General features: G+C 42.8%; 2 long non-coding RNA genes and 1 other non-coding gene across 3 annotated transcripts; 1 reads left to right on the forward strand and 2 right to left on the reverse strand.

The window, feature by feature from the left end:
* Positions 1-12,383: 12,383 nt before the first annotated feature.
* On the reverse strand, positions 12,384-24,799 carry LOC123591057. Its single transcript, XR_006709096.1, has 3 exons — positions 24,557-24,799; positions 16,767-16,879; positions 12,384-15,146 (listed from the first exon to the last, which is right to left on the reverse strand). It is a non-coding gene; the product is annotated as an uncharacterized LOC123591057 (long non-coding RNA).
* Positions 24,800-36,960: 12,161 nt separating this feature from the next.
* On the reverse strand, positions 36,961-37,067 carry LOC123592304. Its single transcript, XR_006709697.1, has one exon. It is a non-coding gene; the product is annotated as a U6 spliceosomal RNA (small nuclear RNA).
* Positions 37,068-54,417: 17,350 nt separating this feature from the next.
* On the forward strand, positions 54,418-58,698 carry LOC123590134. The gene is made up of 3 exons (XR_006708623.1): positions 54,418-54,787; positions 55,663-55,824; positions 58,537-58,698. It is a non-coding gene; the product is annotated as an uncharacterized LOC123590134 (long non-coding RNA).
* The last annotated feature ends 13,391 nt before the right edge of the window (positions 58,699-72,089 follow it).

Raw genomic sequence — 72,089 nt, forward strand, 5'->3', positions numbered from 1 at the left:
CATTCCAAAATGTTGTTTCAAATACTTTCAGCTACTAAGCATAAACTCTGGTCGCCTATGTTTTGCCTTATAATTTCTTTCTTTCTTTCTTTCTTTCTTTCTTTCTTTCTTTCTTTCTTTTTTGAACATTTCAGATGCCTGCTTTTGGGTTTTGTATGATTCTGTGGTTTCCTACTCATTTGCTCCGCCCTTTAATCGCTCCACCAGCACTTAGTCTCCCCGCCTGCCACGGCTGTCTCCCCCTTGTCCTAATATCCCTGGCTCTCCCTGAGGGCTGTCCTTAATCCAGCGGGCTCTCGAATGCTTTGCTAAATTGAAAGTCCTCTGTTTATCCTGCCCCCTCCCCTCCATGTTCATGGCAGTTATCTCCCTTGGGCTCCCGTTTCCTGTTCTTATTCTTGGCTCCCTGCCAGGCATCACACGTTCACATGAAACCCTGCCTCTCCTCACAGAAGGAAAGGCTGGCAGTTTCCATTCATGGAATGCCCCTTCGCCACAAAGATGCTACACCCTGGCCACAGTCAGGGTGTTCTGGGTTTCCTGATGTGCCCAGGGCAAAGTTGGAGGGCTCAGGCCCCAATAGTTATTTCCAGTAATGGCGAGTCAGGCTGGAGGACAGTGTGGTCTTTGTGGCAAAGAGGATAGAACATGAATTGTTGATTCTAACTGACCTGTGTGTTGGTCCAGGTACCGTACTGAGCCTCAGTTTGTTTGTGAAATGGGAAACAGAATTATCCTCACCTTATCACATTATTGCGAGGATTGTGAATGCAGAGGGCTTTGCACAGTGGAAAATGATATTTGCTCCTAAGTCTTTTATTTTCTCTCCCTTGTATTCGTTGCTAAGCTCTTCAGTCAGCAAGAGTCCCAGCAAGAAAGAGAATGGCACCTTGAAGGGATTAATTGAAGAAAGTATAAGGAAGGGGTTATGTATAGATTTATGGAGGTGTGGGTAGGGAATGAGAAACACCCTGGGACGCTAGAGCCAGAAGCCACAGCACACACTGAAGAGCAAGGCAAGAGTCTGGGCCGTCCCTGCCTGGTGAGAGCGGAAGCCATGGGACAGGGTCAGGGAAGACTGAAGCTTGGAAAGTGGTCTGGGGTCTTGCAAACTTAGATCATATCCACCCCTATTTCCCAGGACTTTAGATTTCTAATAAAACCTAGACAAACCAAGTGTTTCCTCCCTCCTCCCTTCTTTCCTCCTTCCCTTCCTTTTCTCTCTTTTACTCCCTCCCTCCCTCTCTCCCCTTCCCTTCCCTTCCCTTCCTCCCCTTTTTTCTTTCTTTCTTTCTTTCTTTCTTTCTTTCTTTCTTTCTTTCTTTCTTTCTTTCTTTCTTTTCTTTCCTTCCTTCCTTCTTTCTTTCTTTCTGTGCTTGGATAGGGGCCATGGCTTAGCTGGAAGAATGCAGCCACTGCTAACAGTAGATCCACCAGAGAGAGAGAGAGAGAGAGAGAGTAGGGGCCTAATACCACTTTTCTGTCTTCCTTCCCATGCCTTCCATTGACTGACTGCAACCAAAGCCACAGCATGAGGGGCCTGAGTGATGAAGTCCAGTAGTGGTGTCTTCTAGGTGCAGAGACAGGCAGAGAAACATGGAGAATGGACCTGGAGGAGCAGAGAATTATCTTGTCATTTGTCACTTATTCGCCAGTCATTTTGTGCCAGGCTCTGAGCTTCAGTTTCCTATTAAGTAGGCATTAAATGAACCTGTTTATCCATCTTACAGGACTATCGTGATGGTCAAATGAAGCACTGTGATCATTTACTTTGTAGCGTGCTCCCCTTTTCATCTGCATTATTTCCAACCTTCCAAAGGCAGAGGGAAGCTGGGTTCAGGGGTGGGTTGTCAAAGGCGGCTTGACTGAGCTTTCTAACTGTGACATTACAGGCAGGTGACCAAACTCTCTGGGTCTTGGCTGCTCTTTTATGGTGGGTTCCCCCACCCCCCAAAACAGATCCTGAGACAAGTGTTTGAGTTCAAGTACTTTATTTGGGAACTGATTCCAGGAAACAATATAGGGGAATGAGGGGTGAGGCAGGGAAGGGAGGAAAGCCCATAGGGGGGTCTTGGTCCCACAGGGGATTCTGGGAGCGTGTGTAGGATACACATCCTTGGATTGTTCTACTGCAGAGGGCGGGTGCTGGGGTGTTTATCCTCCAACTCACATCCTTCAGTGCCCGAGAGTCACTCCTCGGGCTCTACCTCCCTTCCAGGCTGCCTGTTTGTAGATAGAGAAGACTCAAGCAGCCAGAGACATACAAGAAGCCATGTAGATGCCTTCTAATGAGCCAAGAGATGGCTTGGAGACCCATGGCATATGCTTTGTTGTCCTAATTTGTATGATGGAGATGTTGCCTATCTCACAGGGCAGCTGGGAAAATGAAATGATTAATGATAAAGCAATTGAATGTCTGCCAAATGCCTGGCCCATCGTAGGTGTCTGGTAAATAGGAGGTACTCCTAATAAGGTGGGTAAATATTATTGGTGTATTATGGGCTGGGGCAAATAGCATGTGCAAAGAGGTTGAGACACTTGCGCCGAATCTCACAGATAGTTTTTTAGGGGCCAAGTCAGATCTGACTCCCAATTTGTTCTCCTTCCACTCGGCGTAACAGACTATGCATGCAGAGTACTTTTGCATCATAAAGTGTGAGAAGCTCCATAAATATAAAATGTTTGTAGTCCCAGATGTGCTAGCTCAGATCCAAGTTAAATTGACCCTGGGTAGCTCTTCCCTCGGTCCCGATTCCCACAACCTCAAATATATATTTTCTTAGTCCCTCAGGGTCTTCCATTCTGTGCCCTCACCACCCCCAGCCCTTCATTAGTGATGCCTAGGTGTCTCCACATATTTCAAAGGGTGCCAGAAAGTCTCCAGACAAAATAAAATGTGCTGTAAAACACTAAGAGCATAAAACTCTAGACACCTTGTTCTCCATGTAATGTTTCCTTTTAAAAACAAATATTTGGAAATGCCCTCTTTACTATCCTGCTGATACACACATAAAAACCGGTAAAACACATAACTCTTTTTTAAAAAATTGTAGTAAAATATACATAACATAAAATTTACTGTTTTAACCGTTTTAAAATACAGTTCGGTGACATTAAGTACATTGTGGTGCAACCACCGCCACTGTCCATTTCTAGAACTTTTCCATGTCCCCAGACTGAAACTCTGCACTCATTAATAACACTAACTCCCCACTCCTTTCTTGCCCAGCCCCGGGAACTCACCATTCTACTTTGTCCCTTTGTACCTGCTTTGTGAATTTGACTACTAGGTCCCTACACAAGTGGCATCATATAGTATTTGTCCTTTTGGGACTGGCTTATGTCTCTTAGCATAAGTCTTCAAGGTTCATCTATCATGTAGCAGGTGTCAAAATTTCCTTCCTTTTTAAGGCTAAATAATATTCCAGTGAATGTATATACCATGTTTTGTTTATCCATTCATCTGTTGATGGACACTTGGGTGGTTCCACTTTTCAGCTATTGTGAATAACGCTGCTATGAGCTTGGATGTACAAATATCTGTTTGGGTCCCCACTTGCAACTCTTTTGGGTATATACCCAGAGTGGAATTGGTAATTCTATGTTTGATTTTCTGAGGAACCTCCATACTGTTTTTTTTTTTAAGTTTATTCATTCATTTTTTGAGAGAGAGAGAGAGAGAGAGAAAGAGAGACAGAAAGCGAGCAGGGGAGGGGCAGAGAGAAGGAGAGACAGAATCCCAAGCAGGCTCCACACTGTCAGCGTGGAGCCTGACATGGGGCTTGAATTCACGAACTGTGAGATCATGACCTGAGCTGAGATCAAGAGTCAGACGCCCAACCGACCTAGCCACCCAGGTGCCGCCATACTGTTTTCCATAGCGGATGCACCATTTTATTTTTTTTATTTTTAAAAAAAAAATTTTTTTTTCAACGTTTATTTATTTTTGGGACAGAGAGAGACAGAGCATGAACGGGGAGGGGCAGAGAAAGAGGGAGACACAGAATCAGAAACAGGCTCCAGGCTCTGAGCCATCAGCCCAGAGCCCGACGCGGGGCTCGAACTCACGGACCGCGAGATCGTGACCTGGCTGAAGTCGGACGCTCAACCGACTGCGCCACCCAGGCGCCCCGGATGCACCATTTTACATTCCCACCGGCATAACTGTTTTATGAAGGACAAAAAGAGGAAAGAAAGATGTACTTAAATAGCATTAGTGTTTCAGCGTGTCCTCGCTGGGCTGGGGTGCATAGAGACACAACACAGCAATTGCACATCTGCATGAGTGCCCGTCTGCCATAAATGCAGACCAGTGTACAGGTGTGATGCAGCCCATGCCATTCCTGGAGTGCATTGCGGTTAGTGGTTTTCCAAAAACAATGAACAAGTGAAAACCACTGCCACCTGCATATGACTTGTTACATTCTTTGTGTACAATATATATTGAATGTATATTAAAAATGTGCAAACAGTGCCTTGGTGTGTATATGTGAAACAAAATTATAATCAGAAAATTATAAAAAGGCTTTTCATCTACATGCCTTTCCAGTAGGACATTTAGAAGTCGTATGGGATGGGGATGGTTTTATTGTAAGGAACTATTCTTTGCCTCACCTAGCAATTTCCAGTAGCAAAGTTCTCCCCAACATGATAGCCAAAAATGCCCCTCCAAATCCTAAACGCTCCCTAGGGAGTGAGATACGGCCCTCGTTTAGAAATGCTTTGTCATGCTCACCTAGTGTCTTGAACATGTAGATGGGTGATTTTGGTGGCTGAGATAATACAAGTGAGAATTGTTGGAGCAAAGGAATTTGAAAGTATACAAGGAGTCCAAGATCTTGGTAAAAAAAAAAAAAAAAATCACCTAGAGTTTCTTTCATCCTACCGGAACTCAGTTGTTCTCAAAATCTGTTTTTGGTGCCCAGCCCACAGATCAGAAGGACAGAGGGCAGGAGCACGAGTGGCCTTGGTGGGAAGGAACGAAAAGGGCAGATATGTGGGATGTTTTCAAGGCTGACTCTGTAACACGAAAGTGACTAGACATGGGGAGTGAAGCTCGAAGGCACACTCGGGAAGGACAGAGTGGACCTAACTCGAGGTTTCTGCTCTACCATTCATAAGACGTGCGATTGGGACAGACTGCTCACAAGTGCCAGTTTCCTCATCTGTAAAATGGGGCTCATTCCAGCCCCAGCTTACCTCCCAACGGCACCTGTATGTGAGCAGGGTCTTCTAGGCTTTACAGCTTTATCTGAGACCTGCCACTCCTCTCCCTCATACCTGAAATGCTCACAATTGCCCTGTGTATCAGACAGGGTTCTCCAGAGAAACAGAAGCAATAGAATGAGTGTATCATACACTAAGAGATTTATTTTAAAGAATGTATTCACGTGATCACGGAGCTTGGCAAATTCAAAGTCTGTAGGGCAGGCTGGCATGCTTGAAACTCAGATAGGGTTTCTATGTTAGTCCTGAAGGCTTGTGAGGTAGACATTATTAGCCCTACTTTGTTGTGTGTCCTGACCGTGGCCGCACAGCTAATACACGAGGGGCTTTTTATTCCTTTACTTTGTACTGTGTCCCTCTTAGAAACCCAGGACACTGGAGCACAGCGTCTGCCTATAACTTAACTGATCGACTAGAAGTAGTGATGCTTTTCATTTACTTCTTCACTGGCTTATTTTTTTCATTTACCCTGCACGTGAATACATCCCAAGTGCAAAATTTGTTCCCTAGGGAGCGAGTTACCGGGGCCCACCACACAGGGCGTGAAGTGGTTCTGGGCGTTTGTACGTGGCATCGTCAGGAATGTGGAGCTGGGCAGGGAGGTGCAAAAAAATGCTGACCGTGGGCTCAGCATGAAACAGCCCTTCCCCATAGCTCCCAAGTAGGAACACCAGTGTCTCGGAATGTGTTACTCTTAAATTCCATCCCAGCTGCACGGCCCACATTGGCCCCACCCAGGCTGGCAGGGAAGGGGTGGGCTGGGGCCAGCCGCCATCTTTCCAGTCCCACCTCAGGGCATGGGGGTCAGGCAGATGTCTGTGAATGTCTGTTGGAAAGCGTGGTACAAATCTAAAGAGCTGTCTGGTGTGACTGTGCCTGCCTCCCGGCCTTTGGCTGCCTCTGTCTGCGTCACCCTCCCTTCTCTCTCTTGTGTAACGGAATCTGCTTCTCCTTCCCCTGGCAAGTGATTTTGGAGCTCTGGTAGCCACACTGTCGCTCCCTCTCCCTTTTCGCAGTGTCACGGATGTTATGTGGCTTGTGCCTGTGCTATGTGCCTTGTTTCCCAGTGTGGCAATAAACTCCCTCTCAGGCTGCCCAAGGCCTGAGATATTGGAGGTGCCTCTCCTGTCTCCACACATTCCTCTCACTGGCTTCCTTTCTCTGATTCTCTTGTTCTCACCCAACAGGGCCTTGCACTTTCGTGCATTGCTGGTCCCCACACCTGACTGCCTTCACCCTCCCGGGAGAGAGTTGTAGCCTCTGTGCAAATGCTGCCCGATCCTGAAGATGTAGCAGCCGAAGGCTGTCAGGCACTTGTGCCCTCCGGCAACGGTCTCCTGAAGGGAAAGGGAAACAGCCCACCTGCATGCATGGCACCGAGAAACCAGTGCTTTGGATCCAGAAAGATCCGACTGACTGGTCACATGACCACAGGTAACTAAATGAGGTTTTTTGGATTACTTCAGTTACCGCTGGCTGACAGCTGGATTAAATGAGGTAATGGATATAAGATGGCTGCCATGGTTCAGTTCCTTAAAAAGTGAGTTAACATCCCTTTTTTGGAGTCAGTGTAAAATAGGGGCGGGCAGGACAGATCCCGGGCACAGGGCACTTGGGTTCGAATCTCATTTCTGCTGCTTTTTAGCTGAGTGGTCTTGGACAAGTTACCGTTCTTTGGAATTCAGTGTTCTCCTCTGATAAACAGAAGTCATAGTAGTTCTTAATGTCATGGGGCTGTTGTGAGAATTAAATGAGATAATCCATGTAAAAGAGTCAAAACATAGTAGCTGTTGTTACCTGCCTGAATTCTGGTCAGGCTTCCCTCTTAAAGGGCCATGCATGGCAGTGGCCTGCAGAGGGCAGCATCCCCGCAGTAATCAGGCTCTCCTCTGGGCTAACGTCCTTGGGCCATTCAAGTTTAGGGCAGGCAAAAGCAAGGTATACAAAGCGCAGCAGACTGACCAAATGACAGAATGTATGAGAGTGATGCGATGGCGTGGGAGAAAGGGCAGAATTAAAAAAATACGTATGTTTATAGGTGGGCAGGTGCAATGAGACAGAATGGAGAAAAAGACCCAGAATTTAAATAAAAAGCCCATGAAGAACTTTAGGTGAGCATGCAGAACAACACATGTGCTCTCTTTGGGTCTGTCTTGGGGGAGCTCTGGAGTCTGGTGACCTGTCCCTAGTTTGTTTGTACAGTTTGTGCCTGGAGATCAAGACACTCTTTGAAAACACTTGGAAAGCAACTGAAAGGTCAACGATCCAGAGTTGACCACATCGAGAATGGAACATCTCTGGACTTAACCCAGGACATCCATCCGGTGTCTGGTGCCACCTCAGTTCCTAACTGGCTGGGTGACTTTAAATGACCATTGGGGCAGCTCTCTGTAGGATGAGGACAACCTTTTGAATAGTCAGGAGAAAAGGCCAGGGTGGGGGTTATCATTATTTCGTATTCCATGCCACCTCTCCAGAAGTCCTTCTTGATTTGCCTCCATGATATCTTGCAGGACATTCTTCTAGTATCTCTAGCATCTTGGATACAGGGGGGCATTTTCCTATGCTCCAAGCATGCCAGTGACTCTCTTTGCTCCTGGTGACTAATTGTAGCATCTACTACCTGGCCTCTTAGGAGTCTCTTGGGACCATCATTAACCATCATTAAACCCAGAAATCCCCACAGCTAATTGCCATGGAGGCTTGCTTCATGTACAAAAGTACTGTTTTGTTTTATGTTGTTTGAAACCTAAATGTTTAAATACCTGCCTCATTCTGTACATAGCATTCTGCAATTTGCCCTTTTTTGCGTAACCCTGTACCTTAGAGAATTTCCCATAGAAATTCTTCCCACACGTAGAAATTGACCTTGTTCTTTATAATGACTTGACGGTAATCCATTGCGTGGATATGCCAGAATTAATTTAAGAAGTCTAGTGTCGATGGACATTTAGACTCTTTTCAGTTTCCCTCTTTCAAATGCAGTGCTGCTAGAGTGTTCTGTGTGTGTCTAGTCGTCCATATCTGCAAGTTCTCCGCTAGGATGGATGCCAAAAAATGGAATTGCCAGATTACAGGGGGCGAGTGTTTAAAATTTTGACAGATACTGCTGAGTTGCCTCCAAAGGCCATACCTATTTACATTCCTGTCTCTAACACGTTTTTTATTATAGCCCACATAAGACAGGTAGGTTCTAAGTCAAACACGGATGGACTTGAGTGGAAGTAAAGCCTGGTGGTCAAGTGCCAGATACTGCATTCGAATCTTAATTCTACCTCACAAAATTTATGTGAATGTGGCAAGTCACTTAACCTCTTACGATCTGGTTTCTCCAAGGTAAATGGGACTACAAATTGTACCTAAATCACAGGTGGTTGTGACCATGAGATGAGTTAATGTATGTAAATCACTGAATCTTGTTACACTGAATCTTGAGCCATTTCCAGTGTTCTCCACTCTTTTGCTTCATGCCTGTCTTTCTGGTGTGTCTTTGTCTTTTCACGTTTGTCACGTTGTAGTCAGTTACAAACCCAGTTTGTGTTCCCCCAGCAGCTCCTTTTAGCAAGCTGAAGGGAAGAAGTGACTTCAGATCTTGGGTTGGTTATTGATAAACCCGTAAACTTGTACAACTTAGCTGATCTTTTGGAGCCTTGTTTACCTCAGCTAGAAAATAGGGATCATTTCTGCATCAGGTCGGAATCCTTCTGTTGCAAAGGTGAGGGAATTCATCCCAAACAGAATTTAGTGGCTCACAGTAAGTGGAAAGGCTGCAGGTTCCCCTTTTAGGCATATTTCTACTAATGACTAAAAGGCCATCCCAGGACCGGATTTCTCTTGCCCCCTTTTGATTCTCCAGTTTTGACTTCATCCTCAGACTTCAGGTGGTAGCGAGCTGCCTGTAGGTGGTCCATACCTTACACACCTCCGGTTTGTCGTCCCAAGGAAAGCCTGTCCGCCTCTGTCCCAGCATTCCCCGCAGCCTCACTGGGTCTCCCTGAAGCTGATTGGGTCTTGCACCTATGCCTGAACCAATCACTAAGCGTAAGGGAGTGAGAGGCGCTGATTGGCTTAGGCTAGATCACATGATCCACACTTGCGGAAACGGAGCTGCCCTGGATGCCTTCGACTGAACGTGGGAGGAGCACACCCCATAGTGGAGCTGTTGGGTGTTGTTAGAGAAAGAGAAAATAGATGTTGGGAGGCAAACGACAAAGGTTTGCGCTCATATCTCTTCTCCAACAAGTTTGTTGTGTGGGTGGTGAGGTGTAATGATGACTGGCGCAACTCCTGGCAAAGTGACACCTGCTGTACAATTAATGCCTGTATTCTGTCCATGTCTTCTGTCTGGTGATACTTTGGGTATTGCTGCTTTCTCTTAATGTTCTATTCTTTTGAGATTTTGTTCACTTTGCAACAATCCCCCAATTTATATTTTTATCCCCAGCCTTAAACTCTACACAGTTTTAATCCTGTATCTCTAGTTGACTTTTTATAAAAATTTATTTATTTACTTTGAGAGAGAGAGAGAGCACACACGTATGGGCAGGGGAGGGGCCGAGAGAGAGAGAGAGAGACAATCCCAAGCGAGCTGGGTATCATCAGCACAGAGCCTGATGTGGGGCTTGAACTCATAAACGGATTGGGATCCTTAAGTGACTGAGCCACCCAGGCCTCCGTCCAGTTGACTTTTGATCATTTTCACTTGGTTATCTCACTGCAGCGTATAGTTAACACATCAAAACTCAACCCATTTTCTTGATCCTTAAATCAGATCCCCATTCCCATTTCTGCTCTTGGATCCCATACATGCATTAGGTAGGTACTGAAACTGCTTTGATTTTTGTTCCTTTCCGTGTTTGCTTGATGTCTGGGTCATTAAAACAACCTCTTCTGCTATGTGCTTGCTCACCCCTCTTGTGAATCCCGGGTCACTGAAGATGAAGTGATACACAACTGCCTGGTATCATTATTTGGTTTAAAGTCTTATAAACTGCCTGAACTTGAGTAAATAAACTTTTGAAGCCTCAGTTTCCTCATCTGTAAAATCTATTTTGCTTTTTTCCAGTGTCTTTTTGACTTAAATCACATGTTTCTTTGATAATGGATCTAACTTTTAGGGCAGTGTATGGGCAGTCAGGTTTGTAGGTATGGTCTACTGGCTTGACTACCCTATATGATCTTTCCTATCCCATTTTATTCTAGTTTATGATTCACTTCACCTTTATTATTTTTTTTTCCTTCAGCAGCAGATAGTTTTGATTTAGAGAGTGTTGGCCAACCCTATAGAAATGCTACTTTCACACCTGTGGAATATCATGTTGCCTGACATTCACTTCTGTAGCACTTCTAATCCTCTCCGGCTCTGGGATATGTAATTATATACACCCCTTCCCAGCTCTGGCTGCTGCAGTCCCACTGCTGGATTGCTTGTCTGTTTCCTCTTCACCTTCCAGTGACCCCTGAAAGGGTTGTACCTGGGAGGTGGGTTTCTCCAGGCAGAGGCAGATGCACTAGACGCAAATACAGGCTCATCTATAGGAACCAGTGGGTGTGTGGTGAGTTACTTGTGGGGCTGGACTTGACCGTGAGCGGCTAAGCAACGCTACGTGAGGTGAAGTGCTGTCTGGCAGCAGAGACACAGGAAGAGCACCTGGTTGTACGTGCATTACCCCTGCACTGTCCAATATGATAGTCATTAGCCACAGCCACATGTGGCGATTTAAATTAAAATTAATTAAAAATAGTTATGGGCGCCTGGGTGGCTCAGTCAGTTAAGCGTCCAACTCTTGGTTTGAGCTCAGGTCATGATCTCATGGTTCATGGGTTCTAGCCCTGCGTTGAGCTCTGCACTGATGGCAGGGAGCCTGCTTGGGATTTTCTCTCTCCTTCTCTCTCTGCCCCACCCCTGCTCATGCTCTCTCTCTGTCAAAATAAATAAAGAAACAATGAAAAAATGGTTATAAGTTTCTATTCCTTAGTCATACTTACCACATTTCAACTTCTCAATAGCCACTCGTGGCCACTGGCTTCCATTTTGGGCAGCACAGATCTAGAACAGTTCCATCACCCCAGAAAATTCTGTTGAGTGGTCCTGTTCTGAAGTGTGGCAACAGGAGTGGGCATGCTGGGATCTCAGCCAAGGTTGTCAGGAGGGAAAGTAGAACCCTGCCCCCGTGGCTGATAGGATGTGGACTGAAGAAACTGGCTTGGTTTCAGACGTGGCCCTGGACCTGGCAGTGTACAGCATCCAAGGAGCTTACAAATCCAAGTGACTCTCCAAGGCTCTGCAGGGAGGGTGGTCTAAGTGCAGTCTTGAGGGATACAGGCAGATGGGAGCTTCCCCCTCCCCCACCTCAGGAGACATGCCCTGTGCTGAGCACTTGACATAGATGATTTCATTCAACCTTAGGAGGAGATAGTATTACCTCCATTTCATAGATGAGGAAACTGGGCCACATAGAAGAGAGCCTGTGTATAAGCCCTTCTGTACTGCTCCATGCTGCCTCCAAGTCAGGCAGGAGAGACCCGAGCTCTGGGGGAGCAGGGGGCTGAGCTCTTGGCAGGAAGCCGGCTAGGATCAAGCAAGCTCAGATTGGGGTTGGGGCCAGCCCTCCTGCTGTCCAAGAGAATAAGGCAGAGAAGAGGAGGCAGGGCAAAGTTATGGCACAGGACAGACCTAACTTTGGGGGTGGTGATGTTCATGGCTTGGGGTGCATGAAGACGTTGTAGTAATGTCTTCTGTAGATCGAGAAGAGGACTGCTCGTCCTCCAGGGCTAGGACTGTGTCGCAGCACTGGCATGACCATGGACTCTGAGCGTCACACGGCCCTTCTGTAAATCCCACTTCTGCCGTTTATTTCTTTGCTGCAGCTGAGGTCGCCTCCCTGAATTTCAGCCTCCTCATTTGTTTTTTTTTTTTTTTTTTTTTAAATTTTTTTTTTCAACGTTTATTTATTTTTGGGACAGAGAGAGACAGAGCATGAATGGGGGAGGGGCAGAGAGAGAGGGAGACACAGAATCGGAAACAGGCTCCAGGCTCTGAGCCATCAGCCCAGAGCCTGATGCGGGGCTCGAACTCACGGACCGCGAGATCGTGACCTGGCTGAAGTCGGACGCTTAACCGACTGCGCCACCCAGGCGCCCCGACAGCCTCCTCATTTGTAAAATGAATATGATAAGATGACATTTATTAGTATCATCATTATCCTTGTAGCCTCAGGTATGAATACCATACTTAGCATAACCTCAGTAAAAAATGGAATAAAATTGAATCTGGTGATGAGGGCTGGAGAATGTAAGGGCTGAAAGAAGAGTCCACTTGGATGGGAAGAAAGAGGCCTACTCAAGTCTACACTAGGGCAATAATTACAGGAAATTACAAAATCATTTCCTTCTGGCCCAACAAAGGCATTTGTTTCCTTTTGCTACTGGGAGTCTCAGAGATGTGTTCATCCACTGTAAACATACCCATTCGGTGCCACCATTTTGTGACCATTGGCTTTATCAACATTATGATCTATGTTTACCTGGTGAATTCCTTGGCTCAAGTCAGAAATTACCAAATTATCATTGTCCTCTAAGTGGGGATAAAATGCTGTACCTCTATGCACAGAGTGGTTTAAAACCATTTGGCTTAATTTAGTTAAGCAATAAATTATTTTGAAAGTATTCAGTTTCCAAATATTAAAGCCAAATTTCAAATTAGTTTGTCTGTGTAGTCCTAAGAATTGATGCATGGAGGCTTCCCCAGTAACCCATATTCTGGCTGCCTGGTGATGCTGGTGGGATTTTGGCTTATCCTATGTATATATCTTGCAGTTAAACTCAAGATCAGAACTATTGTGATCAAGGTCTCCAGCATTAACAACATTGTCAACAAATATAATCGTATGCCTGTCATGGATATGGATGCTAGCAACTTACCTACCAATAACACCTACCCAATACATAGGTGTAATCCTAACCCAGTTCCCAAGCTAAATACCAACTGCTTCCAGAAAACCCAGTTCAGGGAGTTTAGTTATTAAATCACACAGCCTGATAAACTGAGCATTTGACCTCGCAAAAGGTGAGGATCCTTGCAATGAGTCCCTCAGTTGAGCTCTCCAGGCATAAAGCTAAAGACAGAAAATATAGATCCTGGATCTGCTGTCTGGTGTGTGTTTGTGTGTACATGTGTGTGTGAGATGTATGTGTGCATGCATGCATGTGCATTAGCAAGGGAGAGATGCACCTGTCTCAGGACTCAGGCTTGGAGTCTAACTGAGTTGCAGTTCACACAGTCCTTTTACCCTATGACTGTGTAGATAACCTTTCATGAAGAAACTGAAGAATTTAACACCAAAGGTGTTAAACTTCTTAAATATTTTCCAAATAACTTGAAAACCAAGTTTTAGTTTTCTCTCTGCCTGAAAGGATCATCTCCGTTAAGGTTTTGGGGAAAGAAGATAGGGTGAAATTGGGCTAGGCTGTCCCTTATCTGCTCTGGAATTGTCTACTAGTAACTGTATTCTTCTGCTGATTCCAGTCATGCTGGTCCCTGCCTGAGCAACAGGATCCAGAGCCCTAGCGAGGATGCTGCTGTGTTCTTGCAATGGCAGCTGAAGGGTGAAAGTGGGCAGGCCATGTATCCTATCCCTGTCTTCTGCTTTATTTCATAGAAGCCTGACCATTCAAAGCTCTATCTGAGCATCAGACTGCAGTGCAGGACTGAGGGAAACTAAGAAGAAAATTCTTGAAATTGTGTGCTAATTTTAATGTTCCTGTCCTAAGGAAAAGTCCCCCAGGGAGTTCAAACTCTTTACATGCTGTTGATCTCTTGTGGGCATCCCTATTTCCTAACATCAATCCTTTGTCCCAGGTCAGGGCCTCTGTGTGAGTACCTTCTTCCTCTGCTGTGTGCTCTCTGTTAGACTTTCAGAAAACCTCTTTCTACCCATGGAATTGATCTGTCCTCTCCAACTGAGTCATTTCCTAAGTCTGGCTTATTGAGATAAATTGGCCTGAAGTGTTGCTGCTGTGGTCAATCCACAGTTGTCCTTTGCTATTGTGTTTTTGGTACAGTCTGGGTAAGAGTGGGGTTGTAGGGTTGGCTGAGTCTGAATACTCTAAGCCTCATGGTGAAGTCCTTGATGAACCCTGGGCACCTGAAGGGAAGTATTGTTGGAAATGAGTTGTAGCCTTGAGTCTTTCCTCCCGCTGACTGGCCAGCTACTAATTGTTGGGACCTCCTTCTGCCTCCAAACACTATATACAGATCCAAACACACACACACACACACACACACACACACACACACACACACACCCTTCCCAAGGACCAATGTGGATTCTCAACAATAGTATAGTCAAAACACACATGATTGCAAAACATCTCTCTCAAGATGGCATTCCTGTCCACCTCCCTCAACTTGCTTTCAAATCATGCCCCCTCCAGCTTACTGGGAATATGAAATATGCCTATCCCTGAATTGCACAAAGATCCAGGAAACTTTGGGCCCACTTATCTTCTTAGGGGCTATTTTCCCATCCTCTCTTTATGGAAAGAAAATCTGACTGGGTTCATTTCTCCGGCTACATGATTGTGTCCATTCACCACCACAAAGATCTGGTTTTTAAAGAATCCCAATTCTAGTCTTATTAGAAATGCAGTTAGGTGTTTTGAGTTCGTATTCAACCATTACTAACTTGACATAATTCTCCAAATTACCCCAATGTATTAAGACTGTTACTGCACTTACCAACAAAATAGTCCAGCTGAGTGTTAAATAACATCACCGGCACCAACAGTACTTTCACATAGATTATGATCTCGTTTGATCCTTAGAACAATCCTGGGAGGTGGCCAGACCATGTACTTTCATTCTCTTTTTATAGATGAAAAACTGATGTTCAGAGGAACGGACTCTTCAGATCTCTTCGCTAGTAAAGTGACGATTTAATGGCAAATAACTGATCGAACACTTTTGCAACTATCCCAAGAAGCATTCTCTGTTTAACCTAGAGCAATGACCTTCCATTTCTTCATAAAGCAAACAGAAATGATTTTGCAGATGAGCTTAGGGAAGATTTAAAATGCAAAAAGTGTTGTGGTGGAATTTGGCTTTTATTTTTTGCCCCATAAGGACCCCCCCCCCACCACTGTTCATATTGTAAGAGAGAGAGAGAGAGAAAGAGAGTGAGTTCAGCTGGCTGATCTGTGAGCTGATGAAGCTTTTGCTTAAAAAGGAAATCTGATCTCTGTCTAAGTGGCACTAATGTGTGGGCTGAGAGCTGCTACTGTAAATTCAGCAAGGGATTCATTAATGCCAGGAGCCTCTTAGAGTGCTGTGGATGGGTGACCTCTGAAATAAAAGCATAACCAGCAAAGATAAGGCTTCACGCATGATCTACAGGGCTCTGTTTCTGGTGATCTTCAAGATATCTTAAGCCAGGAGTATTTAGGACCAGAAAGCCAGGAGTTTGGTGGGGAGGGGGAGACCACCCAAAAAGATTAGATGATACCACACAATAGATTCTTGGCTTTTGAAATTCTTTGGCAAATCTCTCTCCCCCCACTCCCCGCCCCCCCCCCCCCCCAACTCTTCCCTTTGCTGGGAATAGTTTTTGCACTTTTCTCTTTGGTGGGAAAAATAAGCTACTGTTTTTGAAATGACTAGGATGCCGTCAGTAAGGCTCACGAGCTCTTTTTTAAATTTTTTTTTTTCAACGTTTATTTATTTTTGGGACAGAGAGAGACAGAGCATGAACGGGGGAGGGGCAGAGAGAGAGGGAGACACACAGAATCGGAAACAGGCTCCAGGCTCTGAGCCATCAGCCCAGAGCCCGACGCGGGTCTCGAACTCACGGACCGTGAGATCGTGACCTGGCTGAAGTCGGACGCTTAACCGACTGCGCCACCCAGGCGCCCCAAGGCTCACGAGCTCTTGATGGGAAGGTGAGCTGGAAAATACATCAGAAGCCTGCTGGGAACCTCAGTTGTTGGGGGGTGTCACACAGCTTTGTAAGATTCTGATTTTGACATGAGGTATGGGGTTGGGGTGTTAGGCGGCAATGGCTCTTCTAAGACTAGCTTTTGAGAGCTTCCTCTTGTGATCCCGGAGCTCTCCTGACCACAGGGCATAACTGTTTTTTTTTTTTTTTTGCTTTATTTTGTTTTTAATGTTTGTTTACTTATTTTGAGAGAGAAAGAGATGGGAGAGAATGTGAGTAGGGGAGGGGCAGAGAGAGAGTGAGAGAGAGAGAACCCCAAGCAGGCTCTGAGCTGTCAGCACAGAGCCCAATGTGAGGCTTGAACTCACGAACGGTGAGATCATGACCTGAGCTGAAAACCATGAGCCAGATGCGTAAGTGACCAAGCCACCCAGGCGCCCCAGGGCACGACTGTTTTCATTGCAAATCAGTACTCTGGATTTGGATTTCAAATAAGCTATTTAAAAAATTAGGCCCCCATTCCCCAAAACTACTGTATAGGTTTTCTCAGGCTGCTATAACAAAATACCATAGGCTGGTGGCTTAAACAACAGAAATTTTGTTTCTTACCGTTCTGGAGGCTGGAAGTCCAAGATGGAAGAGCCAACAGGGTTGGTGTCTGGTGAGACCTATTTCCCTGGCTTGATGGACCATTTTCTTGTTGTGTCCTAACATGGTTCCTTCTTTGGGCAGAGAGAGAGAAAAAGGGAGAGAGCGAGAGCGAGATATCTATGGGGCTTCTTCCTCTTCTTTTAAGGACAGCAGTCCTGTTGGATTAGGTGCTCACCTTTATAACCTAATTTCACTTTAATTATCTCCCTAAAGGCCCTATCTCCAAATAGAGTCACATTGGGGTTTAGGGGTTCAACATATGAATTTGGGGGGACACAGTTTTTAGTCCACAATAAGTACAAAAGGATATACACATATTGTAAACCATTGAACAATGTTGAACCATAACAAGAAAATGTCAACTGTCTTCTCTCATTTTTGCCCGACCAGCCAGGTGACCAGTTGGTATGTATTTCTCACATCTTTCCCTTCCTGGTGCAAACACATGGCACATTGTATTTTTGTTTTTTACAGCAGTGATGTTACATTGTATTTACTACTTTGCAACTGCTTTCTATTTGACTAACATTAAACTGATTTTTAAAAATTCTGTCGAAATTTCCCCTGGGCGTCTATGACTATTGAACAAGTGTTCCCAGCTGGAGTTTGGGACTTATAAAAGTCTGTGGATAGAATTCATGAGGTCTGTGAACATGACTGGGAAGAAAAAATGCATCTTGATTATCACTCACCTCTCATTGAAATTTAGTGCATCTTTTAATTAGGAATATAGACAACAAAGCATAGTTATATTTTCAAGAACCTCAGGTATTTTTATATCACATCACGGTTTTGCAGATATCTCAGAATATCCTATATGCTTTATATTAAAATAATTACCAGATATACTACTGGATTGTAGTAGATCTAATGGTTTATCTAATGGGTTATTTAATGGGTTACTAAAGATGCACTTACATTACTCCATTGCAAAATTTTAAATACAATCTTTTTGAAGACGTTTCAATATAATTGTTTTAAAGAAATTATCCAAAGTTATTATTTTTTCCAAACATTTAAAAACAGTATTTTTTTTTTTTTTTTTAATTTTTTTTTTTTTCAACGTTTATTTATTTTTGGGACAGAGAGAGACAGAGCATGAACGGGGGAGGGGCAGAGAGAGAGGGAGACACAGAATCGGAAACAGGCTCCAGGCTCTGAGCCATCAGCCCAGAGCCTGACGCGGGGCTCGAACTCACGGACCGCGAGATCGTGACCTGGCTGAAGTCGGACGCCCAACCGACTGCGCCACCCAGGCGCCCCTAAAAACAGTATTTTGAGAAGAGACCCATAGACCTTACCAGTTGTTGAAGGAATCCATGGCACAAAAACAGTTAAGAACCCTTGCTATAGAGATATGACAGACTGAGGATGTAATATTTTACTTGGAAGCCAAAAGAGATGTGGAATGTGGAACAAAACGAAGTTTTTAATGCCCAGCCAATTTGAGAGGTTGATAAAGGATAAGAACACATCACATGATGGGAGCACTGATTAGACCTGTCCCTGCAATGTACACAGTGATTTGTGTCCACTCATTCCTTTGAGTTTTATATAAATAATGAGAATTCCAACTGCCATCGGTGAGTATCTACTGTTAAAGATGATTTTCAAAGAAGGTAAAATCATGACTCTCATGTAGATATAAAATAATGCATGAAAAAGATTTTATTTAACTCACAAATTAGTAAGAGTGACAGAAGCAATGGGAGAACTGAGACCTTCTACCCTTATAATTACACCGGACACTGAAAACCAAAGCCACAGGTCACTGTCTGTATTAACATGACTTTGTGTTATTTTCCTGCCTTCATTAGCATGATCTATTCCCCCAGGAGTCTGTTGCCCAAGCAAATGGTTTGATTCATTGCACGAACTTCCTTAAAAAACCATCCTAAGAGTCTTTGAATTCCTTGCATTTAAATTCTCATCTTGCTGCTTCTACCAATCCTGGACTGTTGTTTCATGATCCTTACTCAGTCCTAACCAACACTTTGAAAGATCTGTCTTAAATCAAACTTTCAAATCTCAATAAATTCTGACATCACATTTTCTTCTCCACGACACTGCTAAACTTTGTGACATGGCAGTCCCTCTTAGTGCAGTAATTGCAAGCTCAACTTTGACATATCAACAAGTTGTGTTGGTGATATTTGGGGAGACAGCTTTCGACAGATTTGGAGGTCTCACTGAGATCCAGTTGGGACCAAGATCTCACCGTCATGGCCAATGCCCTGGAATGGGAAACAGAATGTCCCTCTGAGGTCCTTTGAGCCTTCTGTTTGGAGACTTTCTGACTGTGATGACGGGGTAGGCAAATAGACCTTGCATTGGTTAGAAACTTTTATCTCTTTTGTTCAACTCTGAGATGCTGAGTTTATTTCTTCTCCTAGGATTAAGAAACCGTCCTTAGGTGCCAACATTTGAAAAAGCACATATATTTTTTTTTGGTGGAAATCTGTCTGTCTCTCTGTTCTTGTCATTTTTGTTGTGCATCAGTAAGAGGAAACCCATCAGGAAGAGGATGGGTGCAGGCCCTGAAGTTAAGCTCTTTCCTCAAGCTGGTCCTGGGGACTGAGAAGTTTAGTTCAAATGAGGAGCAAACTTCCAACTGCCCCCATTTCTCAACTGGCATCAAGAAGCATTCCAAGACATTCAGATTCCAAAATCTCTTCCTTCCTTTCTTTTGGCCAAAGCAAAAGAAACTGAAAGCTGTCTCTCTTTCAGATCCTCTTGAATCACAGTGTGAACCTTCCCCAGTCCTATGCTCTGACATCTCTCTCAGCTTCTGGCCTCCCTCTGATTTGCTCGTCTTCCCCACTGGTCTACCACAACCTCTTAAACTTCAATGGTCTCTTGAAGTTAAGCCTCCCCCAGAACAGGCAAAATCCCTTTCTGTTGATTTCAAGCCCTGGTCTCAAGTCCGAGCTGAGAGCCCAGCCAGGATAGGAGAAATTTGCAGAAGAACTTAGAATAAGTTTATGAATATGTAATGCAGGACTCACTGGTCTATCTATATCAATGAGTGTAGTGGGAGTCTCAGATGCTGAGAAATGGATGGAGAAAGCAGGATTGGAAGCTCTCAATAATGATTTAAAAGACCCTGAATTTCATAGGAAATCAGAGAGGTTCAGAAAAACTCTACGTGCTGGATAAGGTCTTTTGGAGTCTATCCCACAAATCTTCCCTATGAAAGTGGATCAGATGCTAATCTAGTCTCAAGTAGAGAAAGGATGAGGATTGTGGAGAACCCAGGGATAGGCCTGTTCCACCTTTAGGCAGCATTCAGCAGAAAATCTAGAAGCAGATGTGATCCCCCGCTCCTTCCTCATTTTTTATAAATTGGTATTAAGCCAGAAATTGAGTAGCAAATACGTAAGCATGGACTAGAATAGGAAATAACCCTACTGCCAGAACTCCAACACTTGTGGAGGACTTTGAAAACAGTTTAGAATGAAAACAAAGTAGAAACTGGAATAAATTTATAGCCTTACAGATAAAATATCTAGATGCTCCCATCTCAGTCATTCAGCTCCAATGGAAGGAGTCTCTTGATAAAGATAGTTATAGATATTGTAAACAGAAACAACTCTGGGAAAAGAATTGCCATGTCTCTGGTAAGAAAACAGAGAAAATGTGTAACGGATGAGATGACTGACTGATGAGGGGCTCAGAAGGATCTGCTGAACAGAAATTTCTCTAAAGATTAAATGAGTTCTTCTGATTGCTTTACATCAAATAAGCGCTGTATCAATGGAATATTAAAAAAAATCCCAGAAATTAAGGAAATCGAACTGATAACTTTCAATATGTTAAACAGAGTAGTCTTATGGAAATTTAACTCAAAAGTGGTTTAAGAGGCCAAGTTCAAATATATTAAGTCAGCTTTTGGAAATGAAATGAGTTCATTATTTTTGGCTTAATACAAATAATTGTCTTCCCTGATTTACCATGGTAAACATAATAGGAGTTTATGATTTTATTCTACTTGGGTATGTTCTTAAATTTATACAGGGTTTACTGTACTAATCAAATAAACTAGCATTATTTCTACTAATGCTTATAGTTATGAAAAATAAAAATTTGTGTTGATTTATTCTGAAAATTTAATTTCAACAGAGATTATATTTTGTAATACATCAGCTGGAAGATTCATTTTCAAGAACTTTAGTACTGATATTAAATTGAGTTAATTAATGGGTATTCATTGAATGGCTAGATCCTTTCTTTCTTTCTTTCTTTCTTTCTTTCTTTCTTTCTTTCTTTCTTTCTTTCTTTCTTTCTTTCTTTCTTTCTTTTAAATCCAAGTTATTTACCATATAGTGTAATAATGATTTCAGGAATAGAAGTCAGTGATTCGTCACTTACATATAACACCCAGTGCTCATCCCAACAAATGCGTTCCTTAATGCCCATTACCCATTTAGCCCATGCCCCCACCCAACACTCTGCCAAGAACCCTCAGTTCTCTGTATTTAGAGTCTCTTATTGTTTGTCTCCCTCTCTGTTTTTATCTTATTTTTGCTTCCCTTCCTCTATGTTCATCTGTTTTGTTTCTAAAATTCTGCAAGTGAAATCATATGATATTTGTCTTTCTCTGACTTACTTTGCTTAGCATAATATACTCTAGTTCCATCCATGTTGTTGCAAATGGCAAGATGTTACTCTTTTTGATTGCTGAATAATATTCCATTGCATATATATGCCACATCTTCTTTATCCATTAATTATCTGATAGACATTTAGGCTCTTTCCATACTTTAGCTATTGTTGATAGTGCTTCTATAAACATTGGGGTGCATGTGCCCCTTTGAATTAGCATTTTTGTATCCTAGATCATATATCTAAGTAAGAAAGAACAGTGAAACTGATTACTAAGCATAATTTCAAATTTATATGCTTTTGCTTCTTATTTTTATATACTATCTTTGGGCCTGTTCATTAATGTGCTCATTTTTGCCATGTTGAGAAGTTGTATAAGGGATATGTGTGGCTGTAAAAATTGTGTTGTGTGTATTCATGGGCTCTTCTGGTCTGCTAAAATGCTGATTTGGGGTTATCAGCAATTATCCACAGTCTTCTTTCTGCTCTCACCAGTTTTCTCTGTGAAATAGAAATTTCTTTGATTAAAAGTTGTAATTAAATATACCTGATGTGTCTTTACTGCAGCACTCTTGGCAGAGAGGTCCACATCTGTATGCAAGATAATGAGGTGTGATTTTGTTAAGGGAAAAAGGATATAATCTGTGCAAATGAGTCTGAAAAGCTTTAAGATATGTTAAAATCCTAACAAAATTTGCTCAATTTTCTTTCCTTGTTTTACTGTTTATTGCTTTTACTTACAATATAAAGGCTTATTTATTTATTGGCCCATCGGCTTGTCCTTTAGGAGAAAGAGATCAGTAGATCTCTCTCTACTCCAGGGGAATTCTGAATTTGACTTGCCTTAGGCTTCTTGATTTCATGCTTCATAAGAAGCTTGGAAAGTTGGGGGAAATCCTGCATGCTGTGGTTGAGAGAACTGCAGACAATTTAGACAATGCCACTAATGCCACTTAAAGGGTTCAGAATATGCTACCCCAAAATATGCCACTTTGGCACAAGAATAATTTTGAGCTGAAGGCAATTGAGAAATAGCAGACACAGGAAGAACTCTCTGCCCTTTCTCATTCTGCCTAAAAGCAGTGCATATATTTCTCGTTGTGAAGGGGACACAAATTTTCATTTGTGAAAATGTTCCTTCTTCCGTGCCAAGAAGAGGAGACTGACTCTTATCTGCATACCTTACTAAGGAAGTCTTATTTACCGTGCATTTCTTAGTTACATTTTCACAACTTACCACTCTCTAGAGCCCAAACCCCCTTCCCTTTGTTCTGTCACTTCTCCATAATCTATCATCTTTTGTTAAGAGGATATATAAGCTCCCAGGTCTAACCACTTTTTTGAGGTCTTCATTTCTTTTCTATGATAGCATTTTTTTGAGGTCTTCATTTTCTTTTCTATGAAGACCTCCATGCATGGAAAAATAGACATATTAACATCAAATCACATTTGTATGCTTTTTCTCTTCTTAATTTGTCTTTTGTCAGTTTAATGAGCAGGCCCCAGATGCTAAACCTGAGAGAGTAGAAAAAAAGGGTTTGTTTCCCCTACATCATAGATCTCATCCAAGAGGATTATGAAAGTGGACACGTGGTTGTTCAAAACAAAGCTACCTCGAGGAGGGATATCTTCTGTTTTAGAGGAAGAATATCATACTTAGATCTCTGCAGACTTCTCTTAGATCTTTAATGTTACTACAGAAAATCTTGGAAATAAATAAAGAAGTCAGATCATTAGGCAATTTGGAGGTAATTCTTCCAGGAGTTTGCTGCCCAGCCAAATAGTGTGATTGTCCATTCCCAGAGCTTCCTGGAGAATCTTTGAATCTTTTGCCTTGAGGTCCTCACCTTTCTGTGCCCACCAATCCTAGACTTTTGTACCACAATCTTTACCCAATACTAATCAAACCCGTGCTTTGAAAAGCTGCTTTACATAAAACTCCAATTCTTAATAAATGCTGACTTTTCCCCTCCTTCCCCAGACACACTGCCACAGATTTGCCAGGTGGTATTCTCCTTTACTGCAGCAAGCAATAAACTCAACTTTGTCTTATCAAGAGGTTGTGTGTGTCGGTGAAATATGGGGAGGCAGCTTTTGATGGACGTTACAATTGCTTTAAAGGAGAAGTCAAAATGCAGACACTTTTACAGATTAGAAATAATGAAATGAATTTGCAAATGACCGCAAAACTGTCTTTTTAAAGGGAAGGGCTGGTTATCCCTCCACCAGACAGAATTTATTTGCATGTCTATAGACAAAAATTACTTGCATTGCTATCAGTTATGTACAATTTACAGAGCCATTAAAAAAAAAAAAAAAAGAACTCAAAGGCAATGAAAGCTGCAGAACCCTCATAGAATCAGAATCAGATGACCCGGAAGGATGTGCTGTAGACAATGCACAGTGCTCTACTAAAGCACAAATTCTTCCCTAACCTACTAGGTGCCAGGTATCTAGTGAGGTTCTAGGACATTTCCCAGACATTATTGCGTTTCATCTTTACCACACCCTACAAAATCGAGTATTACAGTTTCCTCTTTTCTACTGAGGAAACTAAGGCTCAGTGAAGTTTTTCAAAAACCACAAAAATGCTCAAATAACATGTGCAATAGATATTTGGTTAGTGAAAACGTCATATGCAGAGAGGAAATCTTGCACAAATCTTTGAATGGTGGAGAGAGAGAGGGATTCCTGAGTATCCTATGAGATGCTGGGCACTATCCAGTTCTCGAACTTGAGTCCCTTAATTTTATAGTGGTCTGCACCTTTCATTGTCTTTGAGCTATTTCATAACTCTGTGAGTTGAAAAAAACCTCATAGTAATGTCAATGATTCTTGTCCACATTCAGCGCAAATGAATGTTTGGCAGAGGAAGCCACCACTGCATCTATTAGCAAATGCATTTCAGCATTTCTGAAATGTAGTCAGCACTTCTGATTGCCTACATATGTGTCTGCTCTTTGACTTCTCCTTTGAACCAGCATAAGAACTTAGGCTTCCCTCATTAAATGATGAATAACATAAAATCTTTGACATGGGTTCATTTTATATATGTGTGAGAGTCATGATTTTTATCTCTTCAAAAATGCCTGTTAGCAGTTTGAAATGAGTTTAGCCTTTCATTAGTTGGCTTTGGGGGTACTTACTGTTTCAGGCCATGGAGATGATTAGCGGCTCATCTGAGGCTCTCCTTGCTCTGAAATTATTCGATTTTATGACTACATACCTGGCATTCCTAGAGTTGCATGTTAAGCCTTCTGTTGTTTTCTTTCTAGAGCTATCTGATAGCACAGGCTGTCCATTAAATACAGGCTGAGCAATTAGGCCTAGCTAACGTCTTCCTGACTAGGATGCCAGGACAAATATCTAATGGTAGCAAGTGAGTGAAAATAAATAGGGGCCAATTAATAAGGACTAATTTGGTGTTACAATGGAAACAGGGGCAACTGTATGCATTCTAATTCCAGTAAATGTGAGTTCACTCCAAGGATGTTAGAATTTCAGATACATTTAACTGTTTGAGTCCTTGGGAACTTTTGCAGACATCACTAGAACCTTGGGTTGTAAAGTTGTCTGGATTTTCACATGTCACTTTTGTTAACTTGTTTGTGAACTTTGTAAACTTGTAAACTCCTGCTATGGTGTCCTGAGATGTGCATCATTCATTACTCAGAATAATGTATGAAAATTGGAGTTCTCAGCTTCCAAGCATGTGTTCAGAAGAAAGAGTTTTAGTCATGGCCCTCTTTGCTATAAGTGACAGAAAACCCAATTCAAGCTACTTTAAGCAAAAAACAAAAAACAAAAAAACAAGAAAACCCTCACCCCCCAACAAGCAAACAACCCCCCCCCCCCCCCACCAAAAAAGAACCACTTCAACACCAAATACACTGTTGGGTCACATGGCAAAAGTCCTGGTGCAAGGTGAGTGCAGGTACAGTTAGATAGATCTAGGGGTCCAAAAATGTTACCAAAACCTGGTCTTTCTCCTTCTTTTGGTTCTTCTTCCTCTGGGTTCACTTCAACTGTCAGAAACCCTTCCTTCTGATGGCCTCAGACCATTCCTGTCTTACAACTTCACTTCCCCAAAACCAATGGAAAAGAGTCCAGCTCTCAGTAGTTCTTTCTTGGTTGTTCAAACCAAAGTGTCAGGATGATCACTGATTGGACCGATTGCCACAGCTTGGGTCATACGCCCATCTCTGAACCAATGAGCATGCCTAAGAGGGTGTGATGTTTTGATTGGCTAGGTTGGGGTCACATGTCCAGTGTTGTAGCCACCAGTGGACACCCACCTCCCTATTCCAGGGGAGCACAAAGAGTGAGAGTGGAGTAAGAGAGACATCCTAGAAGAAAGTCAGGGAATTTGGCTCCTGGGAGCCCAAAACACCAACACAGGAATATTATTACATGTTGACTGATGTCCTCAGGTTAAAATGCTTGTCAAGTGGCAATACTTCTTGTGGGCTCTGACTGTGGAACAGCTATGTTAACTGGTATCTAAAATATCCAGTCATTCTACCAATAAACACTTATTGAACATTTACTCTATTTACTGGCTCTAAACTAGATGTTGGGGTTACAGAAATAAAAATAGTCATTGCTGGCCGGGAGAGTCTAACATTATTGTTATTTTATCATCAGGGTCCTTGGTCATTACACATCTGCTGAGAGTATAATTTGGAGGAAAATCTGCTGATGGGAGTCTCTGGAGAACTTGATGGAGATGATGGGTGTTTAAAGCTCTTGTATACAATCTATTCATATCCCATATTTGCATTTGCCTTGTATTTTCATATTTCTCTCTCACTTAGTATGTCTCTACTGTCTCTTGACCATTAGTAAGTCACAGGTAGTCCATTAGGAGATTGTTGCAGAGAAATACTTCAGAGAGTTATTTCTGATCTGTACATTGTGACACACACCGTCTGTTTATGTGGTAAACAGCGAGCTGCTATGACATCATCTGTGGTGCAACATCATAGTGGAGGCTGCCAGCCATCCACTCTGTTGTCAGATGGATGGATCACTCTGTTGTCATTCACTTCGCAGATTTTTCTCAATGTATTTATCATACCATCAAAAAAATGGATGATCATAAAAAATTTTATGAGAAAAAATTCCAGGTTTGCGTGATTTTGGCATTGGATAAGGAATTGCTTTGGTAAGGTAGGGGTCATGAGTGGTAAACTCAAGACTGACGGCAGGAAAGTGTAGGGATGAGAACACGGGGCCATGCAGTTCTCCAACAGAGCACTGCACACTGGTTTGGTGGTTGAGGAAGGCTTCTTGTAGAAACTGGAGGTAATGTTTGAAGGATGAAGGGGAATGAACCAAGAGTGCAGAGATTAGTGGATGTAGTAAATTCCTTAAATTGGGAGAGAGCAAAGTTTTAGAAGATAATGTTCATATTTTAGAATGTACCTGATGCTATGCAAATGACTTAAGTGAGTTTGGTCACTTCATATTTATAGCAGTTTTGTAAATTCCGAATTGTGTTATCACCATATTCAGATGAAGAAATGGACCACCCCCTGAACTTCTCCTGTCTCACCACACACACAGAAAGATTAGGTAAGTTGCTCTAAGCCACACCACTAGAACAGGCCAAACTGGGATTTGAATTCAGGGAGTTCACTACACAATCTCTTAACTGCTGCATACAGAAGTTTCTGGAAAGAAAATTGCTACTATGGCTGAAGCTCAGGGAGCTAAGAGAAAATAGTATGAGATATGGCTGAAAAAGTAGTTAGGGGCCGGGCAGTGGAGGACCTTATAGGCTGAGGTGAGAATTGGGCCATATGAAGACTTTGAGAGGTTTTAGCAAGACCATGATGTGAGTTGATTTATTTTTTGAGAAGATTACTCTAGCTGGTGGGCTGAGAACGAATTGTAGTGGGCAGTACTTGAAGCAGGGGGATGTGTTGGGAGGCTGCTTCAGTGGTCCAGGTGAGAGCTGATGGCTCACTGAACTGAAGTGATGGCAGTAAAAGCAGCCATAAATGGGTGTATACAATAGATAAATAAGGTATAAAATTGCCTGGGTTTGGAGATTGATTAGGGGGAGAAGATAGAGGGCAGGGTCATTGGTATCTGGCTTATGGAACTGGATTGATATTGGCACTGTCTACTGAGTTGGGGCCACAAAAGGAGACTAAGTTGTGGTGGTGCTATGGCTTGCCTGATATGTGTTCCCCCCTACCCAAATTCATATGTTGAAATCCTCACCTCCAAAAGTGATGGTATTAGTAGTCGGTGAGGCCTTTGTATATGATACTTTCAAACATTTCTGGGAAACTAAGGAATATAATGCTGTTGGTTGGTTGCTCCTAATGTTGCTGTCAAAGTAGTGATAAGAAAGGATGATCTCAGGGATTTGAATTCCCTGAGAGCCTGTAGGTTTGCCTTGAGGGAGAGTCTGATCTCCTGCAGGAGGGCTAAAATCAGCCAAATTTTTTCTTCCTTTTTCCTATGACTTTATGCTCTGCTGGCTTAGAGGACTTAGTTCCAGAGAGAGGAATGCTTCCACAGGGAGACACAACAATGATTCCATTGAACTGGAAGTTATAATTGCCACTTGGCTGCTCTGGACTCCTAGTGCCTCTGAATCTACAGGCCAGGAAGAGAATTATGTGCTGACTTGGTGATTGATCCCAACTACCAAGGGAAGATTGGATTACTATTCCACAGTGAAGCTAAGGAAGAGTATGTTTGGATTATAGGAAATCCCTTAAGGGATCTCTTGGTATCACTGTGTCCTATGATTAAGGTCCATGGAAAACTACAACCCAATCCAGGCAGACCTAGTAGTGGCCCAGATTCTCCAAGAGTAAAGGTTTGGGTCATCCAGCCAGGTAAAGAACCACAACTAGCTGAGGTACTTGCTGAAAACAAAGGGGATATAGTATGGATAGTAGAAGAAGATAGTTATAAATACGAGGACTGCAATTGTCATGAATATTTCCTCCTTATTTTGTGTCTGTATACATATATTAAGTAAATGTCTTTGATCTCTTTCCTTTCTTGTTCCCTTATCATGTAACTTAAGATATACTGACTTTATATCATAGTATTTAAGTGTTAACTTATGCCATACTATTTTAAGTTTATAGGATACCAACAACAACAACAAAAAAGCAGTAAATGTCACTCAAGGATTTACCTTCTCTTCTGGGGAAGGGGTTAGTGCATTTTTGGCTGTACGCAGGATATTTGCATCATGTTAGGCAGAATTATGACTTTGTTAATGTCTTTGTTTGGAGCTTAAAAATGGTTTAAGGAGGTGCATGTAGGGGTTACGTTGACAAGGGGTTGCAATGGTTAATTTTGTGTGCCAACTTGACTGGGCTGAGGGATGCCCAGATAGCTGGTAAAGAATTATTTCTAAGTGTGTCTGTGAAGGTGTTTCTGAAAGAGATTAGCATTTGATTCAGTAAACTGCGTAAAGAGATCTGTTTTCCCCAAGGTGGGTGAGAGCTGTTTGGGGCCTGAATGGATTAAAGAGGCAAGGGAAGGGCAATTCCTCTCTCTCTCTTCTTGAACTGGGTGGGATGTCCATCTTCTCCTGACCTTGAGCTTTGAAGCTTCTGGTTCTCAGGCCTTCAGCCTTGGGCACTTATACCAGTTTACCCATTGTCCTCCCCCACAACTCCAGTTCTTAGGCCTTTGGACTCAGACTGAATTATTTCACCAGCTTTCCTAGTTCTCTAGCTTGAGACAGCAGATTGTAGAACTTCTTGGCCTCCATAACCATGGGAGCCAATTCCTATAATAAACCTCCTCATATATATCTATATATGGTTGACCCTTGAAAAACTTAGGAGTCAGGGGTGCTGACCTCTCATGCAGTCAAAAATCCATGTATAACTTTTGACTCTCAAAAACTTAACTACTGATAGCTTACTGTTGACTGGAAGCCTTACAGATAACCTAAACTGTCAATTAACACATATTTTGTATGTTATAGATATACTGCATTCTTACAATAAAGTAAGCTAGAGAAAAGCAGATGTTATTAAGAAAATCGTAAGGAAGAGAAAATACATTTACAGTACAGTATGTATTTGTAAAAGAAAAATCCACGTATAAGTGGACCCGTGCAGTTCAAACCCATGTTGTTCAAGGATCAACTGTATATCCTGTTGGTTCTATTTCTCTGGAGAGCCCTGACTCATACAGGTAGATAAGATGTTGGATTACATCAGGGACATGTTGAGTTCAGGTTCCTCTGAGACGTAAAATTGGCGGTTACAGGTATTTGTCTGGAACTCAGGGAAAGGCCAGAGAGCTAAACCGCACATTTGGGCGCTATATTAGTTTTTAGGCCTGCTGTAACAAATTACTACGCACTTGGCTGCTTAAACAACAGAAACGTATTCGCTCATAGTTCTGGAGGCCAGAAGTCCAGAGTCAAGGGGTCAGCAGAGTTGGTTCCCTCTGGAGGCTCCGAGGCAGAATCTATTCCATGGCTCTCTTCTAGCTTCTGGTGACTGCTGGTGATCCTTGGCCTAGGGCTGCATAACTACAATCTCTGTCTTCAAATGGCTTTCCCCTCTGGATGTCTCTGTATCTTCTCCTTCTCTGTCACTTATAAGGTCACCTATCACTGGATTTAGGATCCAAACTAAATACAGGATGATCTCATCTTGAAATCTTTAACTTGATTACATTTGCCAAGAGTCTATTTCCAAATAAGGTTACATTCATAGATACTGGTTAGGATTGGACATATCTCTTTGGACTCCTCTTCAATCCACTATAAGTGCTATCAATTTAGAGATGTTATTCATACCTTGGAGCATGCATGCCATCCCTTCAAGGGAGAATTACACAGGAAGAAGAAAAGAGGGTCCAAAGCAGAGGCTTAAAGATCTCCATTATATAATGGGTGGGTAGAAACGGATGAGCCTACAAAGTAGAATAAAAGGAAGGGGCCAGAGGAGTAGAAGGAACACCAGGAGGCAGAAGGCATTTCAAGAAAGAGGGAGGGAACAATGCCTACAAATGGTCACCAAAGAAGTGCTAGGTACTGGGCTTAAAGTAATATTCATTATTGGCCTTTGATGTTGCTAATTTTTAAAGAGCTAATGTTATACATTTGTTCTAGGTTGTTTTTGTTTGTTTGAACTTTAACCAGAACACTAGATAGAATGTTAACTTTATAGCAAGTTTAGTCAGACAAACACATATACGTTCATAGAGAAATTTTCTGTACTCCTTGTTTTTCTTTTTGGTAGAGACATTCCAAATAGCTCATCACCTGAATCTTCCTGACTAAGATTTAATTTTTATGTAGTAAGTCAACTTTATCCTTCAACTTTGGAGTGCACTACAGTATAGCCCTGAATCTTCCTTGCAGTGACATTTTTGAAACAACCCCCTTCTTTTAGTGCCTTTGTTGTAGAATGATTTTACCAGGAAGAAGATGCATTTCAAAATATATAGGGGAGTGCCTGGGTGGCTCAGTCAATTGAGTGTCCAACTCTTGATCTCAGCTCAGGTCATGATCTCAGGGTTATGAGATCAAGCTGTGTGTCAGTCTCCACTCTGGGCATGGAGCCTGCTTGGGATTCTCTTTCTCCCTCTCTCTCTGTCTCTGTTCTCTCTCTCTCTCTCTCCACCAATTTCTAGGAATATCATTGAACTCTTAATAAGACTTAACATTGTGTTTCTTTTGAGATAGTGCATGAAGCAAAAATGCTTTGGCAAAAAATACCCCCCTGTATTTACCAAATTCCTGGTTACTGGGTGGATGGAAAACTGGGTCTAGCTTTGTGGGGGAACACTATCTCTTTACAGGTATATTGGTGCTTCCTGCTTTTTACTGAAGCTTCTTCCTGGATGTGGAGGGACCCGATGAGGGTGAAGGAGCAAAGATGGGAGCTGGGGTCTCCATAGGCATGCATTGAAGGACAAAATCTGTTTGGCAGTGTTTGTGTAGGGAGTGACAGGGAAGAAGTTGAGAGAATCATGTCAAATTATGGAGAACCTTGGATGCCAAGCCAAGTTCAGGACCTCCCAGTGGAAACAGTGGGGTCTGTCCCAGAGCAGAAGAATCCTTTCTCCACTTCTATAGTTGTGATGCATTGTGGGTTTTCAGTGCAAGTATAGTAATCCAGGGTGTAATTATTTGTATTCTTTCTGGGCTAAGTTGAGAGTTTCTCCAGACTGAGGTCAGATTTTCATAGATCAACATGGGATTCCTATGCTAGGAACAGAGGAGAGTGGTTCAGGTAAAGGCAGCTGGTTCTGAGGTCTTGTGATGCTGCAGGCACTGTGACCCCCCAACCCTCACACCCATGGGCTTCACATCACACGGTGTGGCTCAGATCAAATGGGCCACGATGGTGGAGGCCCCTGGAAGCCAATCAGAAGTGACCAGAGGGGTCATGTTCATCCTCTGTGTATTTTTATTTCCCTACTTCTTTCAGTTCAGAGAAGCTCTGGAGAGATGTGTTCCTTCTGTTTTTATTAAGTTCTTCTGGTTTGAGGAGTGAAAGAGAAGGGGAACAGGGAGGGGGCTGTAGATGAGATGGCCTCCAGGCTGGGATTTATAAGAACATCTTTCCACTGGGTGATGTCTGCAAGAGGTAGAGGTATGGTTTCAATTCTGCTCTGGCAAGGCGGGCCAGCCCACGTTGCCAGCACATAGTTCTCTTGCAAGTCTCACACTGATTCGAGAGTTTGTAGACAACTTTGTACTTTGGGTCTCTGCCAGCTGTCCTGAAGAAACAACTCCCCTTGGCTTCACATTTTCTATCTCGCCCTCCCCACTCCTAACCAAAGTTAGAGAATAATAATTGTTTTCTTAGCAAGCACTACTCCTAAGTAAACCCAAGAAGGACCCGAGCAATGGTGCTTTTGGGACCAGCAGAGTCTTTTTCACCTCTTTGTGACTTTTCTTTCTTTGATGGCAGAAGAACACCGCCCCCAGATTTGTACTGCTGCAGAGACTGTCGGTGAGGAGAGGGTCATTGCACAAGTAGACGTCAGGCCCGGGGGATGGCATTTTGGTTTTTGTTTTGTTTTAAACTACTAATCGACTCTAGATTTTAAGTTTGCTTATTTTGTGAGAGAGAATAAGCGTGAGTCGGGGAGGGACAGAGAGTGGGAGAGAGAGAATCCCAAGCAGGCTCTGCACCATCAGTGCACAGAGCCCAAGGTGGGGCTGGAACCCACCAACTGTGAGATCATGATCTGAGCCAAGATCAAGAGTCAGATGCTTAACTGACTGAGCCACGTACATGCCCCTAACTCCAGGGTTTTTTTTTGTATTTAACTTGCCACCATATTGTCTGATGTATTAACAACAGAAGGAAAATAACGTATTTCTATTTTGTCTCTCTTATTCTCCAAAATATTTATTGAAAATGTAGCCAACTCCTGTAGAATCTGATTTACTTGTCCATGGACCACCCAAACCATCAGCCCCGCTCCTCCCTCTCCCCCTAATATCTCTTACATAAGGACAGTTGAGTGTTGGCCCCAGATGGGGTATAAGGAAGGGAAAGGTGGCTGCCTCTCTGCCCCTGTGTCAGCACATTCTCAGTCTGCATCCAGAATCTGTGTAGAGCAGGTGTGAGCATAGAACCCCTTCGCTTAAAACATAGACTGGCAACTTCTTCTGTAAAGAGTCAGATGGTCAATATCTTAGCCTTCACAGGCTATGCTGTCTCTGTTACAACTGCTCAGCTCTGCGTTTGCATCGTAAAAGGAGCCCGCTGCGTACTGAGTGGCTCTGGCTATTTTCCAATAAAGACGTGTTTACCAAAATGGGCAGAAAGTAGATTTGACTCAGAGCTGTGGTTTGTCAGCCCCTGACTTAAAACCTGTCAGCGTTGTGCCTGTGCCCTCAAATTGAATCCCAACTCCTACCTGGTGTGCAAGGGGCATACTTTGGTCCCTCTCATGTGTCATGTACTTTCTGCTCCCTGCACTGCACTCCAGCCACATTGCTTTGTTTCTGGCCCTCAGACGTGTCTTACTTCCTCTCATCTCGAGAAATCCGAGCTATTGTGCAAGTTGTTCCTTTGGCCTTACACTGTCTTCCAACCCTCTCTCTCCTCCACACATTTACATCTGCCTTACTCTCCAGATCTCAGTTGGATCTTTTCTAGCACATCTCCCTTAATCCCTGTGCATAAGTTAGGACTCTTGACAGCAAATGACAGAAACTAAATTTAGTTAAACTGAGGAATTGATATGGTATAGTTTGGCTGAAACAAATGATATTGTTTGGCTGAAATCAACAAACCCTGGGCAGGGCTAAGAGGAAGTGAGCTTAGGCATGACTAAAATCACAGACGCAATGAGTAACACAGTTGATGTAGAATGTTCTCATCTCACGGTAGACATGTGGGGGTGTCTCCTACATCGAGTGGCCTTCCAGTCTACAGCATACTTGAGAAACTGGAACAATGAGGGCCTTTGGGGATCAAAAAGGATGCCCAAAGGATTTACATTCTTCAGTACGTACCAAGGGTACCAAGGGCATCACTGGTTTCTAGTAATATCTAATAGCAAAACATATATGATATTTATTATATGCCAGGCCCTGTTCTAAGCACTTCATGCGAATTATTTAACCTTGCAATAACTCTATCAATGAATGCTAATGTCATTACCACTTTATGGGTTATCTTAGTTATCTAATTAATTGTGCAGCCAAAATTTAGTGGCTTAATACAACAAACATTTATTTTCTCACAGTTTTTGTGGATCAAGCAGCCAGGTGTGGCTTAGCTGGTCTTTGGGCTCAGTGTCTCTTGTAAGTCTGTGATCAAGGCGTTGGCCAGGCTGCAGTGACCTTGAGGCTTGACTAGAGAAGAACTTACTTCCAAGCTACGTCATGTGGCTGTTGGCAGAGTAGACTCAGGGCCCCAGTTCCTTGTTGGCTGTTGACCAGAGTTCCTTGCCATGAAGCAAGTTGCCATATTGTGAACTTTCCTATGGAGAAACCCAGTTCTTTGCCATGTGGGGCTCTTCATAGGAAAGCTCACAATATGGCAACTTGCTTCACCAAAGTGAGTGCATAAGAAGAGTCAGAGACTGAGAAAGATGGGAGTCATAGGCTTTTGTTACCTAAACTTGGTGATGATGTCCTATTGCTCTTGCTGTATTCTGTCCATAGAAACAAGTCATGAAGCCCTCGCCCACACTCCAGGGGAGGGGATTACAGAATACCAGGAGACAGGAACCTTTGGGAACCAGGTCAGTAGCTGCCTACCACATAGATGAAGAAACCAAGGCACCAAAAGTCATGGATCTGCCCTAAGGTAACACAGTTAATCAACCAGAGAACCCAGAAATGAGACCTAGGACTTGTGCTTGTAACCACCAAGCCATCCTGGGCAATTAGATTTGTATAAGCTCCCAGGTGATTCTAACGTGTAGCTGAGACTGTGAATCACAAGCCTAGCCTTCATAAGCTTCAGTGTGCACACAAATCATCTGTGTTCTGGTTAAAATGCTTATTCTGATTTGGTGGGCTTGGGATGGGGCCTGAGGTTCTGAATTTCTAACAAGTTCTGGGTGATGCTTATGTCACTAGCCTGTGGACCACACTTTGAGTAGCAAGGGCCTGAAGGAACAACTCTGGGCTGAAAGTCGAGCGAGTGATTGTTTTTCCACTTGTGATTTTTCCTCACATTGGTGGTAAGTGGGCCAGTCATTTGATCTTTCTGATTTTTAAAAATCTTCCATTTATTTTTTCATTCATTCATTCATTCATTCATTCACATTCAATGTTCAATAGCCATTCATCCAATAACAGCCAATACTAATTTTTAAGCACTTTTTTAAATCCTGGCTATAAATATAACAGCAATTCTTGTCTTTCAGGTTTGATGGAAATGTTAATTCCTATGGAAAGCTTCTCCCATTCCCAAAGACCTCACCTTCAGACCTGCTTACATGATATCTTTTGTGTTTCTGTCACTACTTTTATATTGCATTACAATTGTTCATGGATACTCCTCCCCCATTTGATGGTTTTTTTTAAAAAGATTTTTTAAGTAATCTCTACACCCAATGTGAGGCTCAAACTCACAGCTCTGAGATCAAGAGTTGCATGCTCTACCGACTGAGCCAGCCAGATGCATCACCCTGCAGCCCCTATTTGATGGTTTTATGTGAATTTTAAAAAGACATCCCTTTTTCTTTTTAAAAAAATTTTTTTAATGTTTATTTAGTTTTGAGAGAACAACACAGTGTGAATGGGGGAGGGGTGGAGAGCAAGGGAGGGGCAGAGAGAGAGGGAGACACAGAATCTGAAGCAGGCTCCAGGCTTTGAGCTGTCAGCACAGAGCACGATGCGGGGCTTGAACTCATGAACTGAGATCATGACCTGAACCAGAGTCTGGCACTTAACTGACTGAGCCACCCAGGTGCCCCATAAAGACATCCTTTTTTCAAAACTCTGTATGTTCATCTGCAGGAAAACTCAGCTAAATATTCAGGTCTGGGATGTATATGATGTTGATGATGGCCTTGAAGCTGTGCATTGTCTCTCACCTTTGTCCTTATCTGTCCCCCACGCTGGATATCGACTCTGCAGCTGGGACTGTGTCTGTTCCATCTTTATATCCCCCAGTGCCTAGCACAATGCCTAATATGTAGTAATCATGCAAAAAGTCTTTGTTGAATGAAGAAACATTTATTATAGAAAATATTGAAAGGCAAAAAATAAAAAAATGAAGTGCCATCCTATTTCACAGCGGTAACCTTTGCCAATGTTTTGTTGTACCTCCTTTGGTCTTTTTTCCATTCATAAATAGGTGTGGCATCCATATCTACATTTGCCTTGATAATATGTAGCTTTTCCTGTCTTTCTTTTGAGTGATAGCAGCCAGCATTTACTGACACTGTGCAGAGTGCTTGGTAAAATCCATTGTAATAAGCCCCACTTGCTGTCACTAAGCTCCTGGGAACTTATAGTCTGGGGACAGAGTTAGAGTCATGGCTAACAAGGCACAGCTGTCATGAGGCTTGATGTTTTGAGATCTAGCCTGACATCTTCAATATGATGTGGGGGGAGCAGGTGCTTTGAGAATTGCCAGGAGGGGTGGGACAGACCCTAGGACTTGACCCTGGGGGCCACCCTTCCTGAGACTGTTTGACAGCCAACATAGTTCTCCACTTGATAAGAGCAATTCTACTCTGAAAATCCCTCAGAACAGGGCACATCATCTGAAGTTGAAACGCACTATAACTTTTAGTGAGAAAGAAATTTTTTCATTGCAAGCCCTTAGATTGACCTCCATTCTGCTAAAAAACATGACAGAAACAAACAAATAAGAACAACCACCAAATCCCATTAAAATGTATGAAATTACTTCCTTTGTTAATGTAGCCTGACAAAGCATTGCCCTTCATCAATTACTCTATATAATATGGCTGTTTACTTGCTCTCATTAATCCATTACACAGAGCACAATTAAGACTTGGCTTTTGGCTTACAGCTATGATAGCAAATTTTTAAACAATTCAGCCTTTAGCACAAACAAATAAAGAAACTCAGGGCAGTAGGGATGAGAGAAACCCATTGAAACCAAGAATCATACTACACTTTCTGGAGAGGTTGTGTGTCATCCTTGTGCAGAGAGCCATGAGAATCTTCTCTGATTCATTCCAATTTTCTCCTATGTGCTGCTGAAGCAAGTGCTATGCTCTCTGGAGAGGTTGATATCACTGGGCTTAAAGGCACAAGATTGTGTCCTTTATTAATGAGCAGACCACTGGGATTCTGAGAGGAGAATTCGGTGAAATGGGTGCTAACTGTACAATTGCAAAAATGGCCCCGTGGTAACTTTGGACTGTGGCACCCAGCTGCATGCAAGGTGAGCAAAGGACAGGTGGATCTTGCACAGTGCCAAGACCCAAGGAGCTGAAAGAGGGCTACTGAATAAAACTGGGCTGATAAGGTGAATCTAATGTCGTGTCTGTATGATTATACCCATGTTGTACCAAAGGCTCCCAAATGTAATAAAAACTGGGAGATGAGCTACTCTTTCCTTTTTGATTCTGCTACCTCCAAACCTATTTCTCTGTGTTTTCTCCATCTCAGTGAATGGCACCGCCTTCCACCCAGTTACTTTAACTGAAAACCTAGATGTTGTCTTTGTGATAGTGAAGTTTATGTGTCAACTTGACTGGGCTGCAGTATACAAAGTCATCTGGTAGACATGATTTCTGGATGTTTCTATGAGGGTGTTTCCAAAAGCGATCAGCATTTGAATTGGTGTTGACTTGAGTGAAGTAGCTGGCTGTCCCCAATGTGGGTGGGCACCATCCCATCCACCGAGGGCCCAAATATTACGAAAAGTATAGGAAGGTTGAGTCTGTGCTGTGCCTGGGTACTTGAGTGGGACATTGACCTTCTCCTACCAAATTACCCAGGGCTCACATAAATGATAGCCATCAACATTTAATGCCTCACACAATGTCAGTGGGTCAGGAGCTGAGAAATGACTTAGCTGGGTGGTTCCGGTTCAAGGTGTCTCTCGTGAGGCTGTATTGATCTGGAGGCTTAACTGGAGGACCTGCTTCCAAGGTGGCTCATTCACTTTGCTTTTTGCAGGAGGCCTCAGTTCCTTGCCATGTGGATCACTCCGTAGTGCTGCTTGAGTGATCCAAGACAGCACAACAGAATCTGCAATGTCCTTTGTGACGTAGGCTTGAAAGTCCCATTCCTTAACTTTTGCAACATTTTATTGGTTACATAGACCAGTCCTATTCAGCGTGAGAGGGAGATACATAAGGGTGTGAGTATCAGGAGGTGAGACTCACCTGGGGCCATCTTGGGGGCTGTCCTTCACACACCATGACATTGTGGTTGCTGGCCACTCTAGTCTCCTCCCTACACACTTTCCCCAGCCTGGCTTCCCTCATCCTCTATATCTGAGCTTAAGTATCTCTTTCTTGGAGGACTCTTCCCTAACAACCATATCTGGAGGAGATACTCTACCACCCTGTATTTAGTTCATAGCACTCATGATAATCCATAATGATATTATATATGCACTCATTTATTTAGTGACTTACTGTCTCCCTCCCTTCCCACTTGGATGTAAACTCCTAAAATTGCTGGAGTCTGTTGTGACCCCGTCCCCTAGCATAGTATGTGACAAATATGAAAAAATCAATTTATATCTGTTGAAGGAATGATTTTTTAAAATTAAAGCTAAGGTAAGATGGCTCCTTTTCTCTCCTTGACTTGATCCAAAGTTTTCTCTTGCAATTTGGAAGGGGCTTGGGGAGAGGGTGGGAACAAAGGAAGGAAACTAAGAGATCCTGGTTGGAAGCAGATTGAGGGCTGGGCTGAGGGAAGAGGATACCGGAATGTGGCTCCCCCTATAACACCCCCCACTGGACCCCACAAAGGCAGTACTCAGAGACAGCTGACCATTACCACAAGCCTCACTGGGCAACACTAAAGTTTTATTCTGACCCCGGTAGGAGGCATTTTCATTTGGACTCTGAAGGAGGTAAAAGACTAATTCCAGCTTTTGCCAGAAAGTAGCAGAATGAGAAGGTGAGACAAGGTCACATTCATCTTGAGTGACTAGGAGGTAAAAGTGGGAATGACTGGGACATGTGGAGGGGGAGACCCAAGTTCTCCACCCTTCTCCTGATACTTATCTCTAGAGTAAACCATCTGGGAGCATTTAGAGGCAGGCAGAACAATGTGAGGAAATTTGCACAGAATGTTATCTCTGCACTTTGCCAAATAGTTGGTGAGCTCTAGGGGGCTGGTACAGCCTCTGCTCTGACCTGGAACCTCATTTCGAAGCAGGGGAGGAAAGCTACTCAGTGGAGCTGGGGCATGAAGTCCTAACACTCCCACACTGTCTGTGCCTGAGGCAGGGGGCCAGGTCCAGCGCTGCTCAGTGGCCAACTCAAATTTAAAAGGTGTTGCTGGGATGTTTCTGTTCAGCCAGGAATCACGTGGCTTCCTTAAGGGCCTCATTTGGGTCCCCAGAGAAAGCCTTGTCTCTGTGCATGGTGTTAAAATATAATTTTCAAAAGGTTAAAAAAGCATGACTCTAAAAACAACAAAAAAGACTCATGCAAATACAAAAGGCATACATGTCAAAGATTTTATTCAACTCATTAATTAAAGAACCAGTACAATGTTGAAACCTGTCCAAAGAGCATTTGAAAAGCTAGGGATATATACATACGTGTGTATGTATAAAATATATATATGTATAATATACATATATAGCTATAGATGTACATATGTATATATTACATATAATTTTATGATATAACTATAACATAATTATATGTTATAATGTGTTATATAATTACAATTATTATATAATATATAATATACTGCATATAATTATGTTATGTAACATATAATAAATATATATGTATACATACACACATTATATACAATTATATGTAATTATACTATATCTACTATATATGAATATATATTATATATAATTATGATTATAATTTGAGAAGCTGGGGATATATACATACATGCAATCATATATATATATATATATATATGTATGTATATATATACACACACACACACACACACACACACACACACACACACACATTGCTGGGTTCAAGTTCAGTAGGGCCATGCATTGAAATCTATGGAGTATCTGCTTCCCTGGATTAAAATTACTTGTATCTCTATCAGTCAAAATTCTACAAGCCAACCTGTGCCCTTACAGAGTTATAAAGTAGCTCAGGAAACAGAAAGTCAAGACCAGAATGGCATCAAAAGAAAACTCAGAAATCTCTTTTGTCTATTTCCAGGATTCAGATAACTTTTCTGATAATAGATTCTGATGAAAGCTCCCTTCTCAGGGTGATTTGATGGCAGCTGAAAGATGTCCCCCACTGAAAGTTTATCATGACAGTTGGTCCTTTCTGTGATGTGATGATTTCAAGTCTGTACTACATGCAGTAATAGTTAACATTTATTAAGCACCTACTCTGGGCCAAACACATTGCTAAGAACATTACACAGATAAATTTATTTCATCCTCACAACAAATCGATTATTCTTATCTGTATTTTGCAGATGACAAAATGAAGCTTAGGAAAATTCGGTAATTTGCTCAAGGTCACACAGCCATCCAGGAAATGGTGGATCCAGGATTTGGAGGCACGGAGTCTGACTCTTGAATTATAAGAAGTTGTCCTAGACACTGGGAGTTCTAGAAAGATTAGTTATACGCCATCCCTGTCCAAAATAATCTTGGAAAGGTTAGTTTCCCACCAAGACAAAGTCTCATGCTCTCCCTACAAAAAATGAGGTCTTACTGATGTTTTCGCCAAGCTTACTATGAGGATAAATGAAATGATATGGAAGTACCATATAGACCTTACATCAGTGGACAGGCTGATGTTATTATTAAGGAACTGTCATTATCAGAGCTGTCCTTTATGTTCATGGGGAAGATAGAATTTGGGTTTTTGATGAACTAGAGTCAACGACGAGCTGTTTCTAGTTATCGCCAGGGCCAGGGCTAGGATGTACAAAATTTAAATTGCTGCCAAGAAGCTCAGTAATCAAGATAAAAAAAACATTTTAATGCAACTTTAAAAAAGAAATAAAAATGAAGGTATAAAACTATATGATGAACAAAATACAATTTTAATTTAATTTGATAAAGTCAGGATAAGTATGACTGATTTTTCCTTTTGCCTTGGGCTTCAATATGACTCAGCTTGGCACAGGTTTCTAGCCTATTTCCTTACAGAATTTACCAAAAGGCAGTATTGTGGAATGTATTTCCAGTCTTGTTCTGGGGTGTTGCTCTTTTTTTAAAATTTTAATTTATATTTTTTAAAATTTACATCCAAATTAGCATATAGTGCAACAATGATTTCGGGAGTAGATTCCTTAGTGCCCCTTACCCATTTAGCCCATCCCTCCCCCACAACCCCTCCTGTAACCCTCAGTTTGTTCTCCATATTTATGAGTCTCTTCTGTTTTGTCCCTCTTCCTGTTTTTATATTACTTTTCCCTTCCCTTATGTTCATCTGTTTTGTCTCTTAAAGTCCTCTTATGAGTGAAGTCATATGATTTTTGTCTTTCTCTGACTAATTTGGCTTAGCATAATACCCTCTAGTTCCATCCACATAGTTGCAAATGGCAAGATTTCATTCTTTTGATTGCCGAGTAATACTCCATTGTATATATATACCACTTCTTCTTTATCCATTCATCCATTGATGGACATTTGGGCTCTTTGCATACTTTGACTCTTGTTGATAGTGCTGCTATAACATGGGGGTGCATGTGTCCCTTCAAAACAGCACACCTGTATTCCTTGGATAAATGCCTAGTAGTGCAATTGCTGGGTCGTAGGGTAGTTCTATTCTTAGTTTTTTGAGGAACCTCCATACTGTTTTCCAGAGTGGCTGCACCAGCTTGCATTCCCACCAACAATGCAAAAGAGATCCTCTTTCTCTGCATCTTCGCCAACATCTGTTGTTGCCTGAGTTCTTAACGTTAGCCATTCTGACAGGTGTGAGGTGGTATCTCATTGTGGTTTTGATTTGTATTTCTCTGATGATGAGTGATGTTGAACATTTTTTTATGTGACGGTTGACCATCTGGATGTGTTCTTTGGAGAAGTGTCTATTCATGTCTTTTGCCCATTTCTTAACTGGATTATTTGTTTTTTGGGTGTTGAGTTTGATAAGTTCTTTATAGATTTTGGATACTAACCCTTTATCTGATATGTCGTTTGCAAATATCTTCCCTCATTCTGTAGGTTGCCTTTTAGTTTTGATGATTGTTTCCTTCACCATGCAGAAGCTTTTTATTTTGATGAGGTCCCAGTAGTTCATTTTTTCTTTTGTTTTCCTTGCCTCCGAAGACGTGTTGAGTAAGAAGTTGCTGTGGCCAAGATCAAAGAAGTTTTTGCCTGTTTTCTTCTCGAGGATTCTGATGGTTTCCTGCCTTACATTGAGGTCTTTCATCCATTTTGAGTTTATTTTTGTGTCTGGTGTAAGAAAGTGGTCCAGGTTCATTCTTCTGCATGTCGCTGTCCAGTTTTCCCAGCACCACTTGCTGAAGAGACTGTCTTTATTCCATTGGACATTCTTTCCTGCTTTGTCAAAGATTAGTTGGCCATATGTTTGTGGGTCCATTTCTGGGTTCTCTATTCTGTTCCATTGATCTGAGTGTCTGTTTTTGTGCCAGTACCATACTGTCTTGATGATTACAGCTTTGTAGTATAGCTTGAAGTCTGGGATTGTGATGCCTCCTGCTTTGGTTTTCTTTTTCAAGATCGCTTTGGCTATTCGGGGTCTTCTCTGGTTCCTTACAAATTTTAGGATTATTTGTTCTAGCTCTGCGAAGAATGCTGGTGTTATTTTGATAGGGATTGCATTGAATATGTAGATTGCTTTGGGTAGTATTGACATTTTAACTATATTTGTTCTTCTAATCCATGAGCATGGAATCTTTTTCCATTTTTTTGTGTCTTCAATTTCTTTCATAAGCTTTCTATAGTTTTCAGTGTATAGATTCTTTTATCTCCTAGGTATTTATTCCTAGGTATTTTATGGTTTTTTGTACAACTGTAAATGGGATTGATTCCTTGATTTCTCTTTCTGTCGCTTCATTGTTAGGGTATAGGAATGCAACCGATTTCTGTGCGTTGATTTTATATACTGCAACTTTACTGAATTCGTGAATCGATTCTAGCAGTTTTTTGGTGGAATCTTTTGGGTTTTCCATATAGAGTATCATGTCATCTGTGGAGAGTGAAAGTTTGACCTCCTCCTGGCTGATTTGGATGCCTTTTATTTCTTTGTGTTTTCCGATGGCTGACGCTAAGACTTCCAATACTATGTTGATTAACAGTGGTGAGAGTGGACATCCCTGTCTTGTTCCTGACCCAAGGGGGAAAGCTCTCAGTTTTTCCCCATTGAGGATGATATTAGCATTGGGTCGCTCATATATGGCTTTTATGATCCCGAGGTATGCTCCTTCTATCCCTACTTTCTTGAGTGTTTTTATGCAGAAAGGATGCTGTATTTTGTCAAATGCTCTCTGTGCATCTATTGAGAGGATCATATGGTTCTTGTCCTTTCTTTTATTGATGTGATGAATCATGTCAATTGTTTTGCAGATATTGAACCAGCCCTGCATCTCAGGTATAAATCCCACTTGGTCTTGGTGAATATATTTTTTTAATGTATTGTTGGATCTGGTTGGCTAATATCTTGTTGAGAGGATTTTTGCATCTGTGTTCATCAGGAGAATTGGTCTATAGTTCTGCTTTTTAGTGGGGTCTCTGTCTGGTTTTGGAATCAAGGTAATGCTGCCTTCATAGAAAGAGCTTGGAAGTTTCCCTTCCATTTCTGCTTTTTGGAACACCTTCAAGAGAACAGGTGTTAACTCTTCCTTAAATGTTTGGTAGAATTCCTGTGGAAAGCCATCTGGCCCTGGACTCTTGTTTTTTGGGAGATTTTTGATTACTAATTCGATTTCCTTACCGGTTATGGGTCTGTTCAAGTTTTCTATTTCTTCCTGTTTCAGTTTTGGTGGTGTATATGTTTCTAGGAATTTTTCCATTTCTTCCAGATTTCCCCTTTTATTGGCATATAATTGCTCATAATATTCTGTTATTATTGTTTTTATTTCTGCTGTGTTGGTTGTGATCTCTCCTCTTTCATTCCTGATTTTATTCATTTGGGTCCTTTCCTTTTTCTTTTTGATCAAACCAGCTTCTGGTTTCATTGATCTGTTCTACTGCTTTTGTTTGCTTGTTTGTTTGTTTCGATAGCATTAATTTGTGCTCTAATCTTTATTATTCCTTGTCTTCTTCTGGTTTTGGGTTTTATTTGCTGTTCTTTTTCCAGCTCCTTAAGGCGTAAGGTTAGATTGTGTATCTGAGATCTTTCTTCCTTCTTTGGGAAGGCCTGGATTGCTATATACTTTCCTCTTATGACTGCCTTTGCTGCGTCCCAGAGGCTTTGGGTTGTGGTGTTATCATTTTCATTGACTTCCACATACTTTTGAATTTCCTCTTTAACTGCTTGGTTAGCCCATTCATTCCTTAGTAGGATGTTCTTCAGTCTCCAAGTATTTGTTACCTTTCCAAGTATTTTTCTTGTGGTTGATTTCGAGTTTCATAGCATTGTGGTCTGAAAATATGCACGATATGATCTCGATCTTTTTGTGCTTGTTGAGGGCTGATTTGTGTGCCAGTATATGGTCTATTCTGGAGAACGTTCCATGTGCACTGGAGAAGAATGTATATTCTGCTGCTTTAGGATGAAATGTTCTGAATATATCTGTTAAGTCCATGTGGTCCAGTGTGTCATTCAAAGCCATTGTTTCCCTGTTGATTTTTTGCTTAGATGATCTGTCCATTGCTGTGAGTGGGGCGTTGAAGTCTCCTACTCTTATGGTATTACTATCGATGAGTTTCTTTATGTTTGTGAATAATGGATTTATATATTTGGGTGCTGCCAAAATATATATGTTAGGTCTTCTTGGTGGCTAGACCCCTTGATTATGATATAATGCCCTTCTGCATCTCTTGATACAGTCTCCATTTTGAAGTGTAGATTGTCTGATGTAAGTATGGCTACTGTGGCTTTCTTTTGTTGAGGATTAGCATGATAGATGGTTCTCCATCCCCTTATTTTCAATCTGAAGGTGTCTTCAGATCTAAAGTGGGTTTCTTGTAAACAGCATCTAGATGGATCTTGTTTTCTTATCCATTCTGTTACCCTATGTCTTTTGATTGGAGCATTGAGTCTATTGACGTTTAGAGTGAGTACTGATAGATATGAATTTATTGCCATTATGATGCTTGTAGAGTTAGAGTTTCTGGTGGTGTTCTCTGGTCCTTTCTAATCTTTGTTGCTTTTGGGATTCATGTATATATACTTTTTTTTTCTTTTCATATGTTCTTCCCTCAGAGAGCCCCCCTTAAAATTTCTTGCAGGGCTGGTTTAGTGGTCACAAACTCCTTTAATTTGTGTTTGTCTGGGAAACTTTTTATCTCTCCTATTTTGAATGACAGCGTTGCTGGATAAAGAATTCTTGGCTGCACATTTTTCTGATTCAGCACACTGAATAAATCCTGCCACTCCTTTCTGGCCTGCCAAGGTCCTGTGGATAGGTCTGCTGCAAACCTGATGTGTCTTCCCTTGTAGGTTAGGGACTTTTTCTCCCTTTCTGCTTTCATGATTCTCTCTTTGCCTGAGTATTTTGTGAATTTGACTATGATATGCCTTGTTGATGGTTGGTTTCTGTTGAATCTAATGGGGGTCCTCTGTGCTTCCTGGATTTTGATGTCCGTGTCTTTCCCCAGGTTAGGAAAGTTTTCTGCTATGATTTTGCTCACATAACCCTTCTACCCCTATTTCTCTCTCTTTGTCTTCTGGGACTCCTATGATTCTGATTTTGTTCCTTTTTAGCGAGTCACTGATTTCTCTAATTCTTAAATTGTGCTCTTTTGCCTTAATCTCCCTCTTCTTTTCTGCTTCATTATTCTCTATAAGTTTGTCCTCTATATTGCTGATTCTCTGTTCTGCCTCATCCATCCGTGCCACCAGGGTATCCACCCGTGATTTCAGCTCAGTTATACCATTTTTAATTTCATTCTATATTTTACTTCTTTTATCTCTGCAGAAAGGGATTCTAGTCTATTTTTGACTGCAGCTAGTATTCTTATTATCGTGATTCTAAATTCTGGTTGAGACATCTTGCTTGTATCTGTGTTGTTTAAATCCCTGGCTGTCGTTTCTTCGTGCTCTTTCTTTTGGGGTGAATTCCTTCGTTTCGTCATTTTGAAGGGAGTAAAAGAATTAATGAAGTAGAAAAATTGAAATTAAAAAATATTAAAATTAAACAAAGTATTAAAATTAAAAATTAAGCACACACAAATTGAATAAATAATGCTAGATTCTAGGTGTGTTTTGGTCTGGGTGTTGAAAGTGGTTTGAGAAATTAGAGGAAAAAAAGGGGGGCGGTAAGAAGAAAAAAAAGGAAATCGTTTGAGAATTTGAAAAAATGAATACACTGATGGAGACTAAATGAGATGATGGTGTTAAAATATAATTTGAAAAAATATACACAAAAGTAAAAAATATAGTAGAAAAAAATAAAAATATTTTTAATAAAAATTAAAAGTAAAAAAGAATTTTTTCTCTTTCTGTATTCAAGAAAAAAGAAAAGAAATGAAAAAGAGAAAATATAAGGAAAGGAAAAAAGAAAAAAGAAAAAAAGGAAATCGTTTGAAAATTTGAAAAAGCGAATATACTCTAGTAGACTAAAATAAATTGATGGAAGTAAAATAGAATTTGAAGAAATTTACATAAAAACAAAAAATATATTAAAAAATTAAAAATAATTTTAATAGAAACTGAAAGTAAAAATTAAGTTTTCCTCTTGCTGTATTCAAGAAAAAGAGAAGAAATGAAAAGAAAAAAAGAAAAAGAAAGGAAAGTGTTTGAAAATTTGAAAAGGTGAATACATTGATGTATACTAAAATAAAATGATGGAAGTAAAATAGAATTTGAAAAAATTTACACAAAAGTAAAAAATATAGTAATAAAAATCAAAGAAAAACATTTTTGTTAAAAATTGAAAATAAAAATGATTTTTTTCTCTTTCTGTATTCAAGAAAACAAAAGCGTAAAAGAAAAAGGAAAATAAAAGAAAAAAAAGAAAATTAAATAGACGGACCTGCTAACAGATTGAAGTAGGAATGAAATTACTTTGTTTTCCTCTAGAAGTCAGTCTATGTAGTGCTTTATAGTCCATAAACTAAGCTGGTGGTGATACTTGTGTTCTTGAAGAGCAAAGTTGGCCCAATTGGGCGGGGCTCAGTGTACCAGCTCTGCTCTCCACTAGATGGTGCTGCTAGCCTACTGGGGTGGATTGCTGCGGCGCTCGTAGGTGCGTATGCACATGCGCGGGAGTGGTGAAATGGCGCCACCCAGCTACCCAGTCTGTTCTCCCGGATCAGCAATCATGCAACTGTCCTCTGTCTTTGGCTTTTGTCCACTCCCCGCTTTTTCACTCTCTGTGACCATGCCCCAGGCAGTACCTCTCTCCCGAGTTTTGTCTCAGATGCGGCTGTTTTCCCCGGCCCCTTACTTCTGAAGGACTGTGACTTTGACCCATTCCGCCCCTCTGCAGGAGGGTCTCACTGAGTAATGGCTGAATGAGCAATTGCCAAATATCGGCTGCACCCAGGAATGCTTGCTGGACCCTGCTGCTGCTGGTGCCCTGAGAGTGCAGCTGGGTGCCAGCCCACCCCAGAAAAAGTTCGAGAGATAATGTAGCAGCAGCTTTTCAGGGATTATGGAAAATCACAACACACGTCTGGCACCAGGCTTCACCCTTAACAACCTTGTTCTGGCACCAGTGAACGTGGCCATTTTCTTGAGTCTGCTGGGACCAGGTGGCTTCAACAGTCTCTACCAAATGTCCTTCCAGTAGTGGAACCGCTTTTCCCCATGTGGCCTGAGAACCTCCCAGACTCCACTCTGTTTCTGGGGATTCGCCCTTCCCACCAGAGCACTGCCAGGTATCAAGCTGTGGAGTTGCAGCCCCTGCGCTCCCCTTGTTTACAGTCTTAATTGAGTTTAAACCCTCTCCTTTCTCCTTTCTCTCTTTTTAGTTTAGTCCCTGCGGCTGTTTCCAATTTTCCACTTTCTCTCCTGCTGCTTTTGGGGAGAGGTGCTTTTCCTGTATTCCGCCCGCCCCCCCCCCCCCAGTCTCCATCCTCTCTCTGCCCGCAAAAGTGGTTCCCTATCCTCTGCAGCTTCTCACTCCCCAAGTTCACCTTTCTGTGCCATGTACCTGCTGAATCCTGTGGTTCAGGTTGTGCAGACTGTTGTGTTAATCCTTCGATCAGTTTTCTAGGTGTGCAGGATGGTTTAGTGTTGGTCTGGCTGTAATTCATGGACGCGAGACATACAAAAAGCTTCCATGCTGTTCCGCCATCTTGGCTCCTCTGGAGTGTTGCTCTTAAATACACTTATGGATCCACTGGATCTTAGTATAGGGAGAGCAATTAAAAAAATGCCTTTTCTATTCTTTGAAAAAGATAATACACACATACAAGTATATCATGAGTGTATAGTTCATGGACTTTTCATAAAGTGAACCTATCCAAGTAACCAGCACCAGATGAAGAAAAGGAACGTGTCAGCCCTGCAGGGAACCCTCTCCTTCTTGTGATCCTTTCCCGTCATAACTTAAGAGCAATTTTCCTTCTGGGAATTCATTCACTGAGTAGTAATTTTTGCCTTCTGGAAATAGAGGTATAGCTGACCTAGGAGTGCAAACTAGATTCATTCTAATTCTTGGTCATGACACACCTTCATGGTTGGCCCATGTGCAAGTTCCCTCTTTTTATTAAGGTAGTAATTTATTTTAATTTTTTAAATGTTTTTTATTTTTGAGAGGAAGGGGAAGGGGAAGAGAGAGAGAGGGAGACACAGGATCTGAAGCAGGCTCCAGGTTCTGAGCTGTCAGCTCAGAGCCTGATGTGGGACTTGAGCTCAAATTGTGAGATCATGACCTGAGCTGAAGTCAAATGCTTAACCAACTGAGCCACCCAGGTGCCCCAGGTAGTAATTTATTTTAAATAAGACTACAAGCATGGAGAATAGAACACTGACAACAGGTGACAGACACCTCTATGGGCATCCCGTTCCCCTGCCTCCCTTTATGGGAAGTAACTACTTCCAATATACTATAGGCTTATATACTATAGGCTGTTCTGTTTGGTGAATTTCTGTCATTAGACAGTCATAGCCCTGGCCATTATAGATCATCTGACCATGACTTCAGAGGTCTCCTCTCCACTTGGGCTCCCTTGTTCTGCTTTGCCCTTGGGTAGAGGTGGTTCAAGAGCAGGCTGGTCCAGCCAGACAGGCAGTGCTGAGAGAAACCTAGGGTCAGATCTGCCCGGGGTGGGATTCCAGCATGGCCCTCATGAGATGTGGAGACGATTTGTCAAGGGAGCCTGAAGGAGAGGGATTCTTCAGCAGTTGGAACTGGGACCTACTGGGCCACAATTGGAGGGTTCAAGTATGGAAATCTCATATAACACTTTGACCAACACTTCTTGGACTGAGGTCATACAGGAGGATGGGTCAACTAACAATTGCAATCTCCTCTTTCCTGCCTCTGAGGGGAGAATGGGCATTTGGAAGGCAACTCACCATCTCTTTCATACTTTTCATCCCGGGTTTTCTGGAAGAATCCTATTTCAACATTCTGCCTCATGGTTTCACAAGCCATTGAAATATCCTAGAATATTCTCTATTGCAGTCCAAGTTACACCTCTTAGATTGCCTTTTGTAATAAAAGTACTTTGCCTAAACATGTGTCTGAATTTTTGGTCTTTATACCTTGATCTCTAAAACTTGACCCTCATCAAATAGATTACATACACAGAAAAGTATTTGGTAAATTTTAAAAAGACCAAGAAGTCAAACCAGGCAATGCCTCTGCAATGAATGGCTTAATGGCCATGGGCAGATTTCACTCCTTGGGCATTTCATTCCTTGATATCTGAGCAAATAATACATCTAGGAGATGGGAAGGAACGTCCAGGGCAGTTCCTAGGATGAGGAAGGGGCACATGAAGTGATGACAGAACTTTTTAAGACGGTTGAGATGATGGAAGTGAAGAATGCTTTTCCAGAATTAATGGTGACAAGTGAGGAACTGATAAATGACTCGGTTTGATTCCACTGGTAACTGTGTAAATTGGTGAACACCAATAAAAGCTGACATGAATTTTTAGTCTTTCTCTCCTGCATTATCTGATTCCCACTTGGATTCTGAACCCTGGGGTTTCTTTTTCTTTTCATGGGTTCCATACTTGACCAGCCTTCATGACTTTCTTTCCCTTGCACATACCTGGCTCCTTGCTTCTATGCTCTTGCTCATGCTATTGTTAGAGCAGGTAAGCCTAGTGGTCTCATTTCTACAAGTCCACATATGATAACGAGGCTTAAGAGCATGGCTGCTTTAGGTCAGACACTGCATGACTGCTGTTCACTTGACTCCCCATCAGTGACTGGACTTGATTAGAGACCTCAGGCTACCTAAAGTTGCCTTATAACCTCTCAAAGGTCAAGAGGAGCCTGGGCCACTTCCATATTTTTGAGACACCTGGTTTATTAAAAAGAAAGAGATTCCCACATGTTGGTGGAATTAAATGTTTACATAAGTTCACATTCTATGCCAATGGCTCTCTGTGTTTCTGTGCATAACTCAGTTGGAAGTAATATCAAAAGTGTAAACTTGAGGCCTTTTTGATAGTGATATTTGGGCCAGAGGACCTTCTTGTTCCCCCATGAGAGGCTCTCCTTGCCTTGATAATGGCTTTACTCCCTGTGACTTGGGTTCTGGGAAGTGTTCCTTCTAAGTTATCTCGTTCAGCATGGCACTTTTGGGAGCAGATCAAAACTTCTGATTGTATACCTGTGACCCAGGCTTTCTTCCCCTGTCAAGCAAGACTTTACATCTGTCAGCCATCTTTTACAGTTCTCATGATCACCATCTTTTGAAAAACTAATTATGGGGTAACATTTCTTGAGCACTTCCTATGCCAAGAATTTTTCATTAATTCCCCCATTTAATCCTTTCATTTATCCCTAAGAGGTAAATATTATTGGCCCCAATTCACAGATGAGAAAAACTGAGGCTCAGAAACATAAGTACGCTTGTTGATGGGGTGGCGGTGGAGACTGTGCTTAAACCCAGGCATCCTGGTTCTAGCACTCATGTTTTTCACCACCTCACCTCCCTCCCTCATTTCTGAGAGAAACCCACTCTGAGGAGCCAATCCTTCCATCCCTAACTCAATTGCCATCTTCTCCACAGGGTCTTTTTGGGTTATGTCAGCTGGAAGCTTGTTCCCCTCTTAACTCATGGTCCTGAGCACTTTCTCTAAATCTGTCTTATAACTTCTACCACATTTTTCCATTTCCTAGAGTTATTTGTGTATATTTCAGAAAATAGGGCCCTTGTCTAATAGAGCTTCTTTTTCCAAAGCACAATGCCTTGCTTATGGAAAGGAGTCAGCTCCTTTCTGTTGAATGAAGGGAATTTGCTTGTTGCCCTCGGGGGCCAAGCCTTCAGCTCCTCTGTCTGTGCCTTGCTCAGTGTGGTGCAGAGAGAAAGCCATGCGGTCAGCACACCCTGCTGACTGACTGACCAAAGCTGAGGTGCCTCCTGAGGATGGTTTTCCGTCTTTCATGTATAAACGGCCCTGTTTTTATTGGTATTAAATTTCTAAATACAGAAGCTAAGAATTTTTCCTTTTGTAAGGTAGGAAATACCTGATGGAAGGGAAACTGAATCTTGCCAAACCTTAAGAAAGGTCTCAGCAAAGCTCCCAGGAGTCTGTTGAAGCCCAGAGACCTCGAGTTGAAACTCTAACTGTCCAAAGAGGTCTTTCTGTGGGGTCTCAGTGGGTCAAATTCCCCTGCTGTGTGTGTGTATGTATTTTTTCAATAAAGAAAGCTATTGTATCTCTGATGAAGAGGCAGCAAGTTAACATCTTTTTAACAGGCCACCCCAGTAGTGGTTATTTTCAACAGCAATGGGTTACATGGGGACGTGGCAGAAACATGCTGAGAAATTGGGAATCTGGAGCTGTTTCTCAATAAAATGGAGACATAAGTGCCACCTGACTGTCTCATCTGGGCTTCTTTCAGATCTCTTGGCCAGGTATGCCCCTTCTTCATCTAGCCTACTGTCAGTTGTCACCTCATTGACCCCTGTTTTCAGAACCACACCGAGGCACCAGACTCTTTCCTCTCATCAGGCATTTTCTTTCTTTCTTTTTAAAAAAAAATTTAAATATATTTTTTAATGTTTATTTATTTTGAGAGAGAGAGAGCACTCAAGCAGGGGAAGGACAGAGAGAGAGGGAAAAAGAGAATCCCAAGCAAGCTCTGTACTGTCGGTGCAGAGCCTGATGCGGGGCTCGAACCCATGAATGGTGAGATCATGACCTGAACTGAAATCAAGAGTCAGATGCTTAACCAACTGAGCCATCCAGGCTCCCCTTGTCTGGCCTTTTCTGACCTTCTTCCCTCCCTGTAGAAATGTGCACATCCTGTCCGTGTTTCTTCGGGGTCTGCTCTTGGAGTCTAATCTGTTAATGTGATAATGGGAATGCATGCCTTTCTTCCCACCCCAGATAACATACTTGCATTTTGTTTTTACTCAGACATAGACAAGCAGGGAGGTTGTAGGAGCAGGGCCAAATGCTATCAGATAGCATCAAAGTTACTGCAGTTCAGCCTTCTTGTTATTGTTTTTGTTTGAAAAAGCAAAGAACAGGCCAACCAACAAACAAAACAGAAGCTGTTTTTTACATTCAGGTCCAATTCATGGTTCACTGTGGCTTTGGAAAAAAAATTTTTTTTTTGGTTGGACTCTTCTTTAATAAAGCTTTCCCCAGCTTGTAGGTTGTACTCCAGGTCTGTAGTGGGGGGTGGAGGGGTGGGAGGAAAGCATGGCAATGCAAGTTACCTCTCCCTAGAGCCTGAGCCCTTGTTCTTCCCTGGCTTCTTTCTGACCGGGAAGCTGGGACGTGAGTCTGGAGAATTCCCTTTGCTCATGTTCCCAGAGCCACCCATGTCTTGTCTTCCACCTCCCCCGTCTTTGTCCTCAGAAATGCAGGATGCCCCCAACTAAGGGGGTTATCTCATTTCCTCAGTTATGAAGGAAAGAGAGGAAGAGCCCATCCCATGGAAGAGAACCAGCTGTGCTTCAACTTCCCACCCAAGCTACACTACCTACTACAGCAGTGCCAGTGTCACCAACGTGTGGGAATTCCGTTCCTACTAGCGGGGAGCCTGCATCTTGCCCTGGAGGTTGACAAAAACAAGGTGAACACTCTACAATCTCCTTTCCGGGTACATGGCAGACATGACTAATCAACTGTAATTTTCAGGCACGTGGCAGACATCACTAATCAATTGTAATTTTCCACTGAGCCTCAGGGAAGGCTGCTTCCCCTCAGGCACTATCAATCTACTGGAGTTTGCATCATGGCGCAAACACATTTGCCTTTCCTTGCATAGTGACACTTCTGTGGTTCACGCAGGAGGGTGGGCGTAGGCACAGTTCTTCGGCTGCCTAACAAGACATGGAAACTGGGGAGGGAGGAAGAAGCTCTTTCCTTGGGTTTCATGTGGATTTAGTTTTTTTTTTTTTTCAACGTTTATTTATTTTTGGGACAGAGAGAGACAGAGCATGAACGGGGGAGGGGCAGAGAGAGAGGGAGACACAGAATCGGAAACAGGCTCCAGGCTCTGAGCCATCAGCCCAGAGCCCGACGCGGGGCTCGAACTCACGGACCGCGAGATCGTGACCTGGCTGAAGTCGGACGCTTAACCGACTGCGCCACCCAGGCGCCCCATGTGGATTTAGTTTTGAGTCCAAAAGCTTTACCTGGTTTACTGGCTCTGGGCCTAATTGTGGCATCTCCACTCATTTTCTCTGCCTAATAGGAAGCAAAAGTGCAAGAAACCGCTTATCCTGAGGCTAGCAGTAGACTTACTCCTTGGGGGAGGAATGCGATATATTATAGTGACTCAGGCAGCCAGAGGGTCTTTGGAAGGGGGAGGGGTGTCAGAGGCTGGGGACAGAGGGCCAAGCTGGAGGTATCAAGTTCCCTGGCAGCCCAGGCGATCCTACAGAACAACACACATTCTCCTCGTCCACCGCTGGTGTTTAGACGCCACTGGAATGTCCTGGCAGGACTGTCTGTCCAAATCCATTCAAAATTGATTTTTGTGTCTTCGATGGGGAATTTTGGCCAGGATCCCTGTTGCCCCCCATTCAGTTAGACATTCTCCTTTCCCTTTAGCTTATTAGCTGCCTCTCTGTGGGAGTCTGGGCCTTCACATTCCCTCTTGAGCCGCTTCAAATGATCTGAAGCTGTAACAAGGATCGAGGTGGGTCTGCGCTGCAAGTCTGAAATGCCCAGATGCGTTTATTTAAAGCAGCAGCCTCTCAGCAGGGTTGACACAGCCCAATGCTGAGAAATTGGGTTCTGGGCCAGGATCTCCCCACTTTGCCGGAGAGCCAGGAAATGGGTAGGAATGTCCAGTGCCAGAGCAGAGGAAAAGGAAGAATCAGAGAAGAAAAGCCAAAGATGTATAGGAACATCCTTGTAGGATTTTCTGTGAGACCAGCTCCTCCGCTCCAAGTGCCTGCCTGCCTTCAGGCCTGCTGCTTGCTTGCGCAGTCAGCAGCTGGCCCAGCGTCAGTACACGCCAGGTGCTCTTAGGTGCTCACGGGGTGGAGGAAGAAAAATCCTATCCTCCGGGAATTTACGATCAGAAGAGATGACAAGCACAAACCGAATGAAAATTAAAATGTGGAGAAGAAGGTGGGTAGCTAAGGTATAAGAGGAGTTCAGATGAAGTGGGACTACACACCTCTGTGGGCTCTAAGAGCTAGATTTTGAAGTGTGTGTGTGTGTGTGTGTGTGTGTGAATCAAGAGTTGTCCATCCTCCAGACAAGTGGCTGTCATTCTCAATTGCAGCTTCTTGGCTATGCATTGGAATCAACTGACGAGCTCTAAGAAATACAGATGCCAGGTTCTACCTGAGGTTCTGATGCAATTTACCCTGAGTCCGCTGCGGGGAGGGTCCCATGGGGATGGGCAATGTCAAGCTGTACAGTGATTGGCCAGGCTCTGGTGCTCATTGGCTTTGATTGACAAGCTGGAAAATAGTGATGGTGGTGGGGTAGAGGGTGGTTTCTATGCGTCACATGGGAGACACTGTCCTTTTCTCTGGGGGTACGTTAGGAAGGAGATGGTCTCCTTGTTTGAAAAGTGGAACATGGACCCTCAAGAGGCAGGGCTCATAGTGGAAAGAAACATATCCTTCTATTTTTTTAAAATACCAACATACATTCCTGGGAGGACTTTCCTCATTCCCTCTCCCTCTCCCTTCTATTCTCCCCTTCTTCCATCTCCCCCTTCCCTGCCTTTATCCACAAATATTTATTAAGCTTATGCCACATCCTAGTCGCAGTTCTGGGGGGCCAGCATTGATCAGTGCACAATAGTTTTTGATGTCAAGGAGTTGACACCTTAGGTATTATCATAAAGCAGAGACACGGGTGGTGGTGGGAATGTATATGTGTTCTGTACAGCAGGACTTTTCCTGAAGAGTCAGCAGTTGGTGACTTGGTGCTGTATTTTGTGGCTGTCCCAGCATCTTTGGTAAGCCCAGCAACCCATTATCCCTGTGCAGGCACCAGATATGCAGGTGAGCCCTTTTGGATGGGCTAGTCCAGTAGAGGTCCCAGAGGACTGAAGCCTGACCTGACATCACCGTGAGCAGAAGACCCTCCTAGCTTGCTGTGTAACTTTCATATTCAACAAGGAATGCCCTCCCCCACAACTGGAAAATATGGTGAGGTGACTATGATGAGTTGAGGAAAGAATTATTTAGGTCATGGAAGAGGTGGGTTCAAATCTAGACTCTCTCATTTACTAGCTGGGATACTTGGGGCAAATTATTTAGCCAGGCTCTTTCAGGTTCAATTGTCACTAATTGTCGTAACAAAATACTTTCTGAGAGCTTGCTACTTACTACGTTGAGAACTTTATACATATCCTTTTGTTTTAATCCTCATTTTATTCCCACAAGATAGATGCTGTTATTACAGGACCCAGAGAGGTTAAAAAGGATGTCCGAGGACACATGACTGGTAAGTAGCAATGAAAACCCAGGCTGTGTGACTTCATGGCCTGAGCTCTTGCCATATGTTGGAATAATAATATTTCCTCACTAGCTTGTTCTGAAGACTACCTTATTTATCACGTGAAAGCAGAAAGCGGCTGGAGTGGTGACTGACACACAGGATTGTTTTCAATCACTGATTGATGATTTTTCAACTCAGGTGCTTTATGACTCCAGATCAATCCTTTCCTAAATCCTGACACTGTGCTGACAGGAACACAAAAGAGACAAAATGTCTAACAGTGTTCTGCAATATTCCCATTCATACTTAAGCAGCAATGATAACGAATAAATATATATACAGTGCCATAATAAGATGTGCGTCCTATGACCTGAGCTTGCTTCCTAGAATCATCATGAAGTTGGGCATTCTACAGCTGTTTATAGAAAGATGCAAAAAGTTACATCAGTTAACACTACTCTTCACCACTGTTACCGTAAGATTGCTCAGATCTCACCGGAGAACTTAGTAATAATGTGGTTAATAGTCACGACAACCAAAATGGCGCTTAATATTTCTGCAGTATGTTTTCATGGGGAAATCTTCAAGCCAGATCCTTGTACTCATCCTTGTATTCAGCTTCACTGTTCAGAGTTTATCTTGCTCTGCTTCTGGTGGCATTTGACATTGCTGGGTCCTCTCACCCACCTGCCTTCCAGGATATCAGCTCTCCCAGTTTGTTCACCCTGGAAAAAGGTCTTCTTGATCCGACTGGTTTTTTAATCTCTGCCCAGCCCTTAAAAGTTGACGCTGCTACTTTTGAGGCAAAGCACCACTCATTCATTATTTCATTCACCCATTCATTGAGGACTTCTCAAATACCTACTAGATGCTGTGGATACAGCTGTGAATGGATCAGACTTTATGGAACTTCCCTGCTTTTTAAAGGCAAGACAGATAATGAAATAAATCTGTAAATTATATAGTGTGATAGATGATGGTAAGTAGTAGGAAGAAAAGTAAAATGGGAAAGGAGGAAGGGTAATTACTAGAGTTTGATCCTAAATAGGTGGTCAGGGCAGTTCCCACTAAGAAGATATTTACCCAAGGACTTGAAACCATGGAGGGAGTGTGCCCTGCCGCATCTGGGGGAAAAACGTTAAAAGCAGAGGAAACAGTGAGTACGAAGGCTCTGAGGCCTGCCTGGGGGAGTTTGAGGACTATCGGAGAGGCACATGTGGCATCTGACTTCAGCTCAGGTCATGATCTCTCGGTCCATGGGTTCAAGCCCCAGAGCCTGGAGCCTGCTTTGGATTCTCTTTCTCTGCCCCAACTCGGCTCGCACTCTGTCTCTCTGTCTCTCTCTCAAAAATAAATAAACATTAAAAAAAAAAAAAGAAAAAGAGAGGCATGTGTGGAGTTGGTGAGTGAGTGAGCGAGTGAGTGAGCAGGAGTGTGTGGAAAAGGAGTTCAGGGGAGGGCACTTCCTCACACTGTTGTGAGGACACTGGCTTTTAACCATTTTGGGGCTTTGAGCAGAGGGGTTGTATCTGACTTATGTTTTAAAAGGATCACTTTAGGTGATCACCTTTTTTTTTTTTTTCAACGTTTATTTATTTTTGAGACAGAGAGAGACAGAGCATGAACGGGGGAGGGGCAGAGAGAGAGGGAGACACAGAATCGGAAGCAGGCTCCAGGCTCTGAGCCATCAGCCCAGAGCCCGACGCGGGGCTCGAACTCACGGATTGCGAGATCGCGACCTGAGCTGAAGTCGGTCACTTAACTGACTGCGCCACCCAGGCGCCCCATGGTGATCACCTTTTTTAAAAAATGTTTATTTATTTATTTTTGAGAGAACACAAGTGGGGGGGGGGCAGAGAGAGAGAGAGAGAGAGAGAGAGAGGGAGACCGAGAATCCAAAGCAGGTTCCACATTGCCAGCACAGAGCCCGACGTGGGGCTTGAACTCAGGAACTGTGAGATCATGACCTGAGCTGAAGTCGGAAGCTCAACCGACTGAGCCATCCAGGTGCCCCCAGGTGATCACCTTTTTAGGTCAAGGTGACCATAGTCACCTTTTTAGGTGACTGTGGCGAGGCCAGGGCGGCAGGAGGGGGAAGTAGAAAGACCAGTTTGGAGATTATTCTAACATCGAGCTGCAAGAAGAGCATGGTAACTTGATTTAGGGAGGTGGCTTGCAAGTGGGGTTCATCCCCCATTGTAGTCCCAGCTCAGCTACTAGTGTGTGCAGTAGACCGGTCTGCCCTAATAGTTTCAGGAACAGGGGCAAGAGCGCAAATGGAGGTCCTCAAACATTTAAAAGGTTTAATCAATCTAACAAACTTTTAAATAACATTACTTCATTCCTCCTGACATGGCAATATACCTTCATGATGGCAGAATAAAAAATTATCGTTAGGGTACAATCATGTTTCCCTGCAGCCACCGAGGTGATTGCACGTCCCACAGAGTGAGAGCTTGCTGCTTTCACCCTGGCTGCGAAAGGCCCAGGAGCACGTGCAGAGAACCCACATGAGCCGACCCTGAACAACGCATTCTCCTTTCTCACCTTCCATCAGGATGTACACCCCTTTCTTCTTTGCAAACGTGAGTTGGGACCTAGATATGGTTGCTGCCTGGGGTCCAAATCAGAGGGGGCTAAGGTTACTTTCCCACCTTTCAGGAATGGCGATGTTTCTCTAGCCAGTGGGTCTGGTCTCTCTGCAGGGAGAACCAGGTTTTGGTCCCATTGGGTGAGTCCTTTTTTAAAAAAAAAAAACAGCTTTACTTGAGGGGAGGCACCTGGGTGGCTCTAGGCTAACAGCTCAGAGCCTGGATCTTGCTTTGGATTCTGTGTCACCCTCTCTCTGCCTTTCCCCTGCTCGCACGCTCTCTCTGTCTTTAAAAAAAATAAACATAATAAAACCCCCAGCTTTGTTGGGATATAATTGATCTACAAAATTCATCTGTTTAAAATGTACATTTCAGCTATTTTTGGTATATTCACAGAACCGTGCATCCATCGCTGCTGATCATTTTAGAGTATTTATATAAACTCCCAGAGAAATACTATCCCTATGAGCAGTCCCCCTCCCTCTCTCCCTCTCTTCCCCTGAAGCCCTACACAACCACGAATCTACTTTCCATCTCTGTAGCTTTGCCAGCCATGGGCATTTCATATCAATTGGAATCATATAATAGGTGTTCTTCTGTGACTCTCTTCTTTCACTTAGCATAATTTTTGCAAAGTTCATCCATGTTGTAGCACGAATCAGTCCTTCATTCCTTTTTATGGCTGAATAATATTTCATTGTATGGATAGACCACATTGATTTACTCATTCATCCATTAGGCCTTTGGTTTCTGTTTTTTGGCTGTTATGAATAGCGCTGCTCTGACCATTTGTGAACGCATTTGTGATTGAACATATGTTTTTATTTCTCTTGGGTAGGTAGGTACCTGGAGTGAAATTGCTCAGTCGTTGTGAGGAATTGCCAAGCTGTTTGTGCCAAGCCACAAATGAAGGTTCCGGTTTCTCCATATTCTCACCAATCTGTCTTTGATCGTAGCCACCCTAGTGATTGTAAAGTGGTGTCTTGTGGTTTTGATTTGCATTTCCATGATAAGTAATGGTGTTGGGCATCTTTTCATATGCTTATTGGCTATTCGCATATCTTCTTTGGAGAAATGTGTATTCAGATCCTTTGCCTTTTGAAAAAATTGGATTGTCTTTTTATTTTTAGTTAAATTTTAGTTAACATACAGTGCAATATTGGTGTCAGGAGTAGAATTCAGTGATTGATCACTTACATACAACACCCAGTGCTCATCACAAGTGACCTCCTAATACCCATCACCCATCTAGCCGATCTCCCACCCACCTCCCTCCATCAACCCTCAGTTTGTTCTCTATTGTTAAGAGAGTCTCTTGTGATTTGTTTCCCTTTCTCCTCTTCCCTGTTTCCCGTATGTTCATCTGTTTTGTTTCTTAATTTCCACATATGAGTGAAGTCATATGGTATTTGTCTTTCTTTGACTGACTTAATTCACTTAGCATAATACATCCTAGCTCCATCTATGTCATTGAAAATGGCAAGATTTTATTCTTTTTGATAGCTGAGTAATATTCCATTATTGTATGTGTGTGTGCATCTATATCTATCTATCTATATCATCTATCTATATACCTATATCTATATATAGATACATATATCACATCTTCTTTATCTATCATTGATTGTGGACATTTGGGTTCTCTCCATAGTTTGGCTATTGTTGATAATGCTGCTGTAAACAAAAATCTGTATTTTTGTATCCTTTGGGTAATTACCTAATATGCAATTGATGGGTCAAAGGATAGTTTTATTTTCAGGTTTTTGAGGAACCTCCATACTGTTCTCTAGGGTGGCTGCACCAGTTTGCATTCCCACCAACAGTGCAAGAGGGTTCCCCTTTCTCTGCATCCTCACCAACATCTGTTGTTTCTTGTGTTGTTAGCTTTAGCCATGAGGTGGTATCTCATCGTGGTTTTGATTTATATTTCCCTGATGATGAGCGATGTGTCTGTTAGTCACCTGGATGTCTTCTTTGGAAAAGTGTCTATTCATGTCTTCTTCCCATTTCATAGCTGGGTTATTTGGTTTTGGGTGTTGAGTTTGATAAATTCTTTATAGATTTTGGATACTAACCCTTTATCAGATATGTCATTTGCAAATATCTTCTTCCTTTCTGTAGGCTGCCTTTTAGTTCTGTTGATTGCTTCCTTTGCTGTGCAGAGCTTTTTATTTTGATTAAGTCCCCATAGTTCATGTTTGCTTTTGTTTGCCTTACCTCCAGAGACATGTCAGGTAAGAAGTTGCTGCAACCAAGGTCAAAGAAGTTGTTGCCTGTTTTCTCCTCTAGGATTTTGATGGCTTCCTGTCTTATGTTTAGGTCTTTAATCCATTTTGAATTTATTTTTGTGCACAGTGTAAGAGAGTGTTCTAGTTTCTTTTGCATGTTGCCATCCAATTTTCCCAACACCATTTGTTGAAGAGCCTGACTTTTTCCCATTGGATATTCTTTCCTGCTTTGTCAAAGATTAGTTGACCATATAGTTGTGGGTCCATTTCTGGGGTTTCTGTTCTGTTCCATTGATCTGCATCTGTTTTTGTGTCAGTACCATACATTTGGCAAAATACAGCATCAATTATTGATAAAAATCCTCAACAAAGTAGGGATAGATGGAACGTACTTCATCATCATAAAGACCACATACAAAAGAGCCATAGCTATTATCATCCTAAATGGGGAACAACTGAGAGCCTTTCCCCTATGGTCAGGGACAAGACAAGGATGTCCACTCTCACCATTACTACTTAACAGTACTGAAAGTCTTAGCCTCAGTAATCAGACAACAAAAAGAAATAAAAAGCATCTAAATTGGCAAGGAAGAAGTCAAACTATCACTATTTTCAGACAACATGATACTCTGTAGAAAACCCAAAAGACTCCATCAAAAATTGCTAGAACTAATACATGAATTCAGCAAAGTCTCAGGATATAAAATCAATGTGCACAAATCTGTTGCATTTCTATACACCACTAACAAAGCAGCAGAAAAAAAATCAAGGAATTGATCCCATTTGCAATTGCACCAAAAGCAATAAGATACTTAGGAATAAAGTACTCAGAAAACTATGGAACACTTGTGAGAGAAATTGAAGACGATACAAAGAAGTGAAAAAACGTTCCATACTCATGGGTCGGTAGTCTATACTACCCAAAGCAATCTACACATTTAATGCAATCCCTATCAAAATACCACCAGCATTTTTTACACAGCTAGAACAAACAATTCTAAAATTTGTATGGAATCACAAAAGACCCCAAATAGCCAAGGCAATACTGAAAAAGAAAAACAAAAACTGGAGGCATCATGATTCCAGATTTTAAGCTATATTACAAAGCTGTAGTCATAAAATTGGGTTGTCTTTTTATTGCTGAGTTGTAAGAGTACTTAATGTATTCTGGAACTAGTCCTTTATCATGATTTGCAAATATTTTCTCCCATTCTATGGGTTACCTCTTCACATTCTTTTTTTTTTTTTTAATTTTTTAATGTTTATTTTTGACAGAGAGAGAGAGAAGGACAGAGCATGAGTGAGGGAGACATAGAATCTGAAGCAGGCTCCAGGCTCTGAGCTGTCAGCAAAGATCTCGAAGCAGAGCATGAACCCATGAACTGTGAGATCATGACCTGAGACGAAGTCGGACACTTAACTGACCGAGCCACCCAGGCGCCCCACCTCTTCATATTCTTAATTCAGCTTTGTTATTTTTTTTAGGTTTTGGAAAACTGTCTGCGCCCTGGTACTTCTGACCCTCATACAGACACAGAGCATTAGAGAAAGGAACAAACATTTATTAAGCATGCTTCATGAGTTATTCATTTTAATTTCCACATAGGCCAATGGTATATATTTGTTAGTTCCCCTGTACAGTGATAAAGCTGAATCTCAGAAACAGGAAGGTATCTTGGCCAATGTCTCCCAACTAGTAGGAATGTAAAAAGAGATTTAAACCAATAGACTTTTTATTATAAATCCATGCTTTTTACTCTAGCTAGTAAATCCCCTCCTATCGTAATAAGTTGACCCTAGATTCATCAGAATTATAAAAATATAATACTGATATGAAAGAAACAATTAAGGGCTTGGCCTGAGAAACCATTCATCTAACGTCACCTCCATTGACAGGAGTGGGTATTGTGTGTACCTGGGAGCCTGGCCTGGGAATGAGAAATCTCAAGTGAGGGCACGTGAGTATTGTTGATAAGCCATTGTGTTTGCTCTTCCTTTTTGAGGGTGTTGGGGCAGCAACACATGGCAACTATTTATTACTCCACTTGGCATTGCAGTCTGGGAGCTGGCAAAGTGGGTCTGTAGGGCATGCTGGGATACTCATTATTGCAGGGAGATCAAGGAGCTTGAAATCAGCAGCTGGCCTGGATTTCCTGGTGAGATTAGGGGGACAGATATTGCTGGGAGGGAAAAGGGCCGTGGGTAAAGTCCTGGGCCAATGAATGACTGTGGAAGGCCAAGAAAGCCAGCTTCAAACAATCCTCTTTCTCTGGAACATGATGTTGGGGGTGTTTGATAACATAGGATCTCAAGATTGAAATGACAAAGTTGTATGGAAAGGAACTCTCCTGGAAATGAGGTCCTTTACTTCAGCCCACAATCTTTTTTTTCTTGGAAAATTTACCAGATGATCTCTTAAATCATGCATTTAAAATATTCTCTAAATACGCTTTCCTAAAACTCCCAGGTCTGTTGGAAATGACCGTTGTTGGAGATAAGGATTGAGTAGCTGATTTTCCTGTCTACCCAACATGCCTCCCTGTTTCCAGTCACCTTTTTAATCTTGCACAATCAGCAGAGACCAGCAGAGCAGATGGTGTGCACTGGCCAGTGGTGTGCATTCAGTTAGTGGGGTGATTTTTGAGGAAGAATTAAAAAGCCTTCAAGTGCTTTCCACATATATATGAGTCTTTTCCAACTTTGCATTACAGAACTGTATAGGGGTACCTGTGATGGTGGTTTGCTAAAACTCTGATATAACTGAAGGAGTAGGGTTTGCCAAGGCTCAGGAACCCCTGTTCAAATAAGATACTCTAAACCACTAATTCTTTCAACAGACAATTATTAGGCACAGGGTATCGTGCTGGTACCAGATACCATGTTAGGTATTCTGAATCACAATAGATTTGAAGACATGGCCCTTACATTCATGCTGCTGACTGTGTAGTGGGTAGAGGGTGCCATGGAGGGGTAAATAAATTGACTAGTATAGCTCAGTCAGGAGATAAAGTGTTCTATTCTCTGAGAAAGCAGATCCAAATAAAATTGGGAGGATCAGGGGTGACATCCAGGAGAAACTGACTTTTTAATTTTAAGAGCTGCCCTTAAGATATTTTCTAAACTCTGTGCTGTTTCTTGAGGCAACACAAACAAACAAACAAAGTCTAGAAATCATGACAATCCTACATGTCTTGGTGGGTGTACCAAGAATGCAAGCCCCTGACTTCTTCTTACCTAGCCAAATCTCAGACTTGTGTTTGTAGTAAGTATCCTTGATAGATGAAGTAATATCTCACTCTAGGACAAAGAGTAGGCAAGCTTACTGCTTGCTATAAAAGTAGTAGATTCCCTAAACTCTGTGCCCCTCAGCTGCAGTACAGACCCACTCTGTGCCAAGCATCCCTCTGGGCCTGATTCCATTGCCACGTGGACTTTGGGGGGCCGGCATCTGATGCAAACGTGCTGCTACCCATGCTGCTTGCTGTGCTGTGAGCAATAATGTTCTTCATCTTTGAGCCAGGAGTCTCACATTTTCTGCCAACATCCATGAAATAGTAACATGATAAGTTATTAACTTGTACAATCCGAGGCCCAGCAGTGCCTCTTTCACCATGTGAGGAAATGCTCTTTCTGTGTTATGCTTGGTTAGAAAGGAAGAAGGAGGCCCCATGGTCAGGTTTCTTGGACCCCCACAGTGTTCAGACAAATAAAAATACAGTTCTCCCTGAGCTGCTGCCATCATGGTGCTGGTGGGAGATGATCTGAAATGAAATGAGATGACTTACTCTAGAGCAAAGGTTTCCAAAGTTTTTCATTTTGACAGTGGGACCATTTTTTTTTCTTAAATAATTTATAAGAAACACCAATATATTTGAAGAACCCAAAATTTCCTCTTAAAGGATAAATGTTGGGACTTGCAAGCTACTTACTTTTTGTAATTTAGATGTATTTCAGCAAAGAACATTGATAATTCTATTCTGCTGGTAGTCAACCTGTAAGACAGCCTAGGTATCCCTGTACTAGTTTAAATACAAGGAGCTTGGCAGTGGAAGGCTCTTGCCAGGAAAGGCAGCTGCATCTTCACTCACAGGCTTCACGGAGAGGCATTTACCTCTGTCGATGTGCCACATTCTACTGTCTGGCCTTCAGTTTTGTGGATTCAGAGACTTGATTTATTAGCTCAGCAGGAGTGACTTTCGAGGGCTGACTCACATTAGCTGTGCGTAGAAGGCTGATGTACAAACCAGCATCACTTTTGTTCCAACTAGAGAAAGGGCCCCTTCTCCTTGGCCAAAACTGTCCTGCACCAAGGGCTTGATGAGAGAAATTCATGAGAATCATCAGACACCTCCCCTCCACTGAGCACCTTGTGTGGCACCGTCTATATAGATGCTGTTGGTGGCGCACAGCACTTCAGCTCTGTTTAATGCCAACATCTGCAGCTGGACGCTGAGCTCCCGAGGAAGTGACTATGTCCTATTTGTCCTTTGAAAAAACTTTTGAAATATTTGCATTTATTAAAGAATTGAAATATGGTTCCATTGTTGGCAGAATTCCTGAAATAGCAACTGAATCACAGTTTGAGATTCAGGGGTCTACAAGATTGGGCTAAAACCCATAGCACTTGTAGGAAGATATGAACTTAAAATATAGTCCGATAACAATAATATCTTAAGTTATATACCTGTTATGGTTTCCATGTATTTTAACATATATGTCTCTTCTGTTCCTTGAAACATACTAGTACAGCAGGCATTTATTTCTAAAAGAATAGAGCTTTTCTGACTTAGAAAATACTTTTACACATGTTAGCACATTTGATCTTAATGTGTGTGTGTGTGTGTGTGTGTGTGTGATTATAACAGTCCTGTGAGGTTTATCGGATAGGTTTCCTTTATTTTATGGTTGGGGCACTGAGAGAGAGGTTGTCTGACCAACTCGAGGTGACACAGCTCATAGATCTTAGAGTCGGATTAGAAACCCAGCTCTCTTTCCTCCTCTCTGTTTGTGATATATGTAGTTTGGCTTTTGGAGGCGAGTGCTATTCCTCATTAAAGGCTGATGGGTGGAGCTGTCCCAGGAAGGAGGTGGACCTTACATGTGGCTGCTGTATGAGCTCAGCTCTGGATGGCTTTTCCTGTTTAATAAACTGTGTTAACTTTACTAGCACTTGTTCTTGGCTCCACTACACAGCAGTGGTTTAGGCAATGGATTGGAAAAATGTGCTAATTGCGAGCTCTAATTTTCTTCCATCTTAAAATAAATACTTAGCATTTTAGTACTTGGAGTGAGGCATGACACAGTGTTGCTGGGGACTCATAGCAATTGGTGGCTCAAGGGACCGGCTGGAGGGTGTGGGGACAGAATGGGAAAGGGTAGAGAAACAGAAATTTGCAGGTGGTCCAGGGACCTGGGTCTCGGTGGGAGAGGTAGGTACTGGTGGGAGGGGAAAGTGCTGTGCAGGGAGAGGCAGAGGGGAGAAGTGGTGTAAGGTTCTGGAAGGATACTATCAATGCTCCCTGTTCCAGAAAAAGGGAGAGTCTGATAGTTCATCTGGCTTGTTGCTATGGCTTTATCCAATTGTTAGTGGATAAAGTATATCGTCATGAGTTGCATCGAGTAAAGAATTTTTCTCTCATTCAAGAAGTGGTTTTTGAGCATCTGTGTGTCTTGGGCACTGTGTTCCATGCTGGGCAGACAGTGGAGGCAGGCAGAGCTAGAATACGAGAGCCGGATGGGATCTTAAAGATAATCTCTTCAACGCTTTATTTTATAGTCCTAGAAACTGAAGCCCAGAGAGGGCAGTGAACTTGACTCATATCACTCGGCTAGTTGCCGGCAGAACCCAGACGAGAACCCACATCTCTTCATCCTGGGCCGGATTTCTACCCAACTCCTCTTTATTGGCACTAAAATGTTACACCTATTCAGGATGGGGAGCCATGGATATATGGAACTGTGCCATATTGTATTAGTTAGGACAATGCTGGTGGCTGTAGGAAATAAATGACCTAAACAATAGAAGCTGATTTCTCCCTTGTGCTGAGTCCTTGTGCTGCATCCTTTGGCAGCTGGCATCTGCACCATCAGATTCTGTCTCAGGTCATCTGGAAGACCTGGGTTTTGCTAAAAGGCACCCCCTGGAATTGGCACTCCCAGTCCATTGGCTAAACCTCACTCATATGGCAAGACCTCACCAAGGCAGGCTGGGAAATCAGCTTAGTACACCCAGATGGAGGAGGGGGCAGGTTTGGCGGGCAGTTAGCTAGTCACTGCCATGTCCACTACCTGTGAGTTTCACTGTAGGACACAAAAGGGGAAGTCACAAAATACTTGTCACAAAAAGGGGACACTGGATGTGCTAGATCTGAGAATCATCCTGGTATATGAAAATCCATCTTCAGAGGTGTTCAGTAGATACTTCCAATTTTTCCTTTCCTGTGGTTTTCTCTTCCTAGTAAGATTTACTTTGGCTTGCTGAAAGCTAGCTCAGCCTGATTTGGAAGGCCATAGACATGGCTCCAAGGAAGAGGGAGAGGAGTCAGTGGCCCGGCTTTCAGCAAAGGCTCCCTGTGACTTGCCTGCATGGAGTCCTGTCCTGGGCAATGTTGAACCTCATGTCGATAATCTTGTTCCTCAGCTGATGAGATACGAACCTTCATAAGCCCTCATGTTTGGTTAGTGCCTCCTGGTTTGCAAAGAGCTTTCTAGAACATTATCTTACTTCAGCATCACATTAAGCCTCAGAGATGAAGGAGGAGGAGGCAGGGAAGGAGCTGGCAGGAACGGAGGCAGTTCGTTGAGAGGGGAGATTATTTCCAGCTGAGAGAGGGGTTTTGCTGCGGAAGTGGCATTTGAGAGAGGCTCACAGACGACAGCATCCCAGCGGGGAGACCACATCATGAGCAAAGGCACAGAAGGGTGGAACACTGACATGTCTTAGGGGCTGGGAGGTAAAGTCAGCTTGGCTGGAGTAGGGGTGCTTGAAGGAGAACAGCAGGAGTCAGGCTGGAAGGATGGAGTGGGCGCCGGAGACAGAATTGTCATTATCCTCAACCCCACAGCCCTTCCAGAAACCCATTCCCAGATCACCTGCTAGATGCCGGGCACTCTGCCGGGTGTGGGAGGTGCACAAAAATATCACACACAGTTCCTGCCCTTAAGGAGCTTGCGGCCCACCGAGGAGGAAGGACACACACGCAGCAATCTTTAACGAAAGGCATACGAGTTGCTTGTAAAGTTTGCACTTCCATTTAATATGTGCATGCCTTCTGCTCAAATCAGAAAGACAGGAGCCTCCAAAACTTCCCCTTTCTCATGCATCTAGAGCTCTCTCTTGAAGGGCCCTCAAAGAGTCTTTGGGGAGGCGAGTAAACCCAGTGGTTAAGACCACAGTCTCTGGAGTCTGGAAGGCACGGATTGCAATCTGGGTTTCAACACTGATGACATACGACCTCTGGTGAAGTTTTCAGTTCTCTAGTCGTGGTTACCTTGTCTGTAAAACAGGGTGCAGACGCTTTCCGGTGGATTGGGTCAGCATGAGTATCAGGACGATGCAGGGAAAAGCTTAGTACCATGCGTGGCACACAATAAACACTCAGTAAATGCTAACACATAAAAACGATGCTGTTGGCCGTGGCTTTATGGAGCCTGCTGAGCAGGAGCTGACTCTCTGAGTGGGGACATGGTCTTCCTGGAGACCCACACAGAAAGCAAAGCTGGGCTGGTGATCCAGATCCTTGGTGACATTTCTTGGCTTGAGCAGTAGAGATTTCTCAATAAGTCAGGTGTTTCTTGTAGACACGTGCCACACGCACACCCTCTTGAGCAGTGTCTGGAATGCAGGGAGGATGTGTGGATTGTGTCACCACTAACTGTTACATCTCGTTCTGGGGCAGCATGTTTCCAGAGGCCAAACCAACGCCAGTGTCAGGGCAAGTGAGGGGGTCGGGGTGCCAGGAGCCCAGCTTTGTGGCAGCAGATGCCACATTCCTTCTGAGGGCTTCCTGCAATTATCCTGCCATGGGTGAGGCTGTCCACCCTCACACACAATTGGCTTTCCTCTCTTAAGAGTTTGGGATAGTTCAGGCCTTGAGAATCAGCTGTGTTTATTAGATAGCCTTTGTTTTCCCTTTCTCAGATAGGAAGCTCATTAGAAACAAGCCTGAACAACCACCCTTGAACCTGGGATTTAAAGTGTCCCCTGAGAACTGGGGATACGCCTTAAGGTGGGGGGGGGGTCATGTTCAGAGACACAGCCCTACTCAGAGCAGCTAAGCAGCCAGATCAGGTCCCAGGCGATGCTGGGCTGATGATAACACAACTCTCCACGTTCCGTGGATATGAGGTTCTCTGAGGTGAATGCTTTCCCTCTGTGACCCCATTTCACAGAAGAGGAGAAGCTGGGGCAATGTGTGTGTGAGCTGTGTGCAGTGTGCTGCCTCGATGACCCTCCGTGGCCCTGTCTCCTCCACCATCTCCTGCACCCAGATCGGCTGATGTCCTTGGTTTTCATGGTTTGCGCGGGAGAAAGAGGATAAGAGCAGTAAGTGGGGCCACCACATCCCCTCAAAAAAGAGGCCCTTTCAGCTCTCCTAGGTGCTGGCCAGCCCCTCCTGGGAGGGCCCCGGGAGCCTACGGAGACTGTGGGGGGGCTCAGTCTCCTGCGTCATTGAGGCTCAGCTGGGTGGCTTCATCACTTCATCCAAGCTGTCCGAGCCTCAGCTTTCTTATTTTTGTTATTTATTTTTATGGGGTTAGCAACGACACTTAGCTTCTAGAGGCTGCTGGGGGAGCAGAGTGAAAAAGTGCTCATCAAGGACGGCCCAATGCCTGCCATCTAACCAATGGCTGAGAAACGGTAGCCAGATGGTTAGGACCACAATTCACTCTAGAGAAATTGAGGCTCTGGGCCTGTCTGGGTCTGGGCACCTTGTGTACAGAGAACTCAGAGAACTTTGAGAAGATGTTTTCATGTCAGTGTCTCCCTCCTGGCCTTCCTCTCTGTCAGGGGGAGCTGGGTGGAGGCAGAAAAGGGAGACTTTGCAGGTGCGGGTAGACAGTGGTTCTCAAATGGCCTGCTCAGGGCCTACAGGGTGGCTTCTTTGTTGTTTTTTATGACTTCTTGAGTCTTTTCCAAGTAGCTCTGTTAGGGGGAGACATAGAAAAAGGGAAGGGATATTTGGTATGTTACATTCTTTTCTTATATCACCAGGTAGGAGCTTCATTACCAAAGAAGAAACAAGTGGCTTATTCTTCATTACATTATTTGGGGAAAGAATCAGAACTTCAACCAAAGTTGCTTCCAGCTACCACTGCCTTCTCCCCTTTCCCTGTCTCCCCAGTACTGCCTCTCTCCATGCTTCCTCCTACGTGATACCTTAATTCTTATCTGAGAACACCGTGGTTATCTGCTAACACCCTAGTCAGCAGCTAATGCCTCAGTTATTGGCTAATGCCAAGAGGATTAATGGGACCTGTGTGCTCAGAACCCAGCCATGAGGTAGCCAGATTCCTGGATGGGTAAGTGGGGAGGCACAGAGGAGAAACTGTTGTCATCAGTGGGCTGCCTCCTGGCTGGGCCTGTGCCAGTTCATCCTCAAAGGTGTCCTGTAGGCAAAGAAATAATTGCACAGAGCTTGAGCCTGAAAGTAGGAAACATAAAGGTCTAGGGGCACCTGGGTGGCTCAGTGAGTTAAGCGTCTAACTCTTGACCTCAGCTCAGGTCATGATCTCAGCGTTGTGAGTTCAAGCCCTGCATTGGGCTCCATGCTGGACATGAAGTCTACTTTCAAAAAAAAAAAAAGAAAGAGAAAAAGAAAAAAGGTCCAGCATTGGGGTCACCACACTGGGTGCAGACACACCATTGTGCTATACAGGGGCACAGACAGCTTGCTCCCTACAGCAGCTCCATCTTCCCCGGCCAGGGTAGTCTGACGCCAGAGGAACGATTCAAATGTAAATTTCCTAGCACAGTGCCCAGTATATAGTAGGTGTGCTGAAAGGTGTCCCAGTTCCTATGAAAGATGGCTTCCCTTCTGCGATGCCCCACCCCCTTTCAGGGATCTTCCTCCTTCACTTCTGTTCTTTCCAGAGTTCTCCTTCACCCTTTGTCTCTGTCCTCACCCTATGTCTTTGTCAACATTCCATTTCAAGACCTGATGGGCTCTGGTGATTTGTTGGCCATCACATGGTTTCTCTGGTCCCTGTTATTTCTATAACACTTCTCTAAAGAGGTCTGTGCTTGCTATCTTTACTTCCTTATGTCTCATTCATTCATAAAAATGTTTTCATGTGTACTATTACATATATGCACATGGTTATATGGATAAGTAACTTATTTTTAAGTACAGTATTAAGTTAGACTAATCTATGCCACAGTAATATACAAGTTTCAAAATTTCAGTAGGTTAACAGGCTAGGCATATTGCTGTCTCTACTCCGAGTGGTGTCAGACTATAAGTAGTATTTGATTTTTCTACTCAGCAATGTTCCTAAGAGTCATACAAGATGATGTGGGCAGCTATAATTTGTTTTACAGTTCATTTGTACTGCTTGCTAGATAAAACAGTAAAATAAAAGCAATGTACTCATCTCTCAGCTTCAGCAATTATGAATACATGATCAGTCTTGTTTCATCTACAACCTTACCTACTTTTCCCACCTCAGGATTATTTCTAAGAAAATCCCCAATATTATATAATTTCATCTGCAAATGTAAATCATACCTTTACATTTACATTTTAAACTATTTGTTGCTGTGGGGCACCTGGGTGGCTCAGTCGGTTAAACATCTGACTTTGGCTCAAGGCATGATCTCATGGTTTGTGAGTTTGAGCCCCTCATTGGGCTCTGTGCTGACGGCTCAGAGCCTGGAGCCTGTTTCGGATTCTGTGTCTCCCTTTCTCTCTGCCCTACCCCCACTCGTGCTCTCTCCTCTCTCTCTCTCTCTCTCTCTCTCTCTCTCTCTCTCTCAAAAATAAATAAACATTAAAAAAATTTAAAAAACTGAAATAAACTGTGGCTGGTGTGCAGAAATGCAAATAGCTTTTAAAAATTGAAATATAAGATTAATAACTTTGCATTCTTATTATTTATAATGATCTGTCTGAAGATTCACTTGAATCTTCTGCATAGACAATCACAAACATCTAC

The sequence above is a fragment of the Leopardus geoffroyi genome, chromosome B4, assembly GCF_018350155.1.
Source record: "Leopardus geoffroyi isolate Oge1 chromosome B4, O.geoffroyi_Oge1_pat1.0, whole genome shotgun sequence".
Classification (NCBI taxonomy): domain Eukaryota; kingdom Metazoa; phylum Chordata; class Mammalia; order Carnivora; family Felidae; genus Leopardus; species Leopardus geoffroyi.